Source organism: Narcine bancroftii, chromosome 3 (genome assembly GCF_036971445.1).
Source record: "Narcine bancroftii isolate sNarBan1 chromosome 3, sNarBan1.hap1, whole genome shotgun sequence".
Lineage (NCBI taxonomy): Eukaryota > Metazoa > Chordata > Chondrichthyes > Torpediniformes > Narcinidae > Narcine > Narcine bancroftii.
In genome coordinates this window covers 253,086,594-253,154,504 of record NC_091471.1, presented here as the reverse complement: position 1 = coordinate 253,154,504, position 67,911 = coordinate 253,086,594, and the positions used below count along the sequence as shown (strand labels likewise).

The 67,911-nt window shown below is 36.4% G+C and overlaps 2 long non-coding RNA genes across 2 annotated transcripts; one reads left to right on the top strand and one right to left on the bottom strand.

The window, feature by feature from the left end:
• Window positions 1-21,847: 21,847 nt before the first annotated feature.
• Window positions 21,848-53,437, top strand: LOC138758550 (uncharacterized). The gene is made up of 3 exons (XR_011354331.1): window positions 21,848-21,935; window positions 22,160-22,290; window positions 53,063-53,437. It is a non-coding gene; the product is annotated as an uncharacterized lncRNA (long non-coding RNA).
• On the bottom strand, window positions 26,688-31,252 carry LOC138758551 (uncharacterized). Its single transcript, XR_011354332.1, has 2 exons — window positions 29,096-31,252; window positions 26,688-26,833 (listed from the first exon to the last, which is right to left on the bottom strand). It is a non-coding gene; the product is annotated as an uncharacterized lncRNA (long non-coding RNA).
• Window positions 53,438-67,911: the final 14,474 nt, after the last annotated feature.

Genomic DNA, 67,911 nt, shown 5'->3' with positions numbered 1-67,911 from the left:
AAGTGTTAAAAAATTAGCTTCTGCGCCTGCCATGAGGAAACTTTTTTCAGCCCAAAGCCACCGAATCAAAGATCAGAATTCTTATCACATTTAAGTTTCAAAATGTTGTTGTTTTAATCCTCGTCGCCAATGTCACATTTGTGGCCCGAAATGTGAAGTTAATAATACTAATAACGCAAGTTTTACCAGTTAAACATCTCCTTGTCTTTATTCTCCAGCTTTCATTGTTCCTCCATTTCGCGCTCTTCTCTCTCTCTCTCTCTCTCTCTCCTACCACGTGACTTCCGGTCAGGTGAATACATCTCATGCATATTCATTCTCATTACAATAACAGGTTGGCTTTTTCAGAGGGGAATCTCTCGGGATTTAGACGCTGGTGGAATCAGATATCCGATTCGCCGAATTTATGTTCCTCCCATAAAATATTTCAATAGTATTTCTATCGGATATTTCATCACGTTGATCAACGCCTTCCTGAATTTAGACTGAGTCGCTGCATAAATGCAAGTGTTTGTGCAGCAACTCAGAACCAAGAGCATGTAACTGGTTTGGTCCGTGATAAATACTGGGTCCTTCACACTGGTCATGAGAAACCGCTGTATAATTTGCATCCACATGAAAAATATTAAATCGGTCATCAAAAGCAATATGAAGTTTCCTGAAAGAACCTCGTGCGCTCTGGTGGCAGCACAAATACATGAGACCGTCAGAGCATTTGTTCTTTTTATTCATTTTTAATTGATCACAGTGTTTGAGCTACCGCAAGAAAACAGACACACACCGAGAGCTCTTCAGTTTATACAAATTTTTTTTATTACAAAATCTTAAGCTGATATCAAACTACAATATGCAAGCCCTTCGCAATTATACTTATCAATGCCTGGACAGGTCCCAACTGCTGAAGCGAGGCAACGAACACACTCTTGTAGCTTGTTGCCCAGGCAGCGGTTGCAGCTTCCCCACCTCCCCCAATCTGGACGTGGGTTGGAGTCCAGAAGTTCTTATTCTTGCTGAGATATGTTTCCACCCCTCTCAAGAGTCTGAAACTTCAGCAGCAGGACCACAGCTTGTATTACCCAAAAAGTGCTTACTCAAGCACCTATTCCATCTAGCCTGCATTAATCCTTTCAGCACTGGATATGATATACTGCACAACAAAAAAGATTACCGAGCATGCCTCGGCATTTATCAAATACCACAACTTTCTAGCTGATCACTTTGAATACAGCGGTTTACTTAGCTTCAAGGTCTCGCCAGAGAGTCTGCGACCAACAGTCCCATAAATCTCAAACTTCAGCAACCGGTTAAGAAGCAGGAAGATTAAACGTTTTTGGTTCCAGATTTTTTTTGTCCGATAACTGCATCTCTCGGCCCCAGGATGTCTACTGAATCTTACATTATTCGCAAAGTAGGTTACTGATGCTCAGCCTTGCAGAGGCAAATGCATGGTCTACATCATCCATTACAGCATTAAGCAGTGATATCAGTAACATTAGGAGCAAAGGAGTCAACACTCCATGAATCCACATGAATGATATCCATCCAGGATGGGTCCATGCTTGACTTACGGATATACAGAACCAATCTGTGTTACTCACAGTAAACATGGGTTCAAAGAGAAAGAACCAAGGGATGATTTTACAGACGAACAGCGGGAACACTATTGCTATCACATTGCGGGCTGTTTTTACCGTACAAAACCTCGTCCTTAGTTTGTGGCAACAAATCATCACATATTGGTCAAATGTAAACGCAAGAGTCAACCACACGGAAATATCCGTGGCGGCATGCATTAGTGTAACCTGGAAAGCGCACACACGAGTTATGAACAGGAACGTCGTTGGAAAATATTATTCGTTCACATGGGACAGCATCACGTCAACGACAAGGACCAACAGATCCGCCATTGCCATGGCCACGAGGTAGAGTGACACACACCTGGACAGACCACAATTCCCTTGTGAAAGGATCACAATACACATCACGTTAGCTGTTAAATAAGAAATATCACAAATGCATGGTCAGTATATATCAATTAAGTCCTTTACTTCACGTTCTGAGATTTCTTACAGTGATGGGTTGAGCATCGGCGTTGACTCTACTGAAGAAAACTTAACAGTGGGAAAATTAACAATTGACCCAACATTTCCCACAGCATTCACATCCGATATCCAATGTTGCAGAACTGCACTAAAATGTCAAAATTCCCCGACCAATCATCCACCCTCTACACTTCCTTTGACAATTTTCGAACCCTGATTTACACTCCACTATCCGCAACTTGCTAACTTTGCAGATTGCATTAATGATATTATTTCCACATTATTTATTAACGAACTCGTTCTGCCTGTTCATCTGGGTCAGACTTCGACAGGGATTTGTCTGCACAAGGTGAAATAATTTGATGAAAATGACAGAAGAAACTTAATACAGACAAGTTTGAATTGTTGCATTTTGGATGGACAAACCAAAGAAAGATGCACACGATAAAATGCATGGCCCTGAAGATTGTGGTAGAACAGGGAGATCTAGGAATACAGATATATAATTCCCTGATATCGATGCAACGGAAGTTGGGCAACAGGAAGGGATATTTTAGTACATTAACCTTCATAAAATAAAATTATGACTATCTGAATTCGCAAAGTTCAGGGGTGACGCAAAACATGCAGTCACCTAAGAAAAGGAAAGAATTCAATAAGTTTGAAAGAGTGCAGAGATTTAAGAAGATTTAGGAATTGACATCGAGGGAAAGGTTTAACAGCTTTGGTCTCTTTTTCCTGGACCATAGCCGAATGAGGGTAGCTTTGATAAATTAATTGCAAATCTTCTTTTTTTCCTTCCAGCAGAGATAAACAAAACAGAGAACATGAGTTAGGGGTGAATCAAAGATATATCTATAAGAAGTACCTTCTTCACACAACAAGAGGTTTAACGAGCTGGCAGCTGAAGTAATGAACACGTGCTAAATAGTAATACATTAGAAATACTTGGACAGCTCCATGGCTGTGAGGGTTATGCAGGGATCTGCACTGGATACACTTGAGTGGATCTAGGCAAAATAAACGTTCAGAAAAGATGAAAATGATGGAGAGGCCTATTTTCATGCCTAACGTTACATAGTGCTGTTTGATAAAGCATGCGGAGTGAATCAGTTTACACACACGGAATCGGATACTTACATTTTAATTCAATACATGACTTCACTAGGACATTAGAAGGAGTAGTCAAACTTAATGGGTGAGGTCAATACTCGGTGAGTAAAAAATGCAATTTTCTACTTGAGGTAATAACATCCATTGATTTAAAAAAGCGTAAAGAATGTAAGGCCACCCCAGAAATGTTTTGCTGATTCGCCCACGTCGATGTAAATTATTCTGTTATATATTATATATAAATGTGTTTTTGTAAAGTGATAGTATGTGGAGATTTATTGTAGATTACTTCACAAAAGACATCTGATTTAAAATGAAAGAACAATGCATAAGTAGAAATTTCAGCTTTACAGTGACTTGACTGAAACTTTGGAAAATGCTTATAGAGACTTCACCAGTAGGTGTTGTGGAGTAAATAGACTGATGTCTTTAAAGCAACAGATGCCCAGGCAGAAAATGATTCCCGTGCCAGTAATCTGTCTGGTTGCAGTTTGCTTTTCTAAGAAGAGTCATGTGGTTTTGCAAAGGGAGAGAGAGAGTTAATTTCAACAATTCTGCAGTGGCCTTTGGATGCTACAACATAGCAAAATGGCAGTTTGTTGAACTCCCGTTTTGCAGACGGGTTGTGAGATCTGAGTATAGCACTTTAAACTTACAAGATGAAATGGCTGGCTAGAGGTTTTATCTTGAAATATAGGAAACAAGAGTAATTCTGTGGTCCTCTGGAAGAACAGGTCATCATGTGGAAAACCCATGATGGGGAAAGTTTCTTTGGCAAGGCACTGAATTGGCTTATCCGAAGACATCAGTTTGTGCGTGTGTCCAAGGAGCAAAAAATCCTTCTCTGTAAAACCAATTGGAAACTTCCTGAGCTATAATGATTTACCTTTAAACACCAGAACCTGGTGAAAATACATAAATGTTAAATTATGTGCACTGTGTATGAATTTCCTGATACCGGTGATCTTCGATAAATGATAAGTGAATAACTGGACTATTAAAGCAAAGAACGTTCCACATTACGTACACGTGTGCATAGAATTAGAGGGGGTTCGATTAAGTTTGATCCTGATTTTATGTTTAAAGAAAATTAAAAAACAACTTTTCTTTATCTTGCTGCATTTCTATTGCTGCTGGGTTTTACAGTCATCTGGACTCGTAACGGGAAACATTTTAAAATCACCAACAACGTAATGAAACACATGAAGTTAGTAAAGATACGGGGGTTGGTAAGTGTGGAATATATTGAAATATTTGGCAAATTGACACTCACGGACTTGTTCCGATCAACTGACGTTAAAGGAATCATGGGTTAGAACCGGTATAGCTGTGAAGGCGAAGTAAGTATACAATGAAGAGGGAGGAGCCAGATACATACTTGCTTCCCTGGACTGCAGACCGATACATGGCACTGGTGTCAGATCATGGATTGTTTTCGAATATTTGATTTTACTCGGAAGAAAGTGTGGAAATTAAAATCAAACGACATGAGTGGCCAATCCCTGGATTGTTATAATCACACGGTCGTCGCACAGAGATTATATAACGTTTGTGTCGAAATACATGACCTATAAACACGATCATTTTCACTTTTACAGTTTAGTTTGATGAACAGATAATCTCACCCACTGCGCTACTCTCAGTAACATCTTAGCAGAAGGACCTCGTCTTTTTATTATAAAATAGCCTTTCCACGTTGCTGTGCACGGACACTTCCCCATTAAAGTACCCTTCAGTATTTTCTCTGTCAAATTTGGACCTGCTACATGTGGTTAAAATATCCCCTCCCACTTTATAACAATGGTTTCTTGGCGGTGACCCTGGTATTAGAACATCCTGATCATCCACTCTATCTAGGCTTTTCATGAGTGATGTGAACATTTATCTACCCGCACCTTCACCTCCGGTGTTCCATATAACAGTTTCTTTAGAATTGAATACTTTCTAATCCAGTGAATGTTCTGGCGAACACTTTCACTACCTCTCAAACGCTTTAACTGTGTAAGGCAGCGACCTGTACGTAAAAAAAAAATACTAAATCTGTGCCTATTCATGTAAGTATTGAATGCAGTTTGACAACCTGAATCCTTTTTACTACTGGCACACAGATAGAATCCATTTAGGACGTATTGTTCAATAATCAGTCAATTGGTTAACGGTCTCAAGCAGCTAAACCAATATTGATGTTGAAGTGAACGTTTCCATGGATCAGTACTTTCTCTGTCAAAGTTGGAGCTGCTACATGTGGTTAAAATGTCAGCTCCCACTTTTAAACAATTAGAAAGAAATATGGGAAACAAGAGGAATTCTGTGCTCATTTGGAAGAACAGGTCATCATGTGGAAAACCCATGATGGGGAAAGTTGTTAACTGGACAATATTAGTTCAAAGTGAGAGGGACCTGACGCAAGAAACTGTAGGGAGAACTCAGCGGGTCCAGGAATATTAACAGAAGAAGGGGAATTATTGGCCTTTCAACTCGCATTATTTCATGCATATTTGATGGGAGAATGAAGAATGCCTTATTCAAAACGAAAGCCGTGAGTAGCGCACAAGGAACTTTCCATGTGCAAGAGGGAATTGTGAAAGAGTGACAATATCAGGGTAGATTCCAAGAGAGATGCAGCCTTCCTTCAAGCGCAACGCGATGCAAGGAATTCTGAGTGGGAGTAGAACCCCTAGGGGACAGGGATCTCGCTGCAGTAAAGAGAAATATGAGGAAAGAATAAAGATTTGTGCTTCTGAGAAGAAACGATGATAAGTTGCGTCTTTACCGAATGCGGTCCAACAATAGGAAAGGAATAAGCATGTGTATGAAAAATGTCCTGCCCTTTCACATAAAGTAGTGAGAATTAAAGGCGCTGCTCAAGCTAGGAATATTAGGTCGGTGGTCCGCACGAGGTTCTAGGGAAGTGTCCGTGCACAGCAACGTGGAAAGTCTATTTTATAATAAAAAGACGAGGTCCTTCTGCTAAGATGTTACTGAGAGTAGAGCAGTGGGAGAGATTATCTGTTCATCAAACAAAACTGTAAAAGTGAAAATGATCGTGTTTATAGGTCATGTATTTCAGGTTAAATGTACCGCGAAGGAAATACATTAAATTAATTCAACAATCTGAGTTATTATTTGTTTGCAAAATGTGAATGGTCAGTGGCAAAAAGAAAATGTCACCGAGATCGGTTCTTCTAAAAAACCGGCAGAGGTTATACCGATATATTATTATTTTTTTAATATTTTATTTAGAATTAACACATATAAAACAAATAGAAACCATTGTTACAAATGATTGATGGAATATATTTTGATTTGAATAGAGAGAAAAAAGAAGGAAAGCTACAGAATAAAAGCCCATCTAAAATCCCCTCCGAACACTGGTCCTCTACCTGCCCCCACTAAAAACTGTAATAAACTATAGAAAAACTTAAATTACTAATATACTATAATATACTATAATGAATTATATATACCTAAAAGCATTTCTCAAGAAACGTGATTTATTAAGGGAAGACTACATTGGTCCGGAAGATTCAAATGAATTATTTATAAATTTAAACCTAATGTTTGAGCATACGGAATGCAACTCCATTAAAAAAAAACCAGAATATGTATCTCTCAAATTATATGATTTTTTTATTATGGTATACAATTTTGAATTTCTGTTTACCGACTTCCTGATGATAAAGAGACATCTGAATTCCAACTAACTGCAATGCATTTGCTCGCTATCACCAGAACAAATTTTAAAAATTTCAATTGAAAATCTGATAAATGTAATTAATTTAGGAGCAAATTTTCAATATCCCCACCCCCCGATCAAAAATAACTCAGGATTCAATGAACAAATAGCATATCATCTGTTGCAAAAGGTAGCTAACAGAAATTCAGAAAGCTTTAACGTTTGATCAAGAACATGTAGAATCAAAAAAAATTCAATATCTTAACCACATCTAAAACATTGCTCCAATATATATAATTTCCATCTATTTAATTATTGAAGCGTAATATATAATTGATGTAAAATGTTATTCTGAAGTCACCAATATCTTACGTTAATTGTATTAGACAGAGCAGCTTTACATAAATGTTGCCAAATTTGTCAATCTATTGATAAATTCAAATCATGTCCCCATCTTTCCAATGCCCCAATAATCCGAATTTAGGTGTCATATCTTGTCGTTTCACATATGCTAATGAAATTAAACTCTTGACAATTCCATCAGTAACCAAATGTTCTAATTCCATACAGTCCTTTTAAATAAAACAATTTGTGATCCTAATTTTTCACACAAACAAGTTCACAATTGATAGAACAAAAAGAGTATTATAAGGAATATCATATCTAATACTCAATTGATCAAATGCTATTACTCTACCACTCTCATAACAATCCCTTATTTTAAAAGTTCCTTGTCTATTTCATATGTTTAAAAAGGGATTCCATTTTGAAAAAGCCATGAGAGGGTTTACTCATGGCATTTTTGGTGACAGAGAGCTTCCATCATTTTCTTATTTAATTTTATTCCAAATATTAATCAAATGTTTCAATAATATCAACAGTTATTAAACTTGGCTCCCATTTTTAAATAAATTCTTCGGCTGTATGTTCTCCAAATTTATTTAACTCAATTTCGACTCATGATGGTTTAATATTTCCCAATGTCGAGGCAAGAAACCTTAATAGTAATGCTTTATATATAATTCTAAAAATTAGGAAACTTTAATCCACCTATTTCATATTTAAAAGTACTTTGTCCAATCAAAATTCTCACCTTCATATCTTTCAAAAAAATTCTTCATTTTATTTAATTCCATTTTTTAAAAACTTTATTTAGTATGTTTTTCCAATAAAAATAAACGGACTTCTACAGAATAAGTAGTCTAATAATAAAACAGTAAAACAACCGCATCCTGTCCTCACTCCCACAACAGATCCCTAAAGGGAAGCATTAAAAATAAACAAAAACATTTAGTCATTTACAATAGTACTAAATTCATATTCTTCATATATGGTATGCACATCTGAACAAAATATTCATAATTATTATGTAAACTATATATTATTTTCTCCATATACATACACAACTTCATCTCATGATGCCATCGAACTACATTTAACTCCGCTTCAACTTTCCAAGACATAGCGATACATTTATGACCAACTGTCAATGTTGGATGAATAAATGCTTTCTGAGATTTATCCAACCCCACGTCCACTAAGAGAGTAAAATAACTATAAAATAAGGAAATTGAATCTTAAACAAATTTTGAAGAAAACTCCCAATTTTAAACAAGAAACGATGAACCTTATCACAAGACGAAACAGAATGTATAAATGTTCCAAAACATATTCCACACCGAAAACACAAATCTTACTTACTAAATCGATATATTTTTCAATTTTTCAGGGGTTAAATATAACTGATGCAATGTAATATTATTATCCAAACTACACATTATATAAATTAATTTAGTCAATGCATCAAAACACATATTTTCACAATCCACCTGACTAATCTCACAACTTAAATAATGCTCCCATTTAATCCGAGAAGTATCTAAATATTTTAACCATTGTATCTTCTAATACTGCATATATGTCTGATATAAAACCTTTATATGAAAAATATGAAAGCATAAATTTAAATTTAGTTAACTTTGAAATTTACATTTCTCTTCCACATTTATCTTCCACTAATGCCATAATTTGATAATAAACAGAGAATTTTCTAAAATCCCAAATTTTTCTTTCAGCTGGTTAAATGATAAACATTTACCTTCTTCAACACAATCCTGCAATCTTTTTATTCCTTTAATCCATCAATTGTCTAAAACTCTATTATTCAATGAAAAAAGAGTCACTTTATTTTGATACATTGGGGTTTGAACGGGTAAAATTCCATTTGATCCATTTAATAAATTCCTTTTAGTCCAAATTTCAGATAAATATTTCAAGATACTTACGTTATGTTTCTGTAGAAAGAGAGTATTACATTTAAATACAACCTGATGGCGACAATGTGCCAATATCGCAGCCAATTCCACCCTAGTCCATCTAGGAGGGTTCGAAATATCTAACATATAATTAATAGACCTTGATTGAGCTGCTCCGTAATAATTTTAAAAATTAGGCAATTACAAATTCCCCAAAGCATATTTTCAGGACAATTTATGCATCACCGCAATTGCTTATGTTCCTTTGCATAAAAATGTTCAAATAACTTTATTTAAATTTTGAAAAAAGTATTTCAGAAGACAACAAGGAATCGATAGAAACAAAATTGTTTGCTGAGCCATCAACTTTATTGAATGTTTGTGAATCTACTGTTGATAATGGACAGTTTGTTTCCGAAGCTTTCTTAAATTTGGGACAAGCTAAGGAAAATATTTTGATTGAGGGAGACTTCAATTGTGTTTTAGACCAATTATTGAATAAAATTCTGAAAGTTATGAAAACATCAAAAGCAGCAGTTCAGTTGGTTTTCTTGATGAAAGATCTAAATTTGATAGAGGTCTGGAGAAGATTAAATCCTACTGAGAAAGATTCTTCATTTTATTCTTCACGTCATGATTCATTTTCTGGGGTTGATTTTTTTTAAGTATCAGCACATTTGCAAGCAACTTCCACTCAAGCTTAATATAAAAGTCGTGCAATTACTGACCTTTCATTGCTGTTTATTTCTTGTGTGGGGCTGGAAATCAATCAATCATTTTTTCGTTGGAGGTTTAATAGAATATTCTAGATTAAAAAAGTGTAATTTGTAAAATTTAGTATGGATTTAGACTTGAATAAGAATACAATCAGGAGTAATTTTATTGTACGGGATGCTTTAAAGGTATTTCTACGTGGTCAAATAATTAGTTATGCAACAAAGGAAAAGAAGACATTCTGGGAGAGCCTCGGTTGTTGGATAAACAAATAGCAGTGTTGGAAAAGGAATTTCATAGGAATTCTACAGAAGATTATAAGGTTTCTTGACAACATTGAAGCTAAAATATAATATATTGAAAACTGACCCATTTGAGCATTTGATTCAAAGATCTAAGCAATGTTATTAATTGTTATAGTACAGAGCACATAAAGTCTTGGCATGGCAATTGAAAACTGAACAAGCTTCAAGGATTATTAATGCTGTGAGGAAGGACAATTCAGTTACTTTTAAACCTCAGGAAATTAATGACCAATTATTGTCATTTTATTTGACATTATATACTTGTGAGGGAGTGCGAGATGATGGTTCTATTGAAACATTTTTGTCAGTGTTAAACATTTCCAATATTAAAGGAAGAGGATGTGGGAAAGTTGGATTCTCTTTTACGGATTTAGAAATAAAGGATGTTATTCAAGAAATACCTAATGGGAAGTCATCAGGAAATGATGGGTTCACTGCTAAATGTTACAATTTTTTTAGGATGATCTGTCCTCTGTATTCATAGATGTTCTTAATTAGGCAATTCAGGAACAAGCTTTACCAGACTCGAGTTTGACTGCAACAGATATACAAGAAAAAGACAGAGATTCTTTGAAGGCTTCTTCTTATCGTCCAATTTCTTTATTAAATGTGGATTATAGAATAATAGAGAAATTATTAGCAAATAGATTCGTAAAGTTGTTACCACAATTAGAACATTCTGACCAGGCTGGATTTATTAAGATAGGTATGCTTCAGATAATTTTCTTCAAGTGGTTTCATTGATTAAATGATTCTCGTCAGCAAACCGACCTACCAATGGCAGTATCATTAGATGCTGAAAATGCTTTTGATATGGTCGAATATTTTTTTTTTATTTAAAATTTTTGACAAATATACACTTGGACCATTATTTATTTGTTGGGTAAATGCATTATATATTAATACTGTAGCAAGGTTGGTGACAAATGGACAACGTCTTCCTTGTTTAAAATTTACACGATCACCTCGTCAGTGTTGACCTTTGTCACAAGTCTTATTTTTCCATTGATAATTCAACCGTTATCTCAGGCTATCTGGCAGAAGGAAAATATTACAGGTATAAGGATTGGACAGGAAGAATATAAGATTAATTTATTTGCTGATGATGTTTTGATATATTTAACTAATCCTGATCAAACTTAAATTTATTTGCAAAATTGTTTTGAATGATATGATAAATTATCTGGATAAAAAGTGAATTGGGATAAAATTGAAATACTATCAAGTTCGAATGGAAATTACGATCAAGATAAACAAATTAGTAAATTTCAATGGACTGATAAAATTAAGTACTTAGGGATAATGTTTGATGGAACAATTCAATAATTGTATAATTTAAATTATCTACCATTAATGAGAAATTTAATGTGCATTTGATTAAATGGCAAGATTCAACTTTAACTTTAATAGGTCGAGTAAATTGAATAAAGATGAATGTTTTTCTGTGAATTCAATTTTCTTGATTTCCTGAAAAAAGTTTGTGGTATAGAAATTGGCCTTGTCTGAAAGAAGTATTGATTTCTCGGAAAACTTATTCATTTTAATACAATAGATTCATCCAAATAAAATTTTAGGTAAATTTATCCTTCGTTCAACTCCTCATTTACTTTCCTATGTAATGGAAAATAAATTAATTTATATATTTTTCATGTTATTATATGTACGAATTCGTAACTACTTAATGCCATTGCTAGACCATATAAATTGAATATCTAATTGACGTTGTGAATAATCACTTTGTACTAATTCCATATCTTCAATTTTATCTCAATTTATTTTATAATCAGAAATTTATCATAATCTATCAGTTGCTTTTCAAGTCTAGATAATGATAGTTGTGTCTGAGCCAAACATACAAACGCATGATCTGCAAATAACCTAATGCTCAGTTTGATTTATCATGAAGCCTTTTAACTATTCATCAATACAAATAAATTGTGCAAGAAGTTCTATTGTCAATGGAAACAAAGCAGTAGATAAAGGACAAACTTGCTTACTTGACCTATTCAAAATAAATGATTGAGATATTTCCCAATTAGTTATTACTTTAGCTTTAGGACTTATGTAAAGTTCTTTAATTCAAAGTACAAAATTAAATCCAACACAAATTTACCTAAAACTCTAAATAAAAATCTTATTTGAATATATCAAAAGCTTTTTTTTGGCATCTAATAAAATTGCTCCACTTAAATCGCCTCTTTTTCTATTTCACGAACGATACTTAATAATTTTACTATATTTTCAGAAGTTTGTCTATTTTTGAGAAATTATAATTTTATAATCAACGTTCAACAATGAAATTGGTCTACCTTTATGGGCTTATAATTGATAACTGACTTTTTTAGAAATAACCATATTTATCACCGTTGAAAAGGTTTCTGGAAGAGCGTATGCACTTGACGGTGAAACACAAAGTGGCATCGCAGTTTGCAGAGAGTTTGGAGCTAAGCTACATTATTTGAAATCCATCCTCTCATGGAGACTATTTTTCTGTAAACATTTAAGTGATTCCTTAACTTGGTGTTCACTCAATGGTCTATCCAAATTATCTTTACATTGCTCATACAGAAGTTTAATTAAGTTTACAACAGTGACGGCTAAAATCCATGTTTTGTCCAGGTAACAGGCGGAAGAGATCAACTCTTTCATAATCGGGTGCAATCACTTACCCGGTAGCCAGAACTCAGCAACAATCGGGTAGTAAATCATAAGTGTCTGCAACATTGGAGGCAACAAGGAAAATGGATAGACAGTGAGTGGAACTCTCATCTTGACCATGATGGGTAGACAGAAAGAGACAGCTCTCTGATAGAAAGTAGCAGAGAGGGGATAGATATACCTCTTTCATCTATCCCAGCTGAACTCTGGACCTGGATCATCAATAAACGGTCATTGTTATTACCTCCAGAGAAATGAGCGTCTAATAAACACAGCCAACATTCTTCTTTGTGCCTAGCGATGAAGATGCAAGAATTTAAAGGAACCTTTTGAAAAACAATCGGCGGGACAGTTAACAGAGACAGCTCAGAGAAAAACTTTCCGAAACCTTTGTGTTACACCCTCGTCCGACCCACCATGTTCATCAAACTTCCCGATTATCTCCATGAAAATGTTTTGATAATCAGTGATCACTACATGAGGGGTCAGTGGAAGGGAAATGCCAAACTCCACAGATTCGCTTCAGCATGAAAACCAAGGTCACAGATTTCCGTCACGTTTCTGAGGTCGGACGCTAGCGCGAGATCGTTTAATTTGAAAGTTTAATCATTAGGTTTTAAAATAGTGCAATTCAGCACAGTTCAGGCATCTCATCCCCCACATCAGCGCCGACACAATGAACAGTTGAAATTTCGTATCTTGTCCAAGAGATTTTCCCATCCGCATGTCCTGCAGACCTGACCATGACCAACATGTAAGTCTTGTCTGCATTAATTGCAATGTGATGCAAAAGTGACTCCGGAGGCAATTGTGATAAGTAATGAGAATTTAAAAATTATTTGTGATTCTTCATTATCTGGGGGGAGGCGTGAGAGTATCCTGAAAATCTCTTCAAACAGTAGCCCCGCCCTCTCCCACATCTTTAGTTTTGTGAAATGCAGCTCAGAAGGCAACTTTCTGCACACAGGAGTCCACGAACTGGCCATTGGATCTACCATAGTATGTTGACACCGACTATCATATCCGGATAGAAATACCATTTACGATTTATATGCCCACACCTCCAACCCACGCCTCACACCCCGCGAAATATTTGAGGGCCTGTTTAATATCTCTCGAAATTAACTTGAGGATCTTCTTCCACCACCTTCAGTCCATTGGCATCCTCTCGCCTTCCAGTTCAGATTCCTGATGCACCTTCACCCAGTTCTTAAGCAACTCTCCAGAAGTACAGTGTTAATGACTCAGCATTGATTTGTAGAGTTTCCACATGCCCACTAGACTACTCAACTCAATCCATATATTAGTAAAGCCTAACATCCATTAATCCTCTTCTCATCTTGCTGGTTTGACATTCCAAATTGCATCACCCCGCACTTATCACGTTCAAATCCACATGCCACTTTTCTGCTTAACTCTGCATCCCGCCTCTCTCCTTTTGTAACCCATGACAACGTTAAGCACCATTCAAAACTCTCCAACTATTGTATCATTTGCATGCATTCTGTTACATCCTTCCTCCTCTTCATCTAGATAATTTCTAAAAGCACAATGACCAGGAATTCCAGCACAGATCATTTCTTCCAATATTATTATCTGCATTCTACAGGCAAGCCAGTTTATTAGACACCCACCAGAACTTTCATGGATCCCCTGCCTTATAACATTCTGAACTAATCTCTCAGAGAGGACCATGTCAAATGCTTTATTAAAACCATATAGACCACATCACAAGCATATCATTATTAATTTGGTTTGTTATCTTCTCAAATGTTATGAGTTTGCATTCACACATACATGTTGACTATCCTTCAGATGCTCATAGATTCTATCCTTAAGAATTTACTCCAATAGTTGATACACCTCTGATGCAAGACTCTCTGGTCAATTATTCCTAGAATTCTCAATATACATTAAAAAAAAAACTAGGAGTCTTCCATTGCCATTCTCCAATGCTCTGGCACTTCTCCCATTCGCAAAGATGACAAAAAGATCATAGCCATGTCTTAAGGTATCTCCACCTCACAAACCGCAACTTGAGGTAGATCACGTGAAGCCCCAGGACATTCTCAATCACATTGCTTTTACAAGATCCAAAACTTCCCCTTCCTTAATAAGAACATAATTCAGCACACGTCCTTGCTCTATTCATAGTGCACTATGATCAAGTTTTTATCACTTGTGAATAATTAGCCAATGTATTCATTTAGGACCGTCCTAACTTCCTCTACAATTAGGCACGTTTCCTTCTTTATAATTTAGCAGCCCCACAATCTCAGTCACACAATATTTAAATGAAACCACCATCAGCTCCATCTACATAGTATCAGGACTTCATGAAGATGACAGATGTCCCAATGTGTGATTTTACACAGCAGGACTGCTGGGACACCAATCCAAGATCCCCAGCTAAAATCAAATAATGTGGTAAAATTGATCTCGGTTACATATAATTCTATGCAAGAATTGTTGTGGATAAAGTGGATTGCCATGTGAAATTTTAACAGTGTTACTATTAGAATGTAGTTTGTTCTTCAATGAAAATCATGTAGTTTTGCCAGCAGAGAGAGTAAAATGGGCTTTTCAAAGAGAGAGCGAGATAGAGAGAGAGAATATTGTTCAAGTATTCAGCAGTAGGAGCTGGGAGTGGAACATGGCAAGCTGGCAAGCTTCTTAAAAACCTCCATTTTGAAGACTGGTTGTGAGTTCTTAGATCTTAGCTCAGTCTAATCCAAGCTTTATTTGCAAATATAAAAGGAGATGTTACATTTCAAATAAGGGAAACAAAATGAACTCTGTTGTGATTTGAATGAATGATGTTATCAACCCATTAGGGTTATCAACCATTTAGGGACACGTTTCTTTAGCAAGACTCTGAAGTGGCTCAGAGGAAGGAGTCAGTTGGTGTCTAGCGAGAAACAAATCTCTCTCTGAAAAATGTCAAGAATATTCCTGAGCGGCAACTAATGACGTTTTCAACAGCAAAGCCAGGTGAAATTCATAAATGTTCAATTCTGTGCACAGTATAAGAATTCCTTGGAAACAGTGAACTTGGAGGAATGAGAAGTGAGATTGGACAGTGAATCAAAGAACCTTTCTGAGTTTGTACACACATTATATACCAATCTGTTAAAATTAGAAGATTGCTAATTTGGGATAGGTTATCTGAAATAGTAATGAGATAAATTTGATACTTTTTTCATGTTTAAATACAATTAAAAGCAACTTTTCTTTAAGTAACCATTTGTCTTCGTAAATTTCTATTGCTGTTGTGATGTGGATTCCTCTGGTGCATAACCATATTGTTAACAAGATGGTGGTCGGATCAAGTCGAGACCCTGCGTCCGGTCTTTGCAGCTGATACCAACCCTTCATAGTGTCTCAAGCAGCCCGATTTTTGCAGGTGGTATTAAACCATAATTCTCCATTCGTAAAAACGCCTTCAATTTAATATATGTCTTAGACAAGAATTAATCTCCATGACCACCTAGTCCCTCAGCATTTCTCCGAGATTCAACATTCAACCCAGTTCAATAAATAAAAATACTGAATTACCCAAGATTTTCTAAATGTTGCCAGGAATGTATCAACCTAACCTGGGGTCTGAATATTAACTTGTCATCAATATGAAGGAGCTGCATTATGATTTCTGCTAGATGTGTAAACTACACTCTTCTGTTCTTATCAGCGGAAATCAGTGGGTGAGAGTGGACAGCAAAGATCCATAGAAATCATTTATCCAATAAAGTCGCCTTATTGACATAGAAGGTTAAGCATGCACACCGGCGTCTCCCCTTCTTCACATTCATGCCAAATTAGCCATGTCAATTCTGACAGAATAGCTTATTATTTATATGTGATATTATATATCATAATAGATATGATTTTGGGAGATAAAGTGTTCCAAGTTCTTTTAGAGTAAATCTCATACAAACACTTCAAAACTGTCTCTTTTAAAATACTGGAACTCTGCTAAACCTTGACAGACTGGCTTCGAATTACTTTCCAAAAAGCTACGGGGAGTGCACAAGAGACTTATCAAATTGATTGTTATTTTGAAAAGCAAAAGATGAAAGAAATTGGAGGATCAGGTTTGGAGCCACTGTCTGATTGAGTGGAGGTTGCTTTCCGAAGAGGGTCCTGAGGTTTTGCAAGCAGGGAGAGTAAAATAGGCTTTTCTCTTACAGACTGGATTCAGTTCTACAGTTTTCTTACAGTTCAGCAGCAGAAACTGTGGCTCGAATAGGACAAGCTGGTAAATGTGTGTAAAAAAAATTGAGGACGGGTTGTGATGTTTCATAATTTAAGTTTTTCTCTGCCAGTTCTGTCTTTTTCTCTGTATCTTCTCTTTCTGCTAATTCCTCTTCAATGATTGTTATCTCTTTTTCCAACTGTTCTACTTCCTGATTATATTCCTTTTAAATTTTAGTCATATGCCTAATTATTTTTACTCTAATAAAAGCCTTCATGGAATCCCATGAAATGAATTATTCTTTTATTCATTCCATATTTATCTCAAAGTATATTTTAGTTTGCTGTTGAATATATCTTTTGAAATCTTTTCTTTTTAACAATGTAGGATTTAGTCTCCATCTACATGTCTTTGCTGGCACATCCTCTTATTCAATTGTTAATAATAGGTGAGAGTGATCAGATAATAATCTTGATTTATATTCCATTTTTAACTCTGCATTGGATCTGTGCCGATAACAAAAACATGTCTATTCTTGATAGGACTTCTATCTACTTTTTGAGTCGTGTGAATATTGTCCCTCATTTTGGTGTTGCCTCCTTCATATATCGATTAGTTTCATATCCTGCATTGCTGTTAGTGTAAATTTAGTTACTTTATTCTTATTCTTAATTGTCTTCCAGTTTTGTTTATCACTGGGTCCAGGTTGAAGTTGAACTCCCGTCCGATCAAGGTATGTATCCATGTATCTGCCATTTGTCTGAAGATGTTTTGTTAAAAGCATAGATGTTTAGTAAATTCCAAAATTCAGAAGAAATCTGCAACTTGGTCATTACATATCTACCTGCTGGATCTGTTATTATTTCTTTTATATTGACTGGTAGATTTTTGTTGACTAATATGGCTTCTCCCCTGCATTTTGAATTTTATTATGATTCCACTACATGGCCTGCACAGCCTCTATTCAGTTTGCTGTGTCTTATCTTGGTTACATGTGTTTCTTGCAAAAAGCATTGTCGACTTTCTCTTTTTTTGTGTAGTTAGTAACCTCTTGCTTTTAATTTGATTGAGCATTTCATTAATATTTATAGTCATGAAATATTCTCTTATCTATTTTTTTCAACTCTTTCATATCTTTTTTTTCCAAACTTTAAATATAATTTTTGCACACATTAATACACGACGACATGGTTAGAAACAGCAAATTATCCTAGAAATCCTGACTGAAATTTAAAAAAAATATTCGTACACAAAATAATGAATGTCCAGCCCCCCCTGTCCCTCCCCCGTATTGGCTTGTCTTTGACTCCTTGTCAGACAACTACAATTCAATTATCTATTTGGGTGTGGTAATAACTACAAAAATCAACAGAGTTTGAAATAGCAGTTCATTTTTCTCTACCTAGACACCACCCCAGAGAAACACTATATATTTTCCATATATGTAACAAAGCTTTTGTCATATTTTTCTTATCTTTTTTCCTCCTATTTTTCAAACATAAACTTTATATTTACATTAATATCTTTACAATTTATATCTGTAAATTGTTTTTATAGTCTTTTATAATACTTCTCATTTTGTTGTCTGTTATGCAATTGTTCTGATGAGTGTTGGGCATCTTTCAGGTCTGAGAACAGTCTATTACTTTGCCCTGGAATGAATATATTTAATACTGCTGGATGTCGTAGATTTAAATTATTGTCTTTCTTCCATAATGTCTGCTTTGTCAGGTTCGATTCTTTCCTTTCTTGTAAGAGCTCAATGCTAATGTCTGGATAGAAATTGTTTTGGTCCCTTATATTCCAGTAGTTTCTTTTACTTTATCCTTTGCCGCTCTAACATTTTTTTATCTCGTTGTGTGTCTTCATAACCTTATTATTATGGATCGTGGTGTTTAATTTAAATAAGGCTTTAGTGCCAATGTTCTATATGCTCTTTGAATTCAATTTTGTCAAGTAGATCATCTGCTTCCAAGACTTGTTGGGTCTATGAATCCCTTTATGTTTGATCCTTCTACACCTTCTTGTACACCTACTATTTTTATATTGTTCCATTTGCTACAATTCTCTAACACATCAATTTTGTGAATGAATAGATCTCTTTAATTTCTTTGTCTCTATCCTTCAGCCCTTATTTTAGTTCATTAAGTTCTAATTCCACAGCTGTCTCACTTTTTTCCACTTCATCTACTCTTTTTTTTTCTATATCTGCTATGGCCAGCTCTAATTTTTAGATTCTCTCTTCTGCATTTTCCGTTTATATTTTTATTGTTAAATTCTGTTTTTAAAATATATTTTAACGTTTTCATTTGTTCATCAAAATATTCAATATTCAATATCTATTAACTGTTTATCATTCTTACTTTCCTCTTTTACATGTAAGTCTTTATCATCTTCTTTGTTTTCTCTCTCTAGCTCCTTCTCTTGTCTTCTGCTCACCTTATATTGCTGCGATATCTGTCTGATTTTTCTGTCAGTTCAACATTGTCCCATTGCTGGACCGCCCTCCCATCAGTGTATTTTTTTTGTTATGGGCCATTGAGCATCATGTTGTGGCTCAGTGAGCCATCTTTGTACATTGTTCCGAGGAGGGCCTTTGCCCAGAAGGGCGTCCATTGGCTTCAGGGATTGGACGTTCTTTTTATGGTCAGGCCTAACTCTTTTCTTCCTGCTGTTTTCCTATCTTATTCTTTACCTGTCTCTCTGGTCTTTTCCTTTTTGTTGCCATCTCTTGGTTCTTCGTGCTTTATGTGTTTTGCTGTCCATCCTGTTTTTTTCTTTATTTTATTTTCTCTGCCAAGTCGACAATTCTGCAGCCATTACTCCATCGGATCATGTCACCCTTAAAATTACGATGGGGCAGTGCAGTTAATGTATTTATGACATTTATATCATTGTGGAGAAAAACTGGACTGGTCTAAAATAGAATTGGACAAATTGGGAGAAAATATCCTGGAACAGATACTTTACAAATGAGGTGAAAATTTCGTGCAATATAACAAATCACCAGTACTACATCACATATTTAAATTATGGAAAAGTATGCACCTGGAAGAAAAAAAGAAAAATTAGCAAATACCAAAAACGATATGAACACAAAACTCATTAATTCACTTTAGAATGGTTAATTTATTTTTCAAAGAATGGGAGAGAAAAGGAATCAAGATAATACAAGATTGTTTTTTGGGAGGCAATTTATTCACATTTGAGCAATTAAAAGATAAATATGGAATATTTCAAGGTACAATGTTTACATATTACCAATTGAAAACTTATTTAAAAGATAAACTGGGAAATAGCTTGAGATTCTGAAAAAGTAGCAACTATGAATATTTAATCACAGACACAATGATAATTTAAAAAAATTATTACCAGCATGTATATCATATTGCAATATAACGAAGAGGATGAAATAAATTACAAAAAGAAACAAAGCTTGGAATAAATATTTTAACACAGAGATAATGAAGGAAACAAGGAAGAAGTTATGTATTGAAACAATGAGAAACACGACAAATGCTAGATAATATATGACACAATATAACTGGCTACATAGATTATTAATTAATCCACAGAAATTAAAATAGTGATACCCAACAACATGGGATAGATGCTTCCATTGTGAATGACATGTTCAAAAGTTAAAACTCTCTTGGAAGATCTAAACCTAATAATAAAATAACTCACAAAAAATAATATACAAAATAATGGAAAGAATTTCTGTTAAATAACATGAGACAAAAAAAATAGGTCAAAAATTAGACAGAGACGAAATAACATTTATTATGATAGCGCAACCAGTTGCAAAAAATATATATTATGACAACTTGAAAAATGGAAACAATCCTTAAAATACAAAAGTGGTATATAGAAATTAACAAGTGTATTCCATTAGAAAAAACATACATAAAATCTGAAAGATTGTATCCAAAAAGCCGAACTTATTTTCCTCCAATTAAACATTTCAATAGTATTTTTACCGGATATTTCATCCCGTTGATCAGCTCCTCCCTGAATTTAGACTGAGTCGCTGCATAAATGCAAGTGTTTGTGCAGCAACTCAGAAGCAAGAGCATGTAACTGGTTTGGTCCGCGATTAAAATTGGGTCCTTCCCACTGGTAAAGACAACCCGTTCTGTTATTTGCATCCACAGGAAAAATATTAAATAGGTCATCCAAAGCAATATGAAGTTTCCTGACACTGCAAAGAGTAAGATGATGGACTTCCTTCGGATTTTAACCTCGGAATCATTCTCATCCGCATAATTCTTGCTGCCTCTCAGAACCTTGCGGGCTCTGGTGGCTGCAACAATACGCGCGACCGTCAGAGCATTAAGAAGTGATATTATTAACATTGGGAACAGAGGAGTCAATACTCGATGAGTCCACATGAATAATATCCATCCTGAATGGTTCCAAGCCTGAATTCTAAAAACACAGAACCAATCTGTTTTTCTAACAGTAAATATGGGTTCAAATAGAAAGAACCAAGGGATGTTTTTACAGACGAACAGCGGGCACACTATTGCTATCACATTGCGCGCTGTTATTTCGGAGCAAACTTTTGTCCTCAGTTTGTGGCAACAAATCATCACATATCGGTCAAATGTAAACGCGAGAGTCAACCACACGGAAATATCCGTGGCTGCGTGCATCAGTGTAACCTGGAAAGCGCACACCTGAGTTATGAACAGGAACGTTGTTGGAAAATAATAGTAATTCACACGAAACAGTATCACGTCAACGACAATGACCAACAGATCCGCCGTTGCCATGGCTACGAGGTAGCGAGAGACACACCTGGACAGACCGCAATTCCCCCGCGACAGGATCACAATGGACATCACGTTCGCTGTTAAATTAGAAAGATCACAAATGCGTGGTCAGTATGTATCAATTAAGCCCGTTACTTCACGTTCCGAGATTTCTTACAGTGATGGGTTGAGCATCGGCGTTGACTCTACTGAAGAAAATATAACAGTAGGAAATTTAACAATTGGCCCAACATTTCCCACATCATTCCCATCCGATCTCTAATGTTGCAGAACTCCACTAAAATGTCAAACTTCCCCGACGAATCATTCACCCTCTACACTTCCTTTGACAATTTTCGAACCCAGATTTACACTCCACTATCCGAAACCTTGCTAACTTTGCAGATCGTATTGATGATATTATTTCCTCACTATGTCTTATCTTACTAGTTCTGCCTGGTGAGCACGGCCACACTTCGACAGGGCTTTGTCTGTACAAGCTGGAATAATTCGATGAAAATGACAGACGAAATTTAATAGAGATAAGTTCGAATTGTTGCATATTGGAAGGACAAAGCAAGGTAAGATGCACATGGTAAAACGCAAGGCCCTGGAGATTGTGAAAGGAGAGTGAGATCTAGGAATACAGAGACATAATTCCCTGAAATCGACACAACGGAATTTGGAGGACAGGAAGGGATATTTTAGTACATTAACCTTCATAAAATAAAATAAAAGAATAAAGTTCAGGGTTGACGCAAAACCTGGGGGCCCGTTTGAAAAGGAAAACATTCAATAAGTTTCAAAGAGTGTCGAGATTAATTAAGATTTACTAAGATTTTGCCAGAATCCTGGAATTTATTTTATTTATTTAGAATTATTATCGATAAAATAAATAGAAATCATATATCACATTGTTACAAATGATTGATTGAATATTGTTGATTTGAATAGAGAGAAAAAAGAACGAAAGCTATAGAATAAAAGCCCATTTATAACACCCTCCAAACACCAGTCCTCTACCTGCACCAACTATAAACTGTACTAAACTTAAATTACTAATATGCTATCATGAATTATTTATATGGTTATATCTATATCTAATTATATATACATTAAATTATATTGTTTTAGTAAACATTCGAAAGATTCCTAAAATCATTTCACACAAACACAATTTATTAAGCGAAGACTTCATTGGTCCAGAGATTTGAAATGAATTATTTATACGTTTAAACCTAATGTTCGAGTATACGGAATGCAACTCCATTAAAAAACTCGCACGTTTTCTGATTTTTTTTCTCTCATGGTATACAACTTTGAATTTCTGTTTGCGGACTCCCTAATGTTAAATTGACACCTGATTTCCAACTAACTACCATGCATTTCCTTGATATCATCGGAGCTAATTAAAAAGAATTCAGATGAAAATCTGATAAATATAATTTAGGAGCTATATTTTCAAAATTCACCTTCAAAATTAACTCTGGATTCAACGGAAAAATAGCATTCTAAATCTGTTGCAAAAACATGCTAACAGAAAGCCAAAAATGTTTAACGTTTGAACAAGACCAAATGGAATGATGAAAATTCCAATATCTTCACCACATCTAAAGCATTGCTTGGATATATCTAAATTCCATCTATTAAATTTTTGCGGGGTAATGTATAATTCTTTTTTTTTTTTATTTTTCACATTGTGAATCATGTCAATCAAAATATGTACAAACATAACTCATTAAAATTACACACTGGTCTTTATCCCCTTTATCCCCCCATTTCCCTCCCTCCAATCAACTCACCCCCTCCAAACCCATAAATAATCAACATATACAATACCATAAAACCATAAAACAATATTTTCACATAATGGAAAATAAACACGCTGAATCTAGTCTTTTTGTCTTCTTATCATTTTCATTCTCATTTTAGGGGCTGGATTCGTAGGCAAGCTCTCTCTGATATGTTCCATGTATGGTTCCCAAATTTGTTCAAACGCTGTGACTTTATTTTAAAAATTATATCTTATTTTTTCCAATGGAATATATTTATTCATTTCCATGTACCATTGCTGTATACTCATGCTCCCTTCCATTTTCCAAGATGACATTATACATTTTTTGCTATCGCTAAATCTATCATAATGATTTCTTTTCCACTTTATCTAATTTGAGGCCTACTCCGCTACTTCTTAAGTTACTAAAACAAAAAATCTCTGATTTTTTTTGTTTATTGTTGTAATTTTATTTAGTCTCTGAATTAATTCTTCCCCTAAAGGTATTTACTTTCAAACATGCCCAAGTTGCATGTAATGTTGTTTACATATTCTTCGTATAGTGAAAACACCTATTCGATATTGTTGAATCCCATTTTTAAATTTTAGATGAGTACTATATACCCTGTGTATCCAATTATCCTGTATCATGCATAACGTTGTGATTATTGTCTTCCTGATCTTTCAAGAACATAATTTTTCCCATACTTCATTTTTTTATCTTTATGTTTAGATTGTTTTCCTACTTCTGCTTAGGTTAATAGTTTATTTCATTTTATTTATCTTGCATCTTAGTGTACATGATGGTTATAAATCTTTTGATGATCATTTTGTCTGTAATAACGGATTCAAAGCTGCTTCCTTCAGGTAATCTCAAGCTGTTTCCTAATTTATCCTTTAAATATCCTTTCAATTGATGATATGCAAACGTTGAACCATGTGTTACTCCATATTTACACTTCAATTGTTGAAAATTGATTAAAGTATTTCACAAAAATGGTTTTCTATTCATTTTATTAGTGGATTTTGCGTCAATAGTAATTCTGGTATTTGATCATTCATTTTTTTTCTTTGTAAGTTGATCTTCTTCCATGAATTAAGAAAATGATGCAGTACTGCTGAGTTTTTATATTTCACCAGCTTTCATCCCACTTAAAAACTATCCTTTCCGGTATATTTTCCCCTATTTATTCTCATTCTATTTTAGTCCATTCTGGTTTTTTCCGTTTTCTGGTAAAAACTGATAAATACCTTAATTGTGCGGTTCTATAATAATTTCTAAAATGTGGTAACTTTAAACCAGCTTGATTATACTCTCTGTTAATTTATCTACCGCTACCCTTGTATTCCTCCCTTTACTCAAGAATTTCCCAATTATTCTATTTAGTTCCTTAAAGAATTGTTCTGTTAAGGGAATTGGTGATGTTTAAAATAAGTATTTTATTCTTTGTAACACGTTCATTTTAATGCAGTTTACCCTCCCTATCAACATTAGCAGTAATTCTTTCCATTGTTCTAAGTCTTCTTGCAATTTCTTTATTAGTGGCTGATGAGTTAGTTTGTATCAGTGGATTAAGTTATTATCTAACCTGATCCCGAGGTATTGGATTGCTTGTGCTTGCCATTTAGAGGGTGATTCATTTTAAAAATTCTGTATAGGCTGCATTACTCATTGGCATCTCTTCACTTTTATTTGTGTTGATCGTGTAGACAGATATTTCTCCATGTTCCTTCAATTTTTTATGTAATCCTGTTACTGATGCCTCTGGTACTGTTAGGTATACTATGATGTCATCTGCAAATAAGCTGATATTATACTCCTTCTCCTTTAAAGTAAATCCATTTACTTTTAACTTCGTCAATGGTCCATTATACAATGCTTTAATCCAATTTATATATTTTCATGGTAGATTGAACTTTGTAATATTTTAAATGGGTAATACCACTCCTCACTGTCAAAGGCTTTTTCTGCATCTGGAGGAACAGCCACTGTTGGTTTCTTATTTCCTTGAACTGCATAGATTTGATTAACAAGTTTACAGTCATTGTCCGCTGTTTGTCTTTTCTTAATAAATCCAATTTGATCTTGTTTCACTATTTCAGGTAAACAATCGGCCAATCTGTTCGCTAATAATTTTGCTATTATCTATAGTCTGAGTTAAGTAGAGATATTGGTCTATACGATGCTGGCGATGGTGGATCTTTCCCCATCTCTGGTATTACTGTAATTATTGCAGTCTTACATGAATCTGGGAAGTTTTGTGTTTCTTCTAACTGGTTCATTACTTCCAGGAGAGGAGGAATTAATAACTCTTAAATGTTTTACAGATTTGGAAATCCATTTTCTCCTGGTGTTTTATTGTATAGCCGCTTTTTTTCAATACATCCTTTACTTTCCCTATTTCAAATGATTTTATTAGTTTGTTTTGTTCCTCGCAGTTTTGGCAGTTCAATTTAGCTCAAAATTCATCTACTTTATCATATTGCCTCTCGTACTGAGTTTTCTACAATTGTTCATAAAATTCCTGAAAGTTTTCAATAATATCTGAGGGATTATATGTAATATGTTTGTCCCTTTCCCTTGAAGCCAGTATCGTGCTTTTAGGTTGTTCTGTTTTAAGTTGCCAGGCTAATATTACATGTGTTCTTCTCCCATTTTCTAATACTTTTGCTTTGTTTTCATTATGTTCTTCTCTAACTTGTACGATTGTAATATTTTTTTATTTTATCTTAATTTAATTGTAATTCTCTCCTTTTCGTTATGTCATTCCATTTTACTAATTCCTTTTCTCTACTTACTATTTGATATAATCCTTTTTCATCTGAGTCACATAACATATTATCTGCCCTCTAATGAAGGCTTTCTTTGCATCCTGTAATATAAATTTGCCTTTCAATTATCCTGCGCTTATTTCAAAATATGTTTTAATTTGGCATTCAATCAATTCCCTGAACTCCCATCTTTTAAGTAGCATGGAGTTTAACTATCTATATGTTCTTGGTGGGATATTCTCCTGTTCTATTGCTAATAATAGGGTGAATGATGTGATAGGGGCCTGGCTTTATACTCAGTTTTCCTTCCTCTCCCATTAATATGGGCTGACAAACAAAAACATATCAACTCTTGATTTAAGTTTTGTGCCTATTCAAATAATCTGAACATTTCTTCTCTCTTGGGTGTTGCCTCCTACATATATCCACAAGTTTCATTTCTTGCATTAATCTTTATTCGTCTTACTTGATTTTGTCCAGACGTATCTCACACTGGGCCCACATACAAACTGATGGAGATAAGGTTCCAATATCGCAGACAATTCCACCGTTACCCAACAAGGAGGGATGCAAAATATCTAACAGACAATTAATAAATCTTAATTGATCTGCTTCATAATAATTTTAAATATTAGGTACTTGCAAACCTCCCAAAGCCTACTTCCAGGTCAATATATCCATTGCCACTCTTGTTAAAGTTAATTTCCATAAAAATTCTTAAATACTTTATTTAAATCTTCAAAAAAGAATTCCAGTAGAGAACAAGGAATCAATTCAAACAAATTTGATGGATAAGCCATCGGCTTTATTGAATGTGTATGCATCTAATGTTGATAATGAACAGCTTGTGTCTGAGACTTTCTTAGCTTTAGGTCAAGATAAAGAGAATATTTTGATTGGGGAGACTTCAATTGTGTTTTAGACCAATTATTGGATAAATTTCTGAAAGTTTTGAGAAATTTGAAAGCAGGAGTTCAGTTGGTTTCTTTGATGAAAGAAATGAATTCGATAGAGGTCTGGAGAAGATTAAATCCTACTTAGAAAGAATTTTCATTTTATTCTTCACGTCATGATTCATTTTCTAGGTTTGACTTTTTTAGCATCAGTACATTCGCAAGCAAGTGTCACTCAAGATGAATATAAGAGTCATATAATCTCTGACCATTATTTGCTGTTTATTTCTTGGGTGGGGCCGGATGTTAATCAATCTATCTATCACTGGATATTTAACCAAATGATATTGAACGAAATGGAATTTGTAAAATTTATTTAGGATCAAATTGATATATATTTAGATTTGAATAAGAATACAGTCAGAAGTAATTTTATTGTATGGGATGATTTCAATGCATTTCCATGTGGTCAAATCAAAGCAAAATGAAAATTTCTGGGAGAGTCTCATTTGTTGGATAAACAAATAGCACAGTTGCAAAAGGAATTTCAGAGGAATTCTACAGAAGATAATAAGGCTTTTTTGACAAAATTGAAGCTAAAATATAATACATTGCAAACTGAACTATTTGACCATTTGATTGAAAGATCTAAGAAATGTTATTACGAGTTAGGAGACAGAGCACATAAAGTCTTGGCATGGCATTTGAAAACTGTACAAGATTCAAGGATTATTTATGCTGTGAGGAAGGATAATTCAGTTACTTTTAAACCTCCAGAAATTAATGACCAATTTTGTCATTTTATCAGAAGTTAAATGCTTGTGAGGGAGTGTGAGATGATGGTTCTATTGAAGAATTTTTGCCAGATTGAAACTTACCAATAATGAAGGAGGAGAATGTGCGGAAGATAGATTCTCCTTTTACGGATTTAGAAATAAAGGATGTTATTCAACAAATGCCTAATGGGAAGTCACCAGGATATGATGGTTTTTTGATGCTGATCTGGTCTCTGTATTCATGGATGTTCTTAATCACGTAACTCAGGAAAAAGCTTTAACAGATTCGTGTTTGAGTGCAATAATAAATGTTCCACCAAAGAAAAGACTGAGAGCCTTTGAAGGTTTCTGCTTACCTCCCAATTTCTTAGTTAAAATAAATTTATTTATTATTTAATATTAATTTTAAAATATTTATTTAATGTTGATTATAAAACAATAGCGAAATTATTAGCAAATAGTTTAGGAAAGTATTTACATCAATTAGTACATTCTGACCAGCACAGTTTTATTAAAGATAGGTATGCTTTGGATAATATTCTTCGAGTGGTTTCATTAGTGGTTTTATATGAGCACGTTCCACTCATCAAGGTTGTTCTTTGTCGCCAGCACTCTTTGCATTTGACATTGAACTGTTAGCTCTGGATATCAGGCAGATTGAGAATATTACAGGTATAAGGATTGGAAAGGATGAATATGAGATTAATTTATTTTCTGATGATTTTTTGATATATTTAAATAATCTGAAACAATCTTTAATTTATTTTCAAAATTGTTTTGAATTATATGGTAAATTTTCTAGACATTAAGTGAATTGGGAGAAAAGCTACCAAGTTCTGAAGGAAATTATGATCAATTACGATCAGTCTTGGCAAATTAGTAAATTTTGATGGACTGATAAAATTGAGTAATTAGGGATTATGATAGATGTAAATTTGTAATCATTCTATAATTTATATTATGTTCCATTAATGAGAAAGATTAAAGTGCATTTGATTAAATTGAAAGATTTACCTTTATCTTTAATAGGTCGCTAAATTGTATAAAGATGAATATTTTTCCGCAAATTCAATTTTGTTTAATTCCACGTCTGAAACATGTATTCGTAAATACTTAATCACATTGCTAGTCCATATGAACTAAATATCTAATTTACATTGTGAATAATCACCTTGAACTAATTCCACATCTGCAGTTTTATCCCAATTTATTTGACAACCAGAAACTTTTTCTTAATCCATCAGTTGCTTTAAAAGTCCAGATAACGAGAGTTGTGTCTGAGCCAAACATATAAAGACATCATCTGCAAATAATCTTATGCTCAGTTGATTTATCATAAACACTTTTAACTGTTCATCAATACAAATAGATTATTCAAGAAGTTCTATATTCAATGCAAACAGAGTAAATATTGGCCACGTCTGAAACAAGGATAAATGACGAACTTGCCTACTTGACCTATTGAACTTAAATGATTTAGATATTTGCCTATTAGTTAATACTTTATCTTCAGGACTTGCGGAGGCGTTGGCACTGAGCTACAATACTAGCATAAAGAAAGTAATTATTAAGTCTTTAATTCCTAAACAAACTTCCACAGGAAATCCATGCTCTCGTGGAGACGTATTATTCTGTAAACATTTCAGTGCTTCCTTAACTTCTTGTTCACTAAATGGTCTATCCAAATTATCTTTATCTTGGTCATTCAGAAAGTTGCATTAAATTTTGAACAGTGGCGGCTAAAATCCATGTTGTGTCCAGATAACTGCCGGAAGAAATCACCTCATTCAAATTCAGCTGCAATCACTTACCCGGGACACCGAACACAGCCACAATCGGGTAGTAAATCATAATTGTCTGTAACATTGGAGGCAACGAGGAAAATGGAAAGAAAGTGAGTGGAACTCTCATCTTGACGATGATGGGGAGTCTGAAAGGGACAGCTCTGTGTAAGAAAGTAGCAGAGAGCGGCGAGATGTACAGCCTTCATCTATCACAGGATCATCAATAAACGGTAATTGATGTTACCTCCAGAGAAATGAGCGTCGCATAAACGCAGTCAACATTCTTGTTTGTGCCAAACGATGCAGATGCAGGAATTTAAACAAATCTTTGGGAATAACAAACCGCGGCACAGTCAGCAGAGAGAGAGCACAGCGCCACCCGTTGCCCAATACCTGACGGCCCTTTGTTTTTCAACCTCGTTCAACCCACCATGTTCATAATTCCTTCCAATTTCAGTATCTAAAGTGTTGATTATCTGAATGAAAAAGTTTTGATAATCCGTGAACATTACATGAGGAGACAGTGGAAGGGAAATGCCAACCTCCACGGATTCGCTTCTGCTCGAAAACCAAGGTCACAGATTTTCGTCAGGTTTCTGCAGTCGGACGCTAACCTCTCAGTCAGCAGTAGCGCAGGATCGTATATTTTTGAAAAGTTGATCATTAGGTTTTAAAATAGTGGAGTTCAGCTCAGGTTCAGGTACCTCAAACCTCACATCAGCGACGACACAATGAACAGTTGAAACATATTAACTTGTCCGAGAGGTTTTCCCATCCTCGTGTCATGCAGACATGACCAGGACCAATATATAATTCTTGTCTGCATTAACTGCAGTTTGATGCATAAGTGACTGCGAAGGCGCTTATGATAAATAGTGAGAATTTAAAAATATTTGTGATTCTTCATTATCTGGGGGAGGCGGGAGAGACTCCTGAACAACTGTTCCAACAACAGCCCCGTCCTCTCTCAAACACACATCTCTAGGTTTGTTACATGCAGCTCAGAATGACACATTCTGCACAAAGGAGCTCAAGAACTGGCCAATGGATCCACTACAATATGTTGACATCGACTATGATATCCAGTGAGAAATACCAAATCTCTCCACATGATTTATATGCCCATTCCACCACGCTCCCACGCCGCACATTCACGGGCCTCTTAAATGTCTCTGGAAATTCACTCGTGGATCTTCTTCCACCACCTACAGCACACAGGCATCCTCTCGACTCCCAGTTCAGATTCGTGATACCTTTTCACCCAATTCTTGAGCAACTCTCCAGCCGACCTTTGTGAATACTTCACCCGCAGTCGTAATCAGCCAGTTGCCTCCGTCGGGTCCTTACCCCGACTAACCAAGTCCGCTGAATGTCCTTTCTTCAGCCGCAGAGCCCTTCATCGGTCCAGTGTCGTGGTCACCACCCAATGGGTCATCAACTCAATTCTCAATCTCAAATGTGTGTTGTTCTCTCAATTTTCTGGTGTCCTGTGATATTCCACTGCTTCCCTGTAGCCAGCTCCACCTCCTGGCTGCTGACCAACATATGTGTCACAAAAAAAACATAAAACAATGCGCATAAAGCTTTTTTATTATGGCGACACAAACATTTATTCATAAATGCACAGGACAGATGAAGATATATCCATCTCCCCAGATGATTAGATATTGATATGCGAAGATAGTATGTCTAAGAGTGTGAATGTGCGATATAGATTGATGCAATAGAAATGTTTTCATCAATTATATTTAACCGCGGTGAAGAAAGTTTAATATGTCACTTCATATTTTTGTTTTAGATCTCATATGGAAGTAGGAACTTTCTTACAGTCGGTTGGAAATGTGATACGGTTTAACAGTTTTTGGATAATATTAAAGAATTTTAGGAAGTTATATTTAAATTTGAAATTCCATTTTAAAGAATAATATTTTGTTGGATAATATAAAACATTATGCTTAGAGTTAAAGTTAAGCAATTGCTAGGAAATGCCTTGCAGTTCCATGGAAGAATGATATTGAATTGAATATTCACCGTCGGCATGCAGAGAAGAGGTCATGTATTCCGTTAGAGAAGATAACAAATAATCTAAAAATAATTATCTATTTGTTAAAGTTTAGAGCCCATACATGGATGAACATGTTTAAATTGTTAAAATATTTCCCATGAAGGGATAGGGTTTTCGCCAACCGCGACCCATACCTGAATGTATTGGCTTTTTTTTACGTTCTCTATTATTGTTTCCATTTTTCTTTATTTTTGTGACGTTTAATAGTTGGCTGGGTGAGTTTGGATGGATAACCATGGGTGTGTGGTTTTGGTAGGACAAAATAAATACTGTATTATTTATTGAATGTATCGTTTATTATTAATTATAAATAATGTTTTCAAAAAATGCACTAAACCATTCCTGCCTCATAACTCTTTATTTTATATTCATCCATTTGTCTATCCAAGAGTCTCCTAAATTACACAGATGATTCATACTCTATCTCAATTCCTGGTAAGTCATTCCATTACAAGCAGCCACAAATCTGTGTACGAACCTACTTGTGATGTCGACCCTCAACTTTCCTCCTTACACTTTCTACATATGTAGCCTGGTATTCACTATTCCTGCTCTGTGATAAAGGCATTGGTTGTCTACCCGGTCTGTGCTTCTCAGAATTTTGTAACCCTCTAGTAGGTCTGGTCTCATTCTTCCTTGCTAAAAAAAAATAAAAATCTTAGTTCTGATAATCTTGCATCATAAGAATTATTTTTCAAACAATGCAACATGCTGTCAAATCTTCCAAGCCCCCTCCTTTTGCTTTCACACCATTCATATAATGAGATGACCAGATGGAACGCAATACCCATGTGAACTCAGCATACATTTGTCGAGTTGCCACATACCAACTGGACAATTGAACTCAATCCCCATATTCATAAAGCCCAACATCCATTAATCCTCTTTTCATCCTTTTGGTTTGACTTTCCAAATTGCATCACCGCACATTTATCATGTTGAAATCCACATGCCACTTTTCTGCTCAACTTTTGCATCCTTGTCTTGGGTAAACTTGTACCTCTTACTTTGTTCGTTTTAGATTGGTCACAGTGTTTGAGCTACCGAAAGAAAATAGACAGACACACCAAGAGCAGGTCGGATTATACAAATTTTTATTACAAATTCAAAAGCTGATTTCTCACTACAATATGCAAGCCCTTCCCGACTATATTTATCAATGTTTGGACTGGTCCCAACTGCCGAAGCAAGGCAATGACTGCACACTTGTAGTAGGTTGTCAAGGTGCCAGTAGCAGCTTGTCCACCTCCCCTGATCAGGACGTTGGCTGGACTCCAGAAGTTCTTCTTCTTGCTGAGAAATGTTTCCACATCTTGGAGAGTCTCAAACTTCAGCAGCGGGACTATAACTTATATTACCCCAAAAACTGCTTACCGAAGCACCTATTCCTAGCACAGCAAGAAAGATAAGCAAGCAAGCTAGTGTGCTAGGTTTCTAATGAATAACATAATTTTCAGCTTATCACTTTCAATACAATGGTTTATTTTGCATCAAGGCTAGGCCTCTGACAGTCTGTGACCAAATCAAGCAAGGAAGATCAAACGTTCTCGGTACACAGATGTCCTTTTTTCAGATAACAGCATCTCTGGCACCTCGGTGAAATTTTGCTTATGTCTGCTGATTCTAAAAACAATTAGGTTCTCAGCCTTGCAGAACCCAATGCTGCAAATGTAAAAAAAAACAGGTTCTCAGCCCTCCAGAACCAAGAGCTGCAAATTAAGAAAAAACAGGTTAAAAAATAGGTTAGAATCTTCCATTACATTCCACGACTTGGTCACAGACTGTCAGACACGAGACTTGACAAGTATTTCAGTACAAAAAGAGTTTAAAAGAGAAATCAAAACTACAATAATCACAAAAAACAAGCAATAAAGCAAGCAACCAACGAAGAATAGCGTGGCGTAAACCCCTACATGTACCAGCTAACCATGAAAAAGGATTCCAACCAAGGCTTAAGCTATCATTGTTGGCCACAATACCCAGATGCTGGAGCTCATGAACAGAATTCAAAACATGCTGAATAATAGCAGAAATATTAGTGGTTACATTGGGAATATACGAGCAACGTTCAGAACCGACAATGGGACACGTGCCACCCTGTTTTGCTAACAGAAAATCCAAGGCCATACGATTCTGTAAAGACACTGTCCTCACGGCAGAGAGTTCATCACTAAGGTCACTAAGGTCCTGATTGACAGACAAAAGGGCAAAGAATGTCTCATTGGCAACAGAGTTCATCAGATCATATAATTTGAGAACCTCTAGGGAAATGCAAATATCACCATAACCTGGCATGAAGGCGCCAAGGAAATTCTCGGCACCTGAAAGGTGACATCTATGCCGAAGGACAGGGGACTTATGCATAAGCAAGGGATGGTCCTGTAAATGGGAAATATGGTGTAGGTAGGGGACGGCATAAGCTAAATAGCAGCAACGACCCCAGGTAAGGGGTAGCCAGGCATAGGCGCGAGACCCACAGACCCAATAAGTCCCATTCACAGGGGGCTTGGAAATAAAAAGGGAATATGTCAGAAAATTACTGAATCTCAGTGAATCAGCAGGTTTGGCAGGGAATTTACAAAAACAGACAGAGCCCTTCACATATTGGGAAACAATAAAATAGGGGGTGTGATATTATGAGAGGAGGTAGAAATATGCCATCCTCGGAAAATACCCAAAATATCACTCAGATTAAAGAAATGAGTCTCCTCAGGATGTAAATTCTGCCTTTGGAGGGGTCAAAATATTTCCAGGGAGCAACTTCCTTTCGGGTGAAAGGAATGGGGATCATGGGAATGCCTATACCAGCATGCAAAGGGCCTATAGTACAAACCCAACAATCAGAAACATTTAATCGGTGAGCGTATGCATAGGAAACATGGAGAAAGAAAGTGTCAGACAAATCTGAAGGAATGTTTGATGGCAAGGCAGAGCACCAATCCTCCAGAGAACTGGAATCCTTCCGCCACTTAGCAGCAGGTGGAGCAGAGTTATTACAAGATACAAAGCGAGTACAAAAACGACCATCACAGAAGTAGGTGGCAACCTCTTCAGTTGGTCCATCTACAATCAAAATATAAGAACCGTGGCAATAACATATCGATATAAGTTGCACTTGAGGCAGGTGACCGAGGACTTCCTTGATGTAATTCACCACACTGTGTCTCCCATGGATATCTCCCTTGGAATGTCCTCATTATTACAAATCCAATTGTTGGCACCAAAGCAGCTGTTAAGCCAGAACACCAGGAGCGTAAAATGGAGAACATGGAACAAAGAAGCCTGACACATGTCACTCACGATATCGTAAGCGTTCAGTGTTTAAACAGAGTAAACCATCTTGTCCCTCAATAGCTACCCACCGAGTGTGACCCTGTGCAGGTGTCACTATTTCTCCTTTTACAGGAGGGCCACTACTTGGTCGTGCCACCCATACCTTTTGTCCGGCATTCTCTAGTTCAGGAGTGTGGGGCAATGATTGTTTTTCCTCTGGAGTAGGCTGTAGTTCAGAAGCGTGAAGAAGTCGGTGGAAAGGTGTACCTCCTTTTAAAGGGCGATGATTCAAATTGTCGACTGCTTGCTGTAGCACATGACACCACCCCTTCAGGGTTCCCAGTGGTGTTAACAAACGAATTTGTTCCTTCAGTAAGCCATTCATTCGTTCAACTAACCCAACAGCCTGCGGGTAATAAGGAATATGGTCAACCCATAAGATACCGTTGTCATTTGTCCAATCACAGATTGCCTTCCCGGAGAAGTGCGAGCCATTATCACACTGAATCTCCTCTGGAAGATCATAACGAGAAATTAAATGATTTAGTCCTTGGATAGTGCTAGCTTGGTCAGCCGTCTTGGTGGGAAAAGCAAAGACCAGGCTCGAAAAGGTGTCAACCATTACTAGGACGTAACATTTACCCATACAGTCTGGCATGGGGACTATGTAATCAATTTGCCAAACCGCAGCTGGGCGAGCACCCCGTTTTATTCGGCCATGCGGACCAGGAGGAATTACACGGGACTTCACAAGTTGACATTCTGGGCATGTACGCATGACCATGCGGACATCATCCTGATGGACGGATGAAGCATGTGTACAGGCCCACATAGCTCATCCCTTCTCCCACAAATGACCACTCTGTTCTTGTGCCCATCGAGCCAGGGGGACGGTATCAGCACAGCTGATAATGGCAAGCTTATCTGCAACTGCATTATGTTGTGCCATGTTAGTCAACACATTGGTATGGGCATCAACGTGATACACAGTTATCTCATGGTGGTGGGAAGCATCCCACAACAGCTGCCACAACTCTTTTCCCCAAACTGGGCGGTCATGTATCATCCAGTCATTCTTTTGCCAACCAGGCATCCATACCACAAGTCCATTAGCCACAGCCCAGGAATCAGTAAACGGGTGAAGAGGGTGATCATGGGGATGTAGTGGTAAAGTCACTGCCTTCAACTCAGCATAAGTGAGTTCCTGTCTTGGGATGGTAAGCCACTGCCTTCCACTTTAGTTTCCTTGCACACACTGGCTGCTACTATCAGTGAACCAGGCATCCTCTTGTTCTGCTGGAGTGAGCAAATCATATGGTTCACCCCACTGAACTGGTGAATGGGGTAATGAACGGCCAAGGCAGGTTCAACGTCCTCATGATGAGACAGAAGATCAGCCACCTGTTTGTGCATGCGGCCCACCACTTCAGGACCTCTGGTTGCACTACTCTGAATATACCACTTCCATTTAACAATAGAAGACTGCTGCGCCCGCCCGATCTTTAGATTAGCATCATTAGCCATAACCCAATTCATTATTGGAAGTGCAGGTCACAATTGAACATCTGCATCACCTGTCATTCTTTCAGTCTCCAGCAGGGCCCAGTAACAGGCTAGTAACTGTTGTTCAAAAGCAGAATAATGAGTGGCAGCCTCAGGCATGGTACGTGACCAGAATCCCAGTGGGACTCGGCGATCCTCTTGTTTCTGCCAGAGGCTCCAGCAGGCCACATCATCAGTAACGGAGACCTGTAGTTCGTAGGGGATATCTGGGATGCGGGCAGCAATGGGGAGGGCCTGAAGCATAGCCTGCTTGGCGGACTGGAATGCCCTTTCCTGATCATCACCCCATACAAAGTCTGTTTTCTTTTGGGTAACCTTATACAGAGTACGTAAAAGCAATGCAAGTGTGGAATATGGCATTGCCAGTATCCCAATAACCCCAGGAAACGCTGGGTCTCTTTTTTGTTAGTAGGAGTGGCCAAGTCTGTGATTTTATTGCGAACTTCATCGGGAACCACTTGTTCTCCAGCATGCCACTGAATTCCAAGGAACATAACTGTCTGGGACGGGCCCTGTACCTTTGCAGGGTTAATGGCCCACCCTCTTTGCATCAGGGTGTCTTGGACACTCTCCGAACCTTCCTGTACCATCTCTTCTGTGGCCCCTTGGATCATCACATCATCAATATAATGGTAAATCGAGAGGGAAGGCGATACTGTCACCGTCTCCAGGTCACGGGCAAATAGTGGGAGGCGAGTGAAGGGGTACTGGCGGCCCTTCCAGGAAAAGGCGAACTAATCCTGTGAGTCCTCAGCAATAAGAAAACTGAAGAAGGTGTTAGCGAGATCAATGACAGCATACCATGTTCCTGAGCTCCCAGTAGCAATGTTTTCAGTAAGGGAAACAATGTCCGGAACTGCTGAAGCAAGTGGAGGGGCATGTTTGTTCAAAAAGCGATAATCAACTGTCATTCTCCAGGAGCCATCCGGCTTCTGGACCGGCCACACAGGGCTATTAAAGGGCAACGTTGTGGGCCTCATTACCCTTTCTTCTTGCAAAGCATCGATGGTGGCAGTAATCTCTTCTTGCCCTCCAGGGAGGCGATATTGTGGAATGCACACTGGTTTCATGGGGGGTGGCACCATCACAGGATCCCACTTAGCCTGATCCATTACTAGATTTTTCTAATAGTCCGAATTCCAAAGGCAAATCCCCCTTGGCTAGTATTGAGGGTCGTACCAGCCAACATATTAATACCCAGTATACACTCGTCAGTAGCAGCCACCAGGGCATGGAACCAGATAGGGGGAGGGCTATCACCCACCATGGCATGGACTTTTATTTCCTATGCCAGGGTGACCGCACCTCCCAACCCCTCTATTCAAAAGGTCGGTCCAGTGCAGAGGTTGGGGTTACCCGGAATCACCAAGTGCTCCGCACCCGTATCGACCAAGGCCAAATATTGGCAGTCATTACCACCACCCCAATGGATTGTTAATGGTATGTAGGGCCGTGGGTCCCCGTGTATCCACCGTATCTCAATGGTGAAGACACGGGAGCCCTGCCCACACCTTCATGCTTCAGTAGGGTTCGGGGGTTTCCGGGCCCACATGCCACTATTATCCATGAGCCTTGTTAACCATTTGTTGTACCTCATCACGGGTAAGTGGAACAGGAGAAGCCTGCTCGATAGAAGCAGCAGGGGGAGCCAAGTGCACAGCTGGGCCAGGAGGACTCAGCAGCTGGGGATGATGTTCCCCTGCGTTTCTCTTATAAAGGGCATAAAGGACCGCAGTAGGTTTCCCATCAATATCACTTTTAGGTACGCCTAACTTTAACAAGGTTAGAAAAAGGTCCTTCCTTGTCGGTCCGTTATTGGCAGCAGGCCCTCTCTTTTCATCCTGCTTGTCTGATTTAACCTGGGCTGTACGTGAGTAGATTTTACCTCCCAGTTCTAATTCTCAAAGCCCAGATAAGGTGTGCACCACCTCAGACACAGGGTGCCCAATTAGTGGAAATGTTACGGACAGAACCAGCCTACGTGTAGTGGGTTGGGCATGTGAGAGATGAGAAAACCTGATATTGCAATATGAACATGAAGAAAATAAAATTGATACATAAGTAAATGAATGAAACCAGTACAAACAACATGAGACATGGATATTAGAAGGCAGGAAGCTGACACTGTCTGAGTAAGATAAGAATCTCCTAGTCTTCAGACAGAATCAGCAAGTTCACTAAATGAAGGAGATAAGGACAGAGTTGATGATAGAAGTAGAGTTAGTCTGAACGAGATAAGGGTCTCCAAGCCCCAGATAGAATTAGCAAGGCTTGCATAAATAATTAGAAAACCTTAGACAGTATTAGCCAGTTCTACATATATAATTAGTAAGCCTTATACAGATTTATCAAGTTATGTATATTAAACAAGTAAACCCTAGACAGGATTAGCGAACTCTGCATATGAAGAGACTGTAACTCTGAGAGGAGTGAATGGGGACAAGGGCAAGGTTGTGAATCAGGACAATGAGGATAATGACATGAGAAGACACCGACAGGATACCCCCCTGGTCCTCCAAGTGCACAGAAACAGCACATCGGCAGGCAGGATTGCCTAATGCCAAACCTCTCCAGCAGGAGACAGAAGAATGTAAGGGGGGGTGTGGTTATTCCTATACTGAGATAAACTGTATAAAAGTTGGGTGAGCCCCAGTGTATGTGTGTATTCCCAGGGTAAGGGGAAGCACCCAACTTTGCATTGTTGTATAATAAATGTTCTTTGTTCTCAATTTTTGTCTCGAGCAATTTCTTTAAAGGTAATTCTGTTTCTAGCAGGCAGAACAAACCAATCTGGTATGCATTCCAGCCATGAATATCTCTTCATCAGGGCTCCCCCCATGTACCCATACCTTCAAACGCCATGCATACAAGGCAGAGGCCAGGGCCTGTTGACGAATTACTGCTATACCCTCCTCTGGGGTTCTCCAATTATTCTGTAAATGTAAATCCCAATCTACTGGTAGCAGGGCATCCCCTAGAGAAGTAAGTAAGTAATCCATCTCTCTCCCTCTACCCCGCAGCTCAGCAGTGACCCTGATATCAGTAGATAATGTTCTTAATCCCAACAATTCCTCAGGGGTTAAAAATACATTACCCCCTCCTTGTTCCAAGACATGCAGGAGCCAGGCTGCCAGAGTTTCTCCTGCATTTTGCCTAAATTGATCTCCAATGGCAGCCAGCTCTTTTACAGAGAAGTCACATATCATTGATTGCTTTCGACCCCTGTTCCCACTTTGGCCTGCAGGGCCATCCATCCAGTCTAGGGGAGGGGGTTGAGGCCAGCCCATAGAGGGAGTAGACCATAGAGCATAAGCAGGGGTTTGGGTATTTTCCCCTGGGTCCACGTGGGAGACCGGGGTATCTATCCCTTCCATCTCTACCCTTACATCATCCCCCTTCTGTCTGTTTGGGAAGTCTGCTGCTTTATGGGGTAGGCATGAACAGCAGGTGGTGGAGAGGGTAGTATGTTAGACACATGCTGGGGAGTATCTGCATCATTACCATTGTCATCATTCCAGATATTCCCATCCCAATCCTTAATTACATCAGGATCATCACCATTCCTTATCATGGCACGAGTACGATATGGATTGGGTTCTACTCCTTGCCTGTCCTTACCTGCATAGAGCTGCAGCCGGAGTTTAATATTACGGCAGATCATTGGGACATGCTTATCTCCCCATTCTTTGGCTCTGTCCTGACTGGAGCGAACAATTTCGCTCATCATGGAACAGCGTTGTCGCATGGCTTCTAGCTCCTCCTCTAACTGCTTTCTCTTGTGCTGAGATTATACTTCTCTTTGAACTGATTCTGCTTCACGCTGAATGGAGTGGCATAAGGCTGTGGCCAGCAACCAAAAAATCATCCGTCAGCATCCCCTTTTTATCAGGAAATTTTCTTTCTCGAAAGAGAGTGGCAACCCGCTCTCCCAGAGGTGCGCTTGATGAATTTACCTCATCCCAACTAATGGGTGGTCCTAACAAAGACAGGGTATTGGCCAACATGCCAAAACCATTGTCTTTGGAAGTCCATCCAGTAATCAAGAACTGCTCAGGGCTCACCTCTTTCTTTTGGCAAAACATCTTGAATCCAACCCTGCTCACAGCGCCAATTGTCTTGGGAAAACTTGTACCTCTCACTTGGTTCGTTTTAGATTGGCCACAGTGTTTGAGCTACCGAAAGAAAATAGACACACACACACCGAGAGCAGTTCAGATTATACAAATGTTTATTACAAATTCAAAAGCTGATTTTGCACTACAATATGCAAGCCCTTCCCGACTATATTTATCAATGCTTGGACAGGTCCCAACTGCCGAAGCGAGGCAACGACTGCACACTTGTAGCAGGTTGTCAAGGCACTGGTAGCAGCTTCTCCATCTCCCCTGACCAGGACGTTGGCTGGACTCCAGAAGTTCTTCTTCTTGCTGAGAGATGTTGCCACCTCTCAGAGAGTCTCAAACTTCAGCAGCGGGACCATAACTTATATTACCCCAAAAACTGCTTATCCAAGCACCTATTCCTAGCACAGCAAGAACGATAAGAAAGCAAGCTAACATGGTAGGCTTCTAACGAATAACATAACTTTCAGCTTATCACTTTGAATACAATGGTTTATTTTGCATCAAGGCTAGGCCTCTCACAGTCTGTGACCAAAATAAGCAGGAAGATTAAGCGTTCTCGGTACACAGATGTCCTTTCTTCAGATAAAAGCATCTCTGGCCCCTTGGTGGAATTTTGCTTATGTCTGCTGATTCTAAAAACAATTAGGTTCTCAGCCTTGCAGAACCCAAAGCTGCAAGTTTAAAATAAACAGGTTCTCAGCCCTCCAGAACCAAGAGCTGCAAATGAAGAAAAAACAGGTTAAAAAATAGGTGAGAATCTTCCATTACAATCCTGCCTCTCTCCTTTGTAAACTCCGACAACGTTCAGCACCATGTAGAATTCTCCAATGTTTGTATCATTTGCATTCATTTCTGGTATATCCTTTCTCCTTTTCATGTGGATCATTTCTAAAAGCACAATGACCAGGAATTCCAGAACAAATCATTGCAGAACTTCATTAATCACTGTCCTCCATGCAGAATATATTTCTTCCGCTATTACTATCTGCATTCTACAGTCAAGGCAGTTTGTTAGACACACAGCTACGATTTCATGGAAACCCAGCATTATGACATTCTGAACTAATCTCTCAAAGAGGACTAAAATCTATATAAACTACATAACATGCTTATCATTGTTAATTTTGTTTGTTATCTTCTCAAATGTTATGGCTTTTGGATTGGATGTAATATCTCCAAATTTGCAGATGACATTAAGCTAGGAGCGGTTGTGTGCACAGAAGAGGGGGTCAGAAAGCTCCAGTGTGATTTGGATAAATTGAGTGACTGGGCAGATACATGGCAAATGCACTACAATGTGGATAAATGTGAGGTTATCCACTTTGGTAAGTACAAACCGGAGGGCAGATTACTATTTGAATGGCAATAGATTAATAGATGGGGACATGCAGAGAAACCTAGCAGTACTTGTACACGAGTCTCTGAAGGCGAGCATGCAGGTACAGCAGGCGGTTAAAAAGGCAAATGGTATGTTGGCCTTCATATCAAGAGGGTTTGAGTATAGGAACAAGGATACCTTAATGCAGCTGTACAGGGCCTTGGTGAGACCACACCAGGAGTATTGTGTGCAGTTTTGGTCACCTTATCTAAGGAAGGATGTTCTTGCAATGGAGGGAGTGCACAGGCGATTCACCAGGCTGATACCTGGAATGGCAGGAATGACTTATGAGGAAAGATTGCGCAAATTGGGATTGTACTCGCTGGAGTTTAGAAGATTGAGAGGGGATCTCATAGAGACCTATAAAATTCTGGCAGGACTGGACAGAATGGATGCAGATGGGATGTTTCCAATGATGGGAAAATCCAGAACCAGGGGCCATGGTTTGAGGATAATAGGCAAACCATTTAGGACCGAGATGAGGAGGAATTTCTTTTCCCAGAGGGGGGTGAATCTGTGGAATTCATTGCCACAGAGGGCAGTAGAGGCAGGTTCATTAAATATATTTAAGAGGGAATTAGATATATTTCTTCAGTATAAGGGTATTAAAGGTTACAGAGAGAAGGCGGGGACGGGGTACTGAACTTTAAGATCAGCCATGATCTTGTTGAATGGCGGAGCAGGCTCGAAGGGTCGAATGACATACTCCTGCTCCTATCTTCTATGTTTCTATGTTTCAATGACTTTTCATTCAGACATAAATGTTGACTAAACTTCAGTCGACCTTTCTTCTCCAAATGCTCATATCCTTGCTCTATTCGTGATCAAGTTCATTATCACTTGTGAATAATTAAGCAATGTATTCATTTATGAATATCCTATCTTCCTCTACCATTAGGCATGTTTCCTTCTTTATAATTTAGCGCTCCACAATCTTTGAGGTTGACTACACAGTCACGTGATATTTAAATGAATCCACGATCAGCTCTATTTGCGCAGTATCAGGCCTGAATGAAGGTGACAGAAGTCCAAATGTATGATTTTGCCCAGCAGGAGTGCTGGGACACCACTCCGTGATCCCCAGCTAAAATCATTGTTTGTCATTGAATTGTTCTCACTTACATCTAATTCAGTGCTAGAATTATTGTGTTAAAAGTGGATTGGCATGTGAAGGTCTGACATTGTTACTATTAGAATGTAGTTTGCTCTTCAATGAAAGTCATGTGGTTTTGCAGGCAGAGAAAGTAAAACGGGCTTTTCAAAGAGAGAGGGTGATAGAGAGAGAGAATTCCTTTCTACAGTTCTGCAGCAGCAGCTAGGAATGGAACAGGACAAGCTGGCAAGCTTATAGAAAACCCTCATTATGAAGATGCATTGTGAGTTCTTGGCTCTTAGTTCAATCTATTCCAAGTTCTCTTTGTCAATACAAAAGGAGGTGTTATATTTGAAATACGAAAAACAAAAATGAACTCTGTGCTGATTTGAATGAATGGGGTTATAAATTGGAAAACCCTTTATCGGCATGTTTCTTTGGAAAGACATTGAAATGGTTCATAGGAAGGAGTCAGTGCTTGTCGAGCGAGCAACAAACATCTCTCTGAAAAATGTCAGGAAACTTCCTGAGCGGTAACTACTGAACTTTTCAAAACCAAAGCCTGGTGAACTTCATTAATGTTAAATTCTGTGCACAGTATAAGACTTCCCAGCAAACAGTGAAATTGTAGGAATGAGAAGTGAGATTGGACTGTGAATCGAAGAACCTTTCTGAATTTCTACACACATTATGTACATACCTGTTAGAATTAGAAGGGGGAAAATTTGGGATATTATCTTTATAGTAATAAGATTACTTCGATACTCTTTTCATGTTTAAATATAATGAAAAGCAACTTTTGTTTAAGTAACCATTTGTCGTGGTGCTTTTCTATTCCTGCTTGGTTGTGGAGTCCTCTGGGCCCACAACCATATCGTGAACGAGATGGTGGTTGGAACAAGTTAAGACCCTGTGTCCAGTCTCTGCAGCCGATACCAACCCCTCAGAGTGTCTCAAGAGCTCAATTTATGCTGGTGGAATTATGCTATAATTATCCACTCATGAACATAATGTGAGGAACAAAAATCACATTCAATTTAATATATGTGTTAGACAAGGATTAATTTCCATGACCACCAAGTCCCTCAGCATTTCTCTGAGAATCAACATTCAATCTAGTTCAATAAATCAAAATACTGAAATACCGAAGATTTGCTGGATCTTGCCAGGGATGAATCAGCCTAACTTGAGGTCTGAATGTAGTATTCTCACTCAATGTCACTAATATGAAGGAGCTGCACGATGATTTCCACTAGATATGCAAACTACCGTCTTCTGTTCCTATCAGCGGAAATCAGTGGGTGAGAGTGGACAGAAAAGTTCCAAGGAAAGCATTTATTCAATAAAGTCACCTTATTGGCAAAGAAGATTAAACATGCACACCAGCGTTTCCCATTCTTCAGGTTCTTGCCAAATTAAGTACGCGTTTTTTACCCCTTCTTTTCAAGTTTAAACTTTTTAAAATTTTAGTTTAAAGTATTAAGGAACTGTTATTGCCATTAATGGTAAGACGATTAAACTTCAAGTGCAGAAGAAGTTACATTTTCGAAGTGTTGAAGATTTGAGGCCTAAACAACTTTCTGCAGCTTCAGGTTTAACTTCTTTAGTGCCTAAACCACAAAGATTGCCTGTGGGAGCTGAAAAAAATGTCTACTACTCACCAAGTGAAGGACAGCACTGGGATTACCTGTTCTCTGCAGGAAGGTGCATGTTCCCAAAACATGGATCCCGATTCTGGCAGCCTGCCGACTTTAACGGAGGGAGCACACAGGAAGACGACTCCATTGCCTGAAAAGCTTCAGGAAGCATTCCAACCTGAAGATCTTGATCTCCTCCGTGAGTTTTTGCAAAAACAACGAGCTTCGGGTGGAGACCAGCGTCGACTCCCTGAGGAAGTTTGGGTGCTGTCGCTGGGAGTCCAGACCCACAGTAAAACCGTTAAAATGCCTTAAGAAAAAGAATCGAATAAATTAGACTTGAATTAGAGAAACTGATTGATGAATTAGAAAAGGAATTTCACAAAGATGCTACAGAAGATCAGAAAATAGAATTATCTAGGTTTAAACTGAAACATAATACTTTGCAATCTTATCAATTTGAATGTATGATTAATAGTCGTTTGAGAAAGCAGGGCTGAGCTTTTCTGAGCTACAATGTAAACAGTTAAATGTTGTCATCCAGTCTATAATAAACGAGATGGTTCAAATGTTTAGTTCATAATTGAATACAGTTAAAGCACGTGTGGAAGCATCTTGTGAAGATTTTTAAAAATTTCAGTCTGCTTTTTTGGAATGTAAACAGCAAGTGGCTTCTAATGCATAAAAAGTGTTGAAGGTTGAAAAATCCGTTATAGAATTGTGAGGACATGAGAAGGAGTTAGAGAGGAAAATAGACTACTTGGAGAATCAAAGCAGAAGGAATAATGTGAAAATTGTTGGTTTCCCAGAAGGTATGGAAGGACAAGTTCCTCTTCGTTTTTTAAGGACTGGATCCCACAAGTACTAAGGCAAGAATTTTTTATGGAGGCTTGGTATTGGGAAGAGCTCATAGAGCCTTAAGAAGAACACCTTTACCTGGTCAAACTCTGAGACCTGTAATAGTTCAATGTTTGAATTATTTGGACAGAGAAGCAATACTTCGTCTAGCAGTGCAAAATGCGAGAAAATGACAAACTCCATTATTGATTCAGAATAGCAGAGTTTTTTTAATTCCGATTTGAGTCAAGAGGTCATTCAACATCGATGTCGATTAAATCCAGTTAAAGAAGTTTTGTGGCATAAAGGCTATAAGTCTACTGTTCGCTATCCGGCAGTGTTGAAGGTGTTTTATGGAGACTATCAATCTCGTTTTTTTGAGAATGATCATGAAGCAATGATTTTTGCTGATTAATTGCCAGATGTAAGAGGACAAAGACGTAGTCCACCATTGTCACCTAAAGAAAAATGTGGTTGTTCTGAAAACAGAAGAAATGACAGAAATGGGAAGAACGGGAATTGAAAGAGTACAACTTCTCTTGAAATGTGGTCTCCGAGTTTGGAATCTCTTGGATATTCTTTGATCAGCTGGGGGGGGGGGGAGAGATTTGCTCTAAGTTCTATTAGTCATCAGCCACTTTGTGGGGGGGGGGGGTTGATTAATTTTTTATTATTTTCTTTTTTTTATTTTATCTAACCTTTAATTTGTGAATTGTTTTCTCCTATTTGAGGGCCTATTTACGTTGATTTGAGCTTTTATATAAAGATATTATTAGTTCTTAGTAATATTACTAGATGTGTCAAAGTTGTGGTTTGCTACTTTTAATGTTCAAGGTTTAAACAGTCCGATTAAGCGTAAGCAAATTTTGGAGTATGTTATGAAAATTGACGTTGCTTTTTTACAAGAAATACATTTGAACATCAAAGAATGTATGAAATTGAAGAGGGACTGGGTAGGGCATGTATATTCTTCATTTAATTCCAGGTCTAAATGTGTAGCAACTTTAATACATAAAAGTTCATCTTTTGAATTACAATCAATGGAGGAAAAGGCAGGATGTATTCTTAAATTGAATTGTCAGATTTGTAGTGAATTTTGGACTTTACTTAATATTTATGCCCCAAATGTAGATGATGAAATATTTATTTCAGATGCATTTTTATATCTGGATCCGGCTAATGATAATGTTTTAGTTGGTGGTAATTTTAATTGTGTTTTGGAACCTTTATTAGATAAACCTCCGAAGAAAGTTAAGAAATCTAAAATGGCAGTTCAGGTTCAAGCACTGATGAAAGATCTTAATTTAGTAGATATTTGGAGACGTCTTAATCCGACAGAGAAAGACGTCTCCTTTTACTCATCTCGACATGAATCGTTTTCAAGAATTGACTTATTTTTAGTATTGGCACATTTACAAGGGAAAATACAAAAAGTGGAATATAAAAGTAGGGTGATTTCAGATCATTCTTTGTTATACTTGGCATATGGAACCTCTGAGAAAATTCAAGTGGCCTATCGTTGGAGGTTTAATATAATGTTATTAAAAAATATGGAATTTATTGATTTTTTGTAAAAACAAATTAATCTTCTTTTAAAAGAAAATTCTAATTTTGTTCAAAGTAAGTATGTATTATGGGATGCTATGAAAGCTTATTTGAGAGGACAAATAATTAGTTATGCTTCTAAAATAAAAAAGAATCGATTAAATCAGAGTCTTGAATGAGAGAAACAGATTGATGAGTTAGAAAAGGAATTTCATGAAGATGCTACAGAAGATCAGAAAATAGAATTATCTAGGTTGAAACTGGAATATAATACTTTGCAATCTTATCAATTAGAATGTATGATTAATAGGACTAAACAATGGTATTATGAATGGGGAGAGAAAATACATAAGGTATTGGCATGGCAATTAAAGAAAGAACAGGTTTCAAGGACTATTAATGCTGGTAGATGGAATTCTTTAATCACTGAAAAACCTCGTGAGATTAATGATGAATTTTGTTCATTTTATAAAAAGTTATATACATCTGAAGGTAAACAAGAAAATGGATCAATTGATCTTTTTTTTATCACAGTTGAATTTACTGACATTAGAAGATGCAGATATATGGGAGTTGGATGCACCATTTACTGATTCGGAAATTAAAATGGCTATGATGGAAATGCTGAATGGTAAATCGCCTGGTGACGATGGATTTTCGGTTAAATTTTATAATTTTTTTATGATGATCTCTCTACAGTGTTTCGAGATTTATTACATCAAGTTGGAGAATGCTATGAATTGCCTGAGTCTTGTTCTAGTGCTTTAATTACAGTAATTCCAAAAAAAGATAGATCCTTTGAAAGTATCTTCATATAGACCAATTTCGTTTTTAAATGTAAATTATAAAATAATAGCTAAAACCTTAGCCAATAGATTGGCTAAGCTTTTACCTAAGTTGATTCATATGGATCAGATAGGTTTTATAAAGAATATAAATGCCTCAGATAATATACTGAGTGTGATTAGTTTGATTAATAGATTTTGACAATCTTTAGATCACCCAATCGTGATATCTTTAGATGCAGAAAAAGCATTTGATAGAGTTAAGTGGATTTTTTTGTTTACAGTTTTGGAGAAATTTAAGTTTGGTCCTAACTTATAAAGCAGCCCAACTTAAATTTATTAGTTCATTGATGGATTTGGAACGGCTCCCTAGTTCGGCCAAAATTGAGATGGCAAATATTTCTCAATTTGAAATACATCAAGTTTTGTTTAGATTGAATATAAATTTGTTACAGCAACATAATGTGCCTATATTAAAACATTCAATGAAATTATGGACAAAGAAAAAGAAAATGATATGTTTTAGGGGTGAATTATCGGCTTTGACTCCATTGTATAATAATCAACTTATTTCTTTTTCAATACACAATCGGTTTATTACATTGGAGTTCTAAAGGTGTGGAAAATTTGGGAGATTGTTTTAAAGGAGGTAATTTTTTATCTTTTAATCAGATGAGGGACAGTTATGGTATTGATAAGAACTCTGTTTTTTTATTATCAAGTTCGATCTTTGGTAAAACATGTGTTTGGTAGAGATATGATTTTACATGAAATGACTAAATATGAGATTTTTCTTATGAAGGTACCAGAGAAGGGTTATATTTCATCAATGTATCAAATATTACAGGATGGTATGGATAAAAAGGGTTGGGATAAATCTAAAAGTAAATGGGAAGTGGATATTGGTTTTATTTTTTCCGAGGATGATTGGTCAGATATTTGTTATGATAGTGTAACTAGACTAATAAATGCAAGCTATGAAATCATTAACTATAATTTTTACATGAATTATATTTAAGACATGAAAATTTTAAAAATTATGGTTTTTATGAATCAGATTTGTGTTTTAGATGCGGTAATTCTGTAGGAACATTTTTTTCATGCTGTCTGGTCATGTACATATACATATATATATGTACATATATAAAATCTTTTTGGAAGAAAATTCAATTGTTTTTAGAATACCTGTATAAGATTAAAATACCATTAGATCCGACAGTATTTTTATTGGGTAGTTTGCAACCTCTGAAAGGTCTGGGATTAGATAAATGTCAACTTGCTTTTGTATATTTAGCATTATCTGTAGCGAAAAAATGTATTGCTAGTACGTGGAAAGATACAAATATGATTGATATTAATAGATGTCATAATGAGATGCAATATTGTTTAATAATGGAAAAAATTACATGTTTCGCGTGATTATAGTTTTTTTATTAATAAAGTGGTTATTATATTCAGAATATTTACATTTCATTTTAAATTAATTAGATTTTAATATGTATGCTTAATTTTTTCTTAATATATTTTTTCTTTCTTTATGGCTCTCCTTAGGAGAGTTGGCAGAAGGGTGTGTTTCTCTTCTTTTCTTTCCTTTATTTTCTCTATATATAAAAAAATAACGTTCATGTTTAGAGTTACTTGTTGTATATGTCATGTACTAATTGTTTTTTGAATGACATATAAAAAGTTTTTTTTTAAATATTGTATAGATATATATATATGATTTTGGGAGATAAAGTGTTGTAGGTTCTTCTAGTGTAAATCACATACAAACGCTTCAAAACTGATTCAAAATATTCCGGAACTCTGCCTAGCCTAGACAGGCCAGCTTAGAATACCTTTCCAAAAAGCTGTGGGGAGTGTCCAAGAGAGTTAACTAAGGGATTGCTGTTTTGAAAAGCAAAGGATTAAAGAAGAGGATTAGGTTTGGAGCCACTGTCTGTTTGAGTGGAGATTGCTTTTTGAAGGGAGTCCTGTGGTTTTTCAAGCAGGGAGAGTAAAATAGGTTTTTATCTGCAGTTTTCTTGACAGTGCAGCAGCAGTAGCTAGGGCTGGAATAGGACAAACTGGGAAACATGTGTAAAAAAAGTTGAAGATGGGCTGTGATGTTTCATATTTTAAATTTTTCTCTGCAAGTTTTCTCTTTTTCTCTATATCTTCTCTTTCTGCTAATTCCTTTTCTATGATTGCTATCTATTTTCCCAACTGTTCGACGTCCTGATTATATTTCTTTTTAATTTTAATCATATTGCTAATTATATATACTCTAATAAAAGTTTTCATTGCTTCCCATAAAATAAATTAGTCTTTTACTGATTACATTTTTATCTTGAAAAATATTTTAATTTATTATTCGATATATCCTTTAAAATCTTTTCTTTTTAAAAATGTAGGATTTAGTCTCCATCTTCATGTCTTTGGTGGTGATCCTCCTATTCAATTGTTAATAATAGGTGAGAGTGATCAGCTAATAATCTTGCTGTACGTTCCATTTTTAACTCTCCCTTGGATCTGTGCCGATCACAAAATCACGTCTATTCTTGAGTATGTCTTCTGTCCATTTGAGCAGTGTGAATATTGTCTCTTTTTTTGATGATGCCTCCTCCATATATCAATTCATCACATATCCTGCATTGCTTTTAGTATAAATTTAGTTTCTTTATTCTTATTGTTAATTGTCTTCCAGTTTTGACCATCATTGGGTCCAGGTTGAAGTTGAACTCCCCTCCGAGCAAGATATGTCCCCAAGTTTCTGTTCGTTTTCTGATGATTGATTGCATAAATTGTTCTTCTTTGTTAAAAGCATAGATGTTTAGTAAATTCCAAAATTCAGAATATATCTGGCACTTTGTCATTACATATCAACCTGCTGGATCTGTTATTATTTCTTTTATATTGATTGGTATATTTTTGTTGATTGATAGAGCTATGACCCTGGATTTTGAATTGTATTATGACTCCACTACATGGCCTAGACATTCTCCCATCAATTTACTGTGTCCTATCTCAGTTAAGTGTGTTTATGGCCAAAAGCAATGTCGATTTTCTCTTCTTCTAGTAGTCAGAAACCATTTCCTTTTCATTTGATTGAGTTTTCCATTAATATTTACAGTCATGAAATTTAATGTATCCATCTTTTACTTCTTTTTTTCAATTCTTTCTTGTCGCCTCAATTATTTCATATCTTTTTTATTACCAATATTTTTAAAAAATACTTTTTGCACATCTTAATACATTCTGACATGGTTAGAAAAAGCAACTTATCCTTGAAACCCCTACTAAAATTAACAATTAAAATATTCCTACTGAGAATAATGAAAGTCCCGAAACACCCACGTATTGGGTTGTCTCTGACTCCTTGTGAGACAACTCTAATTCCCTTATCTATTTGGGTTGAGGTAATAACTGCAAGCATCAACAGATTTTGAAATAGTAGTTATTTTTCTTTTCCTCACCTCCCCCTAGAGAAACACTATATATTTTCAAAAAATGTAACAGAGCTTTTTTCACACATTTTTCTTATCTTTTTTTCCTCCTATTTTCCAAACATAACTTTATATTTACACTATTATCTTTACAATTTATTTATGTACATTGTTTTGATAGTCTTTTATAATACTTCTCATTTTGTTTTCTGTTTGGCAATTGTTCTGCAACTTGATGGGCATCATTCAGGTCTGAGAACAGTCTATTACTTTGCCCTGGAATTAATATTTTTAATACTGCTGGATATCGTCGATTAAAATTATTGCCTTTCTTCCATAATATCTGCTTTGTCAGATTCAATTCTTTCGATTCTTTTAAGAGTTCAAAGCTGATGTCTGGATAGAAATTTTGTCCTTTCTATTCCAGTAGTTGTTTATTTTCTTTTAATTTGTCCTTTGCCCACTCTAACGTTTTTGTTCTCATTGTGTGTCTTAGTAAATTTATTATTATGGATCTTGGTTTTTGGTTTTAATAAGACTTTAGTGCCGATGTTCTGTGTGCTTTTTCAATTCAATTTTGTCTTGTAGATCTTCTGCTTCCAAGACTTGTTGGATTCTTCTTTTTATGAATCCTTTTATGTCTGATCCATCTATGCCTTCTTGTACACCTACTATTTTTATAATATTCCATTTGCTATAATTCTCTAACACATCAATTTTTTGAATTAACGGATCTCTTTAATTGCTTTGTCTCTATCTCTCAGTTCTTCTTTTAGTTCATTAATTTATAATTGCAAAGTTGTCTGTTTTTCTTCCACTTCATCTGTTTATTCCTTTATCTGACATGGCCAGCTGTAGTTTTTGTACTCTATCTTCTGCTATTTTGTTTTTTTCATTTTTATTTTTATTGTGTTAAATTCTGTTGTAAAAAGGTATTTTAATGTCTTCATTGATGATCATCATTTGTGGATGTTGTTATTGATATGAAAGTGCAAGAAATTTTAAAAAATTAAAAACCGGTTGTGAGAGCTTATCATATCCTGGTCAAAGCCCATGTGACCCACACAAGAGGACAGGCCTGGCTGGCTCAGGTTTTGCATTAAATAAGAAAAACAAAGGAACTCTTTGGTGAACTTAAATAAATAAATTACAATCAGGAAAATGCTGATGGGTCCAATATGTTCAGCATGACACTCACGTGCCTTATTAGAAGGGAATCATTTGCATCCAGCTATCAACAAATCTCTCTTTTAAAACCGACATGAACTTCCTGAGTGGTAACTATTTGCCTTTCAAACTCCAAGGTCTGGTGAAATACATCAATGTAGGATTCTATACACAGTATAAGATTTCATAGCAACCAGTTAATTTGGAGGAGTGGAAAAGTGAGAATGGACTGTGAATTAAAGTACTGTTCTAAACTTAAGCACACGTACATGCACGTGCGCTTATAATTAGAAGGGGGTTAAGTCAGGGAGATAAATTAAAGTTTTATCCTATTTTGTGGTTTAAAGATAATTCAAAGCAACTTTTTTATAGTAACCATTTGTCTTGGTGAATATCTATTGTTCCTGGGTTGTGCGATCCTCTGGGCTCGTAGTAAACTGTTGTTTTGAACCATATTTACAGGAGCATCGTTCAAAGTATCCTGTTGGAAGCCATGCTACCTGTTTCAGGAAATCTCCACTCAAGACCGAAAGAAAATGCAGAAGTTCGTCAAATGAATGGTTACCCTATCTCAGACATTCCTTTCCATCAATTCCATCCGCAATTACTGCTCCCTCAGAGTAGCAGGCGATATATTAATGGGCACAACCTACATTGTTGGCACTTCGCTCACTCTCCATCATTGGGTAAATAAACATAACGGTTGAGAGATCACCACATGATTCAATAACAAATGATTTTCCACCATTGTCAGAATGTTCAAGGAACCACAAACTGAAAGAACTTTGCTCTGTTCCAACTGACAATTACCAGCAAATACAAATGTTCTGCACTGTTTTTCGTCCATCATTCCATGGGATAACAGGTTGGCGTTGGCAGAAGGGAACCTCTCGGGTTTTAAATGCTGGTGGAATCAGATATCCGGATCGCCGAATTTATTTTCCTCCCATAAAATATATCAATAGTATTTTTTTCGGATATTTCATTACGTTGCTTAAATCCTCCCTGAATTTAGACTGAGTCGCTGCATAAATGCAACTGTTTGTGGTGCAACTCAGAACCAAGAGCATGTAAATAATTTGGTCTGCGATAAATATTGGGTCCTTCAAATTGGTCATGACAAACCGCTGTATAATTTGCATCCACAGGAAAAATATTAAATAGGTCATTCAAAGCAATATGAAGTTTCCTGATACTGCAAATAGTAAGATGATGGACTTTCATCCGCTTTTAACCTCGGAATCATTCTCATCGTCATAATCGTTGCTGCTTCTCAGAACCTTGCGGGCGCTGGTGGCTGCAATACAACGCGCGACTGTCAGAGCATTTATTCTTCTCACTTGTACCTCTCACTTTGTTCGTTTTAAATTGCTCATAGTGTATGAGGTACCGAAAAAATACAGACACACGCCGAGAGCACTTCAATTTATACAAATCTTTTTTACAAGATCTTAAACTGATTTCAAACTACAATATGCAAGCCCTTCCCAATTATACTTATCAACGCCTGGACAGGTTACAACTGCTGAAGCGAAGCAACGACCGCACACTTGTTGGAGGTTGCAGGGGCGCAGGTTGCAGCTTCCCCACCTCCCCTCACCTGGACGTTGGTTGGAGTCCAGAAGTTCTTCTTCTTGCCGAGAGACGTTTCCACACCTCTCGGAGAGTCTGAAACTTCAGCAGCGGGACCACGGCTTATATTATCCATAAAGTGCTTACTCAAGCACCTATTCCATCTACCGTGCATTAATTATTTCAGAACTGGATATGATATACTGCACAATAAAAAAGATAACCGAACACGCCTAGGTATTAATCAAATACCACAACTTTCTAGCTTATCACTTAGAATACAGTGGTTTACTTAGCTTCAAGGTCTCGCCTGACAGTCTGCGACCAATAGTCCCATCAATCTCAAAGTTCAGCAACCAGCAAACAAGCAGGAAGATTAAACGTTCTTGGTACCAGATCTTTTTATTGTCAGATAAGTGCATCAATGGGCCCGAGGGTGGAATTTAGCTCATTATTCTCAAAGTAGGTTACTGATACTCAGCCTTGCATAAACAAAAGCATGGTCCACATCCTCTAATACAGCATTAAGCAGTGATATCAGTACCATTTGGAGCTGAGGAGTCAACACTCGATGCATCCACATGAATGATATCCATCCAGGATGGGTCCATGCCTGACTTGCGGATATACAAAACCAGTCTGTGTTACCCACAGTAAACATGGGTTCAAATAAAAAGAACCAAGGGATGTTTTTACAGACGAACAGCAGGTATACTATTGCTATCACATTGCGGGCTGTTTTTACCGTACAAAACCTCGTCCTCAGTTTGTGGCAACAAACATTCACATATCGGTCAAATGTAAACGGGAGAGTCAACCACATGAAAATATCTCTGGCGGCATGCATCAGTGTAATCTGGAAAGCGCACATCTGAGTTATGACCAGGAACATTGTTGGAAAATGTTATTCGTTTACACGAGACAGTATCACATCAACGACAAGGACCAACAGATACACCGTTGCCATGGCCACGAGGTAGCGAGAGACACACCTGGACAGACCGCAATTCGCCCGCGAAAGGATCACAAAGGATATCACGTTAGCTGTTAAATAAGAAAGATGACAAATGCATGGTTAGTATATATCAGATAAGTCCTTTACTTCACGTTCCGAGACTTCTTACTGTGATGGTTTGAGCATCAGCATTGACTCAACTGAAAAACACTTAACAATGGTAAAATTAACAATTAACCCAACATTTCCCACAGCATTCACATCCGATCTCCAATGTTGCAGAACTGCACTTAAATGTTAAACATCCCGACCCAATCATCAATCCTTCATATTTCCTTTGACAATTTTCGAACCCTGATTTACACTCCACTATCCACAACCTTGCTAACTTTGCAGGTCGTATTAATGATATTATTTCCACATTATTTATTAACTAACTAGTTCTGCCTGATCAGCTCGGTCAGATTTGACAGGGCTTTGTCTGTAGCAGGTGGAATAATTTCATGAAAATTACAGAAGAAATGTAATAAGGACAAGTTTGAATTGTTGCATTTTGGCTGGATAAACCAAAGAAAGATGCATGCGGTGAAATGCAGGGCCCTGAAGATTGTGATAGAATAGAGACATCAACGAATACAGATATATAATTCCCTGAAATCGATGGAACTTAGGGGACAGGAAGGGATCTTTTAGTACCTTAACCTTCATAAAATAAAATAATGACTATCTGAATTTGCAAAGTTCAGGGGTGACTCAAAACATGGAGTCACCTAAGAAATGGAAAGAATTTAATAAGTTTGAAAGAGTGCAGAGATTTAAGAAGATTTAGGAATTGACAGAGAGGGAAAGGTTTAAATGCTTTGGTCTCTATTTCCTGGAGCATAGCCGAATGAGGGTAGCTTATATAAATTAATTGCGCATAAATATATATATATATATATATATATATATATATATAAAACTATTTATTTATTTATTTATCTATCTATCTATCTATCTATCTATCTATCTATCTATCTATCTATCTATCTATTTATATATATATATATGTACATATAAGTCGTACGTTATTCACACAAGAGGCTTAACGAGTTGGTAGCTGAAGAAATGAACGCGTCCTCAATAGTAACATATTAGAAATACTTGTACAGGTCCATGACTGTGAGTGTTATGCAGGGATCTGTCCTGGATACACTTGAGTGGATATGGGCAGAATAAACGTTCAACAAAGATGAAAATGATGGAGGAATTCAGTTTGTGTGTATGTCCATGGAGTAAAGAATCCCTCTCTGTAAAACCAATTAGAAACTTCCTGAGGTGTAATGGTTTACCTTAAACACCATAACCTGGTGAAAATTCATAAATGTTAAATTATGTGCACTGTATATGAATTTCCTAATACCGGTGACCTTCGAGAAATGATAAGGGCATAACTGGACTATTAAAGCAATGAACTTTCCACATTACATACACGTGTGCATCGAATTAGAAGGGAGTTAGTTAAAGTTTGATCCTGATTTTATGTCTAAACAAAATTAAAAGCAACTTTTGTTTAAGTTTGTTTGTCTTGGTGAATTTCTGTTGCTGCTGGGTTTTACAGTCCTTGGACTTGTAACGGGAAACAATTTAAAATCACCAACAACATAATGAAACACATGAAGTTAGTAAAGATACAGTGGGGTGGGGGGGTGAGCGTGGAATATATTGAAATATTTGGCAAATTGACTCTCATGGACTTGTTTAGATGACCTGATGCCAAAGGAATCATGGGCTAGAACCGATATAACTGTGATGGTGAAATAATGAAACAATGCAGAGAGAGGTGCCAGATATGTACTTGCTTCCCCGGACTGGAGATCGACGCATGGCACTGGTATCAGATCATGGATTGTTTTTGAATATTTGATTTTACTCGGAGGTGTGGAAATTAAAATCAAACATCATGAGTGGCCAATCCCTAGAATGTTTCAACCGTACGGTCGTCGCACAGAGATTATAGAACGTTGGTGTCGAACATAAAATAATGCATTGAACTATCCTTCAATACTTTCTCTGTCAAAGTTGGACCTGCTAAATGTGGTTAAAATATCCCCTCCCACTTTAAAACAATGCTTTCTTGGCATTGACCCTGGTATTAAAACATCCTGATCATCCACTCTATCCAGGCTTTTCATGAGTGATGTGAACATTTATCTACCCGCACCTTCGCCTCCAATGTTGCATATAACAGTCTCTTAGTATTCAATACTTTCTAATCCAGGGAATGTTCCGTCCAACACTTTCACCACCTCTCAAACGCTTGAACTGTGTAAGGCAGCGACCAGAACGTAAAAAAAAAACCGAAATCTGTGCCTATTCATGTTTGTATTGAATGCGGTTTGACAACCTGAATTATTTTTACTACTTGCACACAGATAGAATCAATTTAGGGCGTATTGTTCAATAATATCAGTCAATTGGTTAACGGTCTCAAGCAGCTAAACCAATATTGATGTTGAAGTGGACGTTTCCATGTATCAGTACTTTCTCTGTCAAAGTTGGACCTGCTACATTTGGTTAAAATATCCCCTCCCACTTTAAAACAATTAAAAAAATGTTGTTAACCGGACAATATTAGTTCAAAGTGAGAGGAGCCTTGCCCAAGAAACTGTGGGGAGAACTCAACGGGTCCACGAATATTAACCAAGGGAGGGGAATTATTGGCCTTTTCATTCGCATTATTTCATGCATATTTGATGGAAAAATGAACGAGTGTCTTATTCAAAACGAAAGCCGCGAGTAGAGCACAAGGAACTTTCTGTGCGAGAGGGAATTGTGAAAGAGGGACAACATCAGGGTAGATTCCAAGAGAGATGCAGCCTTCCTTCAAGCTCAACGCGATGCAAGGTATTCTGGTCGGGAGCAGAACCCCTAGGGGACAGGCATATCGCTTCAGTAAAGAGAAATATGAGGGGAGAAGAAAGATTTGTGCCTCTGAGAAGAAACGATGATAAGTTGCGTCCAACAATAGAGAATGAACCAGGATGAGTATGAACAATATCCTTCCATTTCTCATAAAGTAGTGAGAATTAAAGGCGCTGCTGAAGCAAGGAACTATAAGTCAGTGGTCCGCACGAGGTTCTGGGAAAGTGTCCGTGCACAGCAAAGTGGAAACACTATTTTATAATATAGAGATGAAGTACTTCTGCCAAGATGCTACCGAGAGTAGCGCAGTGGGAGAGATGATCTGTTCATCAAATAAAACTGTATAAGTGAAAATAATCGCGTTTATAGGTCATGTATTTCAGGTTAAACGTAACACGTGGAAAATACATTAAATTAATTCAATCATCTGTGTTATTATTTGTTCGCAAAATGTGAATGATCGGTTGCAAAAAAATGTCACCGAGATCAGTTCTTCTAAAAAACCGGTGATAGGTTATACCGACATTACTTTTTGAATATTTTAGTTAGAATTAACACATATAAAGCAAATAGAAACCATATATCACACTGTTACAAATGTTGATTTGAATAGAGAGAAAAGAGAATGAAAGCTACAGAATAAAAGCCCATCTAAAACCCCCTCCGAACACTGGAGTAAATACTGTACCAAACTATAGAAAAAACTTAAATTACTAACATATTATAATGAATTATAGATATATATATTAAAAATTGGATTGCTTTAGGAAACATTCAAAAGATTCCTAAAAGTATTTCTCAAGAAACATTATCTATTAAGGGAAGACGACATTGGTCCGAAGGGTTCAAAGGAATTATTTATAAATTTAAACCTAATGTTCGAGCATACGGAATGCAACTCCATCGAAAACACAGGATATGTATCTCTCAAATTATATGAGTGTTTTTTTCTAATGATATACAACTTTGAAATTCTGTTTGCCGACTTCCTGGTGATGAAGAGACAGCTGAATTGCAACTAACTGCAATGCATTTGCTTGCTGTCACCAGAGCTAATTTTAAAAATTTCAATTCAAAATGTGATAAATATAATTAATTTAGGAGAAAACTTTTCAAAATCCTCCCCCCACCCCCATCAAAAATAACTCAGTATTTAATGAACACATAGCACTTATAATCTGTTGCAAAAGGTAGTTAACAGAAATTCAAAAAGCTTTAACGATTGATCAAGAACATGTAGAATGAAAAAAAATCAATAAAAAATCAATAAAATCAAAACCTTCACCTTCACCTTCATTTTTTCATTGCTCCAATATATCCAATTTCCATCTATTCAATTTTTGAAGTGTAATATATAATTGATGTAAAATGTTATTCCGAAGTAATCTATATCTTACGTTAATTGCATTAGACAGAGCAGCTTTACATAAATGTTGCCAAACTTGTTAATCTACTGATAAATTCAAATCATGTCCCTATCATTCCAATGCTCAAATAATCCTAATTTAGGTGTTGTATCTTGAAGTTTCAGTTATGCTAATGAAATAAACCTCTTGACAATTCAGTCAGTAACCAATTGTTCTAATTCCGTACAGTCATGTAATACAATTTCTGATCCTAATTTTTCCACTTAATTTAGATCACAATTGAAAGAAACAAAAAGTGTATTATAAGGAATATCATATCTAATTCTCAATTGATCAAATGGCAATACATTACCACTATCATAACAATCCCATATTTTAAAAATTCCTTCACTCTGTCATATGTTTAAAAAAGGAATCTCTTTTGAAAAATTCATGAGAGGATTAATTAATGGGATTTTTGAAGACAGAGAGATTCCATCATTTTCTTACTTTATTTTATTCCAAATATTAAACAAATGTTTCAATCATGTTAACAGACATTAAGCTTGGCTCTCATTTGTAAATAAATTCTTCAGCTGTACATTCTCCAAGTTTATTTAACTCAATTTCCACCCGTGATGGTTTAATATTTCCCAATATGGAGGCAAAAAACCTTAATAGTAAAGCTTTATATATAATTTTTTAAATTTGGAAATTGTAACCACCTATTTCATATTTCCAAGTACATTTTCCTATCAATATTCTTGCCTTCTTATCTTTCAAAAGAAATTCTTAATTTTATTTAATAAATTTTATAAACTATATTTAGTATGTTTTTCCAATAAAAATAAATAGACTTTTACAGAATAAGTAGTCTAATAATAAAACAGTAAAACAAACCTATCCCCTCCTCCCTCCCACAACAGATCCCGAAAGGGAAGCATTAAAAATAAACAAAAAATATTTAGTAATTACAATATTACTAAATTCATATTCTTCATATATGGTGTCCGCACCTTAAAAAAATAATCATAATTATTATGTAATTAAATCTGATTAAATGATAATAAATTGCATTCTTCAACACAATCCTGCAATCTTTTTATTCCTTTAATCCACCAATCTTCTAAAACTCTATTATTCTATGAAAAAGGAGTCACTTTATTTTGAAAAATTGGGGTTTGAACAGATAAACTACCTTTTGATCCTATTAATAAATTCCTTTTAGTCCAAATTTCTAATCAATGTTTCAAGATTGTTACATTATATTTCTGTCGTTAGACAGTATTCCATTTAAGTACAAACTGATGGGGACAAGGTTCCAATATCGCAGCCAATTCCACCCTAGTCCATCTAGGAGGGATTGAAATATCTACATATAATTAATAGATCTCTATTGAGGTGCTTCATAATAATGTCCCAAAGCATACTTCCAGGACAATTTATGCATCGCCACAATTGCTAATGTTCCTTTCCATAAAAATGATCAAACTACTTTATTTAAATCTTGAAAAAAGGATTTTGGAAAAGAACAAGGAATCGATTAAAACAAAATTGTTTGCTGAGCCATCATCTTTATTGAATGTGTGTGCATCTACCGTTGATGATGAACAGATTGTTTCCGAAGCTTTCTTAAATTTAGGTCACGCTAAGGGGAATATTTTGATTGGAGGAAACTTCAATTGTGTTTTTCACCCATTATTGGATAAAATTCCGAAAGTTGTGGAAAAATCGGAAGCAGAAGTTCAGTTGGTTTCCTTGATGAAAGATCTGAATTTGATAGAGTTCTGGAGAAGATTAAATCCTACTGAGAAAGATTTTTCATTTTATTCTTCACGTCATGATTTGTTTTCTAGGACTGATTATTTTTTAGTATCACCACATTTGCAAGCAACCTTCACTCAAGCTGAATATAAAATTCGCATAATTTGTGACCATTCTTTGCTGTTAATTTCTTGTGTGGGGCTGGAAATTAATCAATCACTTTTTTCATTGGAGGGTTAATAGATTATTCTTGAAAAAAACTGTAATTTGTAAAATTTCTTATGCATCAAATTGCTACGTGTTTAGATTTGAATAAGAATACAATCAGATGTAAATTTTCTATGGAATGCTTTAAAGGTATTTCTACGTGGTCAAATCATTAGTTATGCCTCAAAGGAAAAGAAGACATTCTGGTAGAGTCTCAGTTGTTGGATAAACAAATATCAGTGTTGGAAAAGGAATTTCATAGGAATTCTACAGAACAAGGTTTCTTGACAAATTTGAAGTTAAAATATAATATATTGAAAACTGACCAATTTGAATGTTTGATTCAAAGATCTAAGCAACGTTATTATGAGTTATGTTCGAGAGCACATAAAGTCTTGGCATGGTAATTGAAAACTAAACAAGCTTGAAGGATTATTAATGCTGTGAGGAAGGACAATTCAGTTACTCTAAACCTCAGGAAATTAATGACCAATTTTTGTCATTTTATTTCACATTATATATATGTGAGGGAGTGCGAGATGATGGTTCTATTGAAGCATTTTTGGCAGTGTTAAACATTTCCAATATTGAAGGAAGAGGATGTGAGAAAGTTAGATTCTCTTTTACGGATTTAGAAATAAAGGATGTTATTCAACAAATGCCGAATGGCAAGTCACCAGGAAATGATGATATCACTGCTGAATTTTATAATTTTTTTTAGGATGATCTGTCCTCTGTATTCATGGATGTTCTTAATTAGGCAACTCAGGAACAAGCTTTACCAGACATGAGTTTGAGTGGGACAGTTATACCAGAAAAAAACAGAGATTCTTTGAAGGATTTTTCTTATCGACCAAATTCTTTATTAAACGTGGATTATAAAATAATAGCAAAATTATTACCAAATAGATTAGTAAAGTTTTTAACACAATTAATTCATTCTGACCAGGCTGGCTTTATTAAAGATAGGTATGCTTCAGATAATATTCTTACAGTGGTTTCATAGATTAATGCTTCACGTCAGCAAACCAACCCACCAATGGTAGTATCATTATATTCTGAGAATGCTTTTGATAGGGTCGAATGGAATTTTATATTTACATTTTTTGAGAAATATACATTTAAACACTTATTTATTGGTTGGGTGAACGCATTATATATTAATCATGTAGCAAGCGTGGTGACAAATTAACAACGTCTTCCTTTTATTAAAATTAACATGTTCACCTCGTCAATGTTGTCCTTTGTCACCAGCCCTGTTTGCATTGATAATTCAACCATTAGCAATGGCTATCTGGCATAATGAGAATATTACGGGTATAAGGATTGGACAGTATCAAAATAAGATTAATTTATTTGCTGATGATGTTTTGATATATTTAACTAATCCTGATCAAACTTAAATTTATTTTCAAAATTGTTTCGAATGATATGATAAATAATCTGGATAAAAAGTGAATTGGGATAAAATTGAAATGCTACCAAGTTCTAATGGAAATTACGATCAAGATAGACAAATCAGTAAATTTCGAGGAATGATAAAATTCAGTACTTATGGATAATGTTTGATGAAACATTTCAATAATTGTATAATTTATATTATGTACTTTTAATGAAAAATTTAAAGTGGATTTGATGAAATGGATAGATATAACTTTAATAGGTCAAGTAAATAGTATAAAGATGAATATTTTTCCGTGAATTCAATTTTATTTAATTCCTGAAAAAAGTTTGTGTTATAGAAATTGGCCACTTCTGAAACAACTATTGAATTCTCGGAAATAATATTTATTTTAATACAGTCAATTCATCCAAATAAAATTTTAGTTAAATTTTTCCTTCGTTCAACTCCACATTTACTTTCATTTACTTTCCTATGTAATGGAAAATAAATTAATTTTTTCCAAGTAATTAGCTGTACGAAATACTTAATACCATTGCTAGACCATATAAATTGAATATCTAATTGACATTGTGAATAATCACTTTGTACTAATTCCATATCTTCAATTTTATCCCAATTTATTTTATAATCAAAAACTTTTATCATAATCTATCAGTTGCTTTTAAAGTCTAGATAATGATAGTTGTGTCTGAAACAAACATACAAACACATCGTCTGCAAATAACCTAATGCTCAGATGATTTATCATAAAGCCTTTTAACTATTCATCAATACAAATAAATTGTGCAATAAGTTGTTTAGCCAATGCAAACAAAGCAGTAGATAAAGGACAAACTTGCTTATTTGACCTATTCAAATTAAATGATTGAGATATTTTCCCATTAGTTATTACTTTACTTCAGGACTTATGTAAAGTGCTTTAATTCAATGTACAAAATTAAATCCAACACAAATTTACCTAAAACCTTAAATATAAAATGCAATTCAAATATACCAAAAGCATGTTTATGCATCGAATACAATTGCTACACTTAAATCGCCTCATTTTCTATTAAACGAACGATACTCAATAATCTTACTATATTTTCAGAAGTTTTTCTATTTTTGAGAAAAGGTGAATGTATATATTAAATCAGAAAGTCAATTATTTATTCTATTTGCTAATATCGCAACTATAATTTTATAATCAACGTTTAACAATGAAATTGTTCTACCTTAATGCGCTTATAATGGATAACTGACTTTTTTAAGAATAGGCCATATTTATCGCCGTTGAAAAGGTTTCTGGAAGAGCGTATGCACTCGACAGTGAAACACAAAGTGGCATCACGTTTTGAGGAGAGGTTGGAGCAAAGCTCTATTACTTGAATAAATAAAGGAACGATTAATTTTTTTATTCCTTAACGAAATTCCACAGGAAATCCATCCTCTCATGGAGACGTATAATTCTGTAAACATTTAAGTGATTCCTTAGCTTGTTGTTCACTCAATGGTCTATCCAAATTATCTTTATCTGGGTCATATAGAAGCTCAATTAAGTTTTGAACTGTGACGGCTAAAATCCATGCTTTGTCCAGGTTACAGGCGGAAGAGATCAACTCTTTCATAATCGGGTGCAATCACTTACCCGGTAGTCAGAACGCAGCCACAATCGGGTAGTAAATCATAAGTGTCTGCAACATTGGAGACAACAAGGAAAATGCATAGACAGTGAGTGGAACTCTCATCTTGACAATGATGGGGAGTCTGAAAGAGACAGCTCTATGATAGAAAGTAGCAGAGAGGGGCTAGATATACCTCATTCATCTATCCCAGCTAGACTCTAGCCCTGGATCATCAATAAACAGTCATTTATTACCTCTGGAGCAATGAGTGCCGCAGAAACAGAGCCAACATTTTTGTTTGTGCCTAACGATGCAGATGCAGGAATTAAATGAACATTTGGGAATAACAAACGGCGACACAGTTAGCTGAAAGAGCTCAGTGCCAACTTTTCCTCAAACAGTGACGCCCCTTTGTGTTTCACATTCTTCCGACCCACCATGTTCATCAAACTTCTGATTATCTCCATGACAATGTTATGATAATCCGTTATCATTTCATGAGGGGACAGTGGAAGGTAAATTCTAAACTCCACTGATTCGCTTCAGCACGAAAACCAAGGTCACAGATTTCCATCACATTTCTGCAGTCGGACGCGAACCTTTCCGTCAGCAGTAGCGCTGGATTGTTTATTTTAAAAATTTAATCATTAGGTTTTAAAATAGTGCAGTTCAGCACAGTTCAGGCATCCCAGCCCCCACATCAGCGCCGACGCAATGAATATTTGAAACTTCGTATCTTGTCCAAGAGATTTTTCCATCCGCGTGTCCTGCTGACCTGACCATGACCAATATGTAAGTCTTGTCTGCATTAATTGCAATATAATGCAAAAGTGACTGCGCAGGCACTTGTGATATGTAGTGAGAATTTTAAAATTATTTGTGGTTCTTCATTATCTGGGGGAAGGCGTGAGAGTATCCTGAACAGCTGTTCCAACAATAGTCCTCGCCCTCTCGCCCATCTCTAGTTTTGTGAAATGCTGCTCAGAAGGACACTTTCTGCACACAGGAGCCCACGAACTGGCCATTGGATCTACTATAGTATGTTGACACCGACTATCATATCCGGATAGAAATACCATTTATGATTTATATCCCCACCCCTCCACCCCACCCCTCACTCCCCGCGAAATATTCGAGGGCCTGTTAAATGTCTCTCGAAATTAACTCGAGGATCTACTTCCACCACCTTCAGCCCACTGGCATCCTCTCGCCTCCCAGTTCAGATTCGTGATACACCTTCACCCAGTTCTTAAGCAACTCTCCCGAAGTACAGTGTTAATGACTCAGCATTGATTTGTAGAATTTCCACATGCCCACTGGACTACTGAACTCAATCCACATATTAATTAAGCCTAACATCCATTAATCCTCTACTTATCTTGCTGGTTTGACATTCCAAATTGCATCACCGCGCACTTATCACGTTCAAATCCATTCATCTAGTTCAGTGCAAGAATTGTTGTGGGAAAAGTGGATTGGGATGTGAAATTCTGACAGTGTTAGTATTAGAATGTAGTTTGCTCTTCAATGGAAATCGTGTGATTTTGCAAGCAGAGAGAGTAAAACGGGCTTTTCAAAGAGAGAGCGAGATGGAGAGAGAGGAATTCTGTTCCACTGTTCAGCGGCAGGAGCTGGGACTGGAACATGACAAGCTGGCGAGCTTATAGAAAACCCCATTTTGAAGCAGGGTTCTGAGTTCTTAGTTCTTAGCTCAGTCTAATCCAAGTTTTCTTTGCCAATACAAAAGATGTTACATTTGAAATAAGGGAATCAAAATGAACTCTGTCGTGATGTGAATGAATGAGGTTATTAACCCTTTAGGGTTATCAACCCTTTAGGAGCACGTTTCTTTAGCAAGACACAGAAGTGGCTCATAGGAAGGAGTCAGTTTGTTTCTAGCGAGAAATAAATCTCTCTGTGAAAAATGTCAAGAAACTTCCTGAGTGGCAACTACTGTCCTTTTCAGCACCAAAGCCTGGTGAAATTTATAAATGTTCAATTCTGTGCACAGTATAAGAATTCCCTGGAAACAGTGAACTTTGCAGAATGAGAAGTGAGATTGGACGGTGAATGAAAGAACCTTTCTGAACTTGTATACACATTATATACCAATCTGTTAGAATTACAAGATGGCTAAATTGGGATAAGTTATCCTAAGAGTAATAAGATAAATTTTATACTCTTTTCATGTTTAAATACAATTAAAAACAACTTTTGTTTTAGGAACCATTTGTCTTGGTGAATTTCTATTGCTGCTGGGATGTGGATTCCTCTGGCACATAACAATATCGCTAATGAGATGGTGGTCGGATCGAGTCAAGACCCTGCGTCCGGTCTCTGCAGCTGATACCAACCCCTCAGAGTGTCTCAAGCAGCCCGATTTTTGCAGGTGGAATTATACCATAATTATCCACTCGTAAATGTCGAGTGAAGAACAAAAAACGCCTTCAATTTTATATATGTGTTTGACAAGAATTAATTTCCATGACCACCTAGTCCCTCAGCATTTCTCCAACTATCAACATTCAATCTCGTTCAATAAATCAAAATACTGAATTACGGAAGATTTGCTGGATGTATCAGCCTAACGTGGGATCTGAATGTTAACTTCTCGCTCAATGTCACCAATATGAAGGAGCTGCACGATGATTTCCACTAGATGGGTAAACTACACTCTTCTGTTCCTATCAGCGGAAATCAGTGGGTGAGAGTGGACAGCAAAGTTCCAAGGAAAGCATTTATCCAATAAAGTCGCCTTATTGACATAGAAGGTTAAGCATGCACACCTGTGTCTCACCTTCTGCAGTCATGCTAAATTAGCCATGTCAACTGTGACAGAATAGCTCGTGCTTTATATATGATATTATATATCATAATAGATATGATTTTAGGAGATAAAGTGATCAGATAATAATCTTGCTTTATATTTCATTTTGTAGTCTGCCTTGGATCTGTGCCAATAACAAAATCAGATACAAACACTTTAAAACTATCTCATTTAAAATACTGGAACTCAGCTAAACCTTTGACAGACCAGCTTCGAATTCCTTTCAAAAAAGCTGTGGGAAGTGCCCAAGAGACTTAGAAAATAGATTGTTGTTTTGAAAAGCAAAAGATGAAAGAAATTGGAGGATATAGTTTGGACAACTGTCTGTTTGAGTGGTGGTTGCTTTTCGAAGAGTGTCCTGAGGTTTTGTAAGCAGGGAGAGTAAAATAGGCCTTTCTCCGACAGACTGGATTCAGTTCGGCAGTTTTCTTACAGTTCAGAAGCAGTAGCTGTATCTAGAATAGGACAAGCTGGTAAACTTCTGTAAAACAATTGATGACGGGTTGTGATGTTTCTTATTTAATTTTTTTCTCTGACAGTTTTCTCTTTTTTCTCTGTATTTTGACTTTCTGCTAATTCCTTTTCAATGATTGTTATCTCTTTTTCTAACTGTTCTCCCTCCTGATTATATTCCTTTATAATTTTATTCATGTAGCTAATTCTTTTTACTCTAATAAAAGCCTTCATGGCTTCCCATCAAATGAATTAGTACTCTCCTGATTCCATA